The sequence below is a fragment of the Arvicola amphibius genome, chromosome 2 (assembly GCF_903992535.2).
Source record: "Arvicola amphibius chromosome 2, mArvAmp1.2, whole genome shotgun sequence".
NCBI lineage: Eukaryota > Metazoa > Chordata > Mammalia > Rodentia > Cricetidae > Arvicola > Arvicola amphibius.
This window is the reverse complement of record NC_052048.2, coordinates 183,555,523-183,627,611: the sequence shown is the minus strand read 5'-3', so window position 1 is coordinate 183,627,611 and position 72,089 is coordinate 183,555,523.

Below are 72,089 nucleotides of genomic sequence, written 5' to 3'. Positions count from 1 at the left end.
CATAAGGAGGTACTAAAAAGTATATCTACACAGGTGCAGAGAACTGATTAGGCATATTTGGTCACTAGATGATATGAAGAAAGGGTTAGAAAGAGGGAAGGCCATGATAGCGATAATGAGACAGAAATTCTCTGTTCATAAGATGTAACCACTTGTCTGAGGTTTAAGCTCCCAAGGACAGGATTTCTTTTTCCAAGGATGCTTTATGTCTAACACCTGTCCCTGATAATGTGACTAAGAGAAGCCTTCATACTGTGCCAACTGATGATGCATGACTTTCTGGATTGTTCTTTGTTTGAATGCTATATAGTGAAAGCATGAATTTAGTAAAATTGCAGCAGCATATTCAACCTTATTGAGTGTGTCTGTCTGTCATTTCCTCGCCAATTCCTGATTTCTCCTAGCCTTCACCCTTGTTCTCCCGCGGTCGGTGGTCTCCACGAGAGGCGGTCCGTGGCAATATATTATATATATTTTATATATATATATTATATATATATTATATATAATTTTTATATATATAAATATATAAATATAAATATATATATAATATATTATATATATTATATATAATTTATAATATATATATTATAAATTATAATATATATATATATATAATATATATTAGAGTAAATAGAGAAGAAGACAGACTCACTAGTCAAGGGAACAGCCTAGAGAGGTGACCAAATCTCATCATGACCTTGAGACAGAGTTGAGCAAAGACAAAGGGCAGTCAGCAGAAAAGTTCTTAGATGGGGGTTTCCAGAAAATTTCAGGAGAAGTGAGGAATCAGTAGATGAAGCCATGTAAGCAAAAGGAGAAGGTCCAAGAGGTTAGAAAACAAGAATAAGGAGCTGTGTACCAATGACATCCAAGACTGAAAGAGTCATTTGGTTCTCTTGTGAGGGACCCCATTTCCCCAAGCAAAGGAAACAGAAGATGACTTCGAAGTTGGAATTTGCTTGAGGGTTTCAAATGCTTAATTATAAACCTGGTAAGTATCTCATGCCCAATAGTTTCCTCAAAATTCATATAAGATAGGTGGAGAATACCCTCAGTTGACCTAGTCTAATTTAATAAGCTGCATGATACATTTCTCAATTTGATTCATTAATCAATGTTGCTGGCAACTAGTCAAAAGAGATTCTATGTATGGTCACAGGAAGGCTCTGAAGGTAAAAACATTAGCATTAAATGTATAATTCTTTCATATTCTTTTTTTGGGAAAAATGTATTTTATTTGTAGAGATCAAATTAAAAACCACAATCCATTATTCACAAAGTATGAGGTTGTTCAAGTTGATACATCTCTAAGCCTTCTGTCCATGGCCTACAATATTAAAAATAAACATTGTTCTAAGTATTTTGTAGGATTATTTTAAAATATGAATATAAAAATAAATTTAAAATATAAAATATGTAAGAAGATGGTATTATTTAATCAATTAATTACTGGGGCCCTAATTCTTTTATGATAATAGAATGGTTATTTATTTAAAGGGGAAAAACTTACAGATCACCGTCCCAGACAACAGCCCTCTGCGCAATCAGGAAGGGAGCCTAGTTGCCAGAAGCAGATCGGAAGCCAGAGAGAGAGCAGAGGAAGTGGCCGCATTTTTATTTTAAAAGAGAGACCATGCCCCAATGGGCTGGTATCTCAGCTGCTATTGGCTGAAGGAGCAGAAGGAGCTCCCACAACACCTCCCCCTTTTGTTTAAGTTAAGAGAGTTCTAAACCTACTAGAAATTATATACAATAAGCACAAATATCCTATTCCAACTAGCTTAAGTCTTGTGTAATAATAACTTGGCCAAGTCATGAGAGGAAATTAACTACATTTATAGTCTTCAACCCCATGAAGATCTGAGAAGGAAAATAATGTTACCTGAGTAATTAGGAAGTACATTCAAACAACTTCTAAAACATGCAACAAATCACAGATACAACTAGCTACCTGGACAATCACCCAAAGTCTCAGTAACCCAGGCATCCCAGAATTCTCCAGTATATATTACTAGTCTAAGAGTAATGTTGATCTCATTTTTTATGATCTTAGCACAATAATAAATTCTCCATACTCCAGTGGTCCCTGGAGGTCTGTAAGCATCAGATTCTGCAAAAGTCAGTATTCATTAGTCACAGATAATAAAAACTTCTATTTTAAAGCTGTGTGTGTGTGTGTGTGAGAGAGAGAAAATTTTTCTTATAACTTTATTCAGCAGCTCAGGGAGCTGAGTTATAGAAGGCTAGAGGAATGAGAATGCTGAAAGATGCAGGACCAAATATATTAATAACTCTTCATTAGTTCTAATCAATTTAACTCTTAGTGTGGAATGCTCTTTAGTAAGGGTCAAATGGTTCCTTTATTGTCAAAGCTTGTGGTCTTCTTATTGACAGCCTAACAGAATCATACGGAAATGAAGGGAAAGGATTCTCCAAAGAGGAATTCACTTCTCAGAAACACAAAGGGAATGTCAGAATGCATTAAAATGATATGCAATTTAATTGATTGAAATATTAAGATTTTAAAAAGAAATTCTAGAAGTTATGCATTTGCAGGGGTTCCAACTATATACAAGTTGAATGCAAAGAAAGGAGGTTGTTGGGCAATGAAGAGTCATCTCTAGTTTCAGGAGAATCCCAAGTAAATGACAGCATTTACACAGACTGAATTTTAGTTTGCCACCTGGAAGTGGCTTATACCGTCAGCTTGATCAATGAAATAGTTAAAGTGGCAATTAATTTAGCAAATCATGGAAATTTTCCAGCTGAGAAATAATGAAGGTCATCTGCATCTGCCTCCTATTTGCTTCTGGCTGCCCAATTATTTTCTCTCTTGATTTTTCCCTCTTCTATTATTGCTGCCATACTGCTTTCTTCTCATCCCACGAGATCCGACTTCACAATAACCTGGTACCTCATGCATCAGAGACCTGGTGTCATAGAGAGTGACGACTTCCCGAATAGGGGAATGGATGCTTTCACCTAACCAGGGAGGTTCCCTGCCCACGTCCCCCTCAACAGATCAAGTCCCATTGTAGACTCACTAGTCAATCTCCACTCCGTTATTTAGTACCATCTGATAAAATAAACATTTGGATCACATTTATTTTGTTTCACTCATATACACATCAAACCCAGGACCAGGAACAAGACCTGGGCTTTGATACCATAGATAAAGTCTTGAGTTTACTTCAAGATTTCACCTGTCCTCACCTAATTAGTTTGTAGTCATCCCGGAAGTGCAGACTAGGATCTGGTTTCCTCTCCCTGACCATCTTCATCAGCACCCGGGCACACCATCACCACCCTACATCCAGCCTTGCTTGAATACCTTGCCAGAGGGGCAGAGTGACGTGGTGCAATCCCATTCTCCAGGCCAGGAGGCCACATTCTGCTTGACTTTACAACTGTGGTTTTCTTGTTCGCTTGTTCAATACGCGTTTTCATTTCTTGCAGGTTCTCCCAAGGTCAGGCCGTCTGAGCTCCATTCAAGTGTTCTCCATGCTGTTATCGGTTCTTCCTTCTGTGCTGGTCTTATCCTCTGCAGCTGTTTTGTCTTCAAACATCTTCTTCCTTTCTTTAGAATCTCTCGTGCACACATAACCTTTGTTTCTAGATGCAACCTTCTAAAGCCAGCCCCCTCTATTTTCAAGTGGGCACTGAGGAAGGGGAGTTCATTTTCATAGAATCAAAATGGATGAAAGAGAGTGAAGAAACAGAGGGAAAAGGACCCGAAGTGTAAAATCTTATTCACTCCTACAGTGTTAGCAATTGCCTTTGGCACCAAGTTCTTGAACCTCCTGGAGAAAATTAATAGATGGGCCAATTTAGAGGCTGTAGAGGCATACAAAAGCATGAAGAAGACTAAAGACAAAAATCTAATGCAAAAAAATATTCCTAATTTTTTTTGTTTGTTTTTTAAATCTTTTTGACTATCTGGAGTAACTTGTGTTCTTAACAGAATACTGCCTATTAAATTCAAAATAGATTTGATTATAAACGACTCCAATTATATTAAAGTACTACTATCATTATACCGAGAAAACAAAATTTTTGTTTAGAAAATCTCTGTCTCATTATTAATAACTCAAGTAAGACGAGTTACCGAGAATGGCACTGTGTCGTAATAGCACTTGTCTACGGTGGGAGGAAACTGTCACTTCAATCAATGACAAGTCCACAAGTACTGTGCATGCTACTGTGGTTTATCAGTCTTCCTTACAAGGGAGAAAACCGGTGATTTTAGTCCCATGAGTACTGCACAAAAATAAATATGCTTTCTTCTAGCTGAGTCATAGATTCCTGTATCAATGATGAAACAGCCTTGGAACTTTTATTACATTAAATAGCAATTATTAGTTTCATTAGGTTAATGCAATAATTGTAGCCTAGGAGAACAAAATAGACTATATCAAGAGCTACGGACATGAATTAGAGTTACAGTGAAGTGTCTCTTTTCATTTCTTTTATATGAATTTAATAATATAAAATCATGTAAAGAAATATTTAATAACTCAGGAAAAGTTTCTTGAGGTAATTCATAGTACATTTTTATACTTTCTTCCATGTATTCTTCTTCATGAATACAGATAGAGCAATGCTGAAATATATAGTCTGATTGAACCTGAATAAAAATATCCTAGAGAATATTGCCAAGCTATTCTATGTAAAAGGTTTCACACTTTATTTTTTTTTTTTGCCATTTTTTTTTCTCATGGTTTATTTTTTTTTATATTTAAAAATTTCCATCTCCTTCCCTCCTCCTCCTCCCTCCCTTCTCCTTCTCTCCCCTCCTTCTCCCCCTTCCCTCCCCTCCCCTCCACCCATACCTCCCCTCCCTCCCTCTCAAGGCCAAGGAGCCATCAGGGTTCCCCACTCTATGCTAAGACCAAGGTCCTCCCAACTCCCCCCAGGTCCAGGAAGGTGATCGACCAAGCTGAGAAGGCTCCCACAGAGCCCGTCCATGAAGAACAATCAGAGCCCAGAGCCATTGTCCTTTGCTTCTCAGTCAGCCCCCGCTGTTGGCCACCCTCAGAGAGACGGGTTTGGTCGCATGATCCATCAGTCCCATTCCAACTGGAGTTGGTGATCTCCCATTAGTTCTGTCCCACCGTCTCCATGAGTGAACGCACCCCTCTCGTTCCTGACTTTCTCCCTCATGTTCTCGCTCCTTCTGCTCCTCATCGGGACCTTGGGAGCTCAGTCCAGTGCTCCAATGTGGGGCTCAGTCCCCTTCCCCCTCTGTCGCCAGCTGGAGGTCCCCTCACGGTCCTGACTTTCTTTCTCATGTTCTCTCTCCTTCTGCTCCTCATCAGGACCTTGGGAGCTCAGTCCGGTGCTCCAAGGTGGGGCTCTGTCATTTTCTTCATCTATCGTCAGGTGGAGGTTCTTCTTATTATCTTCTCAAGGATCCCAAACTTATAGGCTCGATGTCCTTTAATCATGGCTAGAAACCGAATATGAGTGAGTACATCCCATGTTCATCTTTATGGGTCTGGGTTACCTCACTCAGAATAGTGTTTCTATTTCCATCCATTTGCCTGCAAAATTCAAGATGTCATTGTTTTTTACCGCTGAGTAGTATTCTAGCATGTATATATTCCACAGTTTCTTCATCCATTCTTCCACTGAAGGGCATCTAGGCTGTCTCCAGGATCTGGCTATTACAAATAATGCTGCTATGAACATAGATGAGCATATGCTTTGTTGTATGATTGGGCATCTCTTGGGTAGATTCCCAATAGTGGAATTGCTGGGTCCTGGGGTAGGTTGATCCCGAATTTCCTGAGAAACCGCCACACTGCTTTCCAAAGTGGTTGCACAAGTTTGCATTCCCACCACCAATGGATGAGTGTGCCCCTTACCCCACAACCTCTCCAGCAAAGGTTATTATTGGTGTTTTGGATTTTAGCCAATCTGACAGGTGTAAGATGATATCTCAAAGTTGTTTGATTTGCATTTCCCTGATAGCTAGGGAGGTTGAGCATGACCTTAAGTGTCTTTTGGCCATTCGAACTTCTTCTGTTGAGAATTCTCTGTTCAGTTCATCGCCCCATTTTTTAATTGGGTTAATTGGCATTTTACCGTCTAGTCTCTTGAGTTCCTTATATATTTTAGAGATCAGACCTTTGTCAGTTGCAGGGTTGGTGAAGATCTTTTCCCAGTCAGTAGGCTGCCTTTGTGTCTTAGTGACAATGTCCTTTGCTTTACAGAAGCTGCTCAACTTCAGGAGGTCCCATTTATTCAATGTTGCCCTTAAAGTCTGTGCAGCTGGGGTTATGCATAGGAAACGGTTCCCTGTGCCCATTTGTTGTAGAGTACTTCCCACTTTCTCCTCTATCAATCTCAATGTGTTCAAATTAAATTGAGGTCTTTAATCCATTTGGACTTGAGTTTTGTGCATGGTGATAGATATGGATCTACTTTCATTCTTCTACAGGTTGACATCCAGTTATGCCAGCACCATTTGTTGAAGATGCCCTCTTTTTTCCATTGTGTACTTTTGGCTCCTTTATCAAAAATCAGGTGTTCATAGGTTTGTGGTTTAAGATCCGGGTCTTCTATACGATTCCATTGGTCAACTTCTCTGTTCTTATGCCAATACCAAGCCGTTTTCAATACTGTAGCTCTGTAATAGAGTTTGAAGTCAGGGATGGTAATGCCTCCAGAAGTACCTTTATTGTATAAGATTTTTTGGCTATCCTGGGTTTCTTGTTTTTCCATATAAAGTTGATTATTGTCCTCTCAATCTCTGTGAAGAATTTTAATGGGACCTTGATTGGGATTGCATTGAATCTATAGATTGCTTTTGGTAGAATTGCCATTTTTACTATGTTGATCCTCCCAATCCACGAGCAGGGGAGATCCTTCCATTTTCTGGTATCCTCTTCAATTTCTTTCTTCAAAGACTTAAAGTTCTTGTCAAATAAATCCTTCACTTCCTTGGTTAGCGATACTCCCAGATATCTTATGCTATTTGTGGCTATTGTGAAAGGTGATACTTCTCTGATTTCCCTCTCTGCTTCCTTATCCTTTGTGTATAGGAGGGCGACTGATTTTTTGGAGTTGATCTTGTATCCTGCCACGTTACTGAAGGAGTTTATCAGCTGTAGGAGTTCTTTGGTGGAGTTTTTGGGGTCGCTTATGTATACTATCATATCATCTGCAAATAATGAAAGTTTAACTTCTTCCTTTCCAATTGAATCCCCTTGATTCCCTTATGTTGTCTTATTGCTATTGCTAGAACTTCAAGCACTATGTTGAAGAGATAAGGAGAGAGTGGACAGCCTTGTCGTGTTCCTGAATTTAGTGGGATAGCCTTGAGTTTCTCTCCGTTTAATTTGATGTTAGCTGTCGGCTTGCTGTAAATAGCTTTATTATATTTAGGAATGACCCTTGTATCCCTAATCTCTCCAAGACCTTTATCATAAAAGGGTGCTGAATTTTGTCAAATGCTTTTTCAGCATCTAATGAGATGACCATATGGTTTTTTCCTTCAGTTTGTTTATATGATGGATTACATTAATAGATTTTCGTATGTTGAACCAGCCCTGCATCTCTGGGATGAAGCCTACTTGATCGTAATGGATAATTTTTCTAATGTGTTCTTGGATTCGGTTTGCCAGTATTTTATTGAGAATTTTTGCGTCAATGTTCATGAGTGAGATTGGCCTGTAATTCTCTTTCTTGGTTGAGTCTTTGTGTGGTTTAGGTATCAGGGTAACTGTAGCTTCATAGAAGGAATTTGGCAGTGACTCTTGTGTTTCTATATTATGAAATACCTTAAGGAGTATAGGTATTAGGTCTTCTTGGAAGTTCTGGTAGAATTCCGCATTGAAACCATCTGGTCCTGGGCTCTTTTTGGTAGGGAGGTTTCTGATAACAGTTTCTAATTCTTCGCGACTAACAGGACGATTTAGAGCATTTACCTGGTCCTGGTTTAACTTTGGTATATGGTATTTATCTAAAAAACTGTCCATTTCTTTTACATTTTCCAATTTTGTGGCATACAGGCTTTTGTAGTAAGATCTAATGATTTTCTGAATTTCCTCTGTGTCTGTGGTTATGTCCCCCTTTTCATTTCTGATCTTGTTAATTTGCGTGTTCTCCCTCTGCCGTTTGATTAGTTTGGCTAAGGGTTTGTCAATCTTGTTGATTTTCTCCAAGAACCAGCTTCTTGTTTCATTGATTCTTTGGATTGTTTTCTGTGTTTCTATTTTGTTGATTTCTGCCCTCAGTTTGATTATTTCCAGTCTTCTACTTCTCCTAGGTGAGTCTGCTTCTTTTTTTTCCAGGGCTTTCAGGTGTGCTGTTAAGTCACCAATGAGTGCTTTCTCCGTTTTCTTTAAGTGGGCACTTAGTGCTATGAACTTTCCTCTTAGCACTGCTTTCATTGTGTCCCATAGGTTTGAGTATGTTGTGTCTTTGTTTTCATTAAATTCAAGAAAGACTTTAATTTCTTTCTTTATTTCTTCCTTGACCCAGGTGTGGGTCAGTAGTTGACTGTTCAGTTTCCATGAGTTTGTGGGCCTTCTGGGGGTAGCATTGTTGTTGAATTCTAATTTTAATCCATGGTGATCCGATAAGACACAGGTGGTTACTAATATTTTTTGTAACTGTGGAAGTTTGCTTTGTTACCAAGTATATGGTCAATTTTCGAAAAGGTTCCATGAGCCGCAGAGAAGAAGGTATATTCTTTCCTATTTGGGTGGAATGTTCTATAGATGTCTGTTAAGTCCATTTGGTTCATTACCTCCATTAAGTCTTTCAATTCTCTGTTAGGTTTCTGTCTGATTGACCTGTCCATTGGTGAGAGAGGAGTGTTGAAGTCTCCAACTATTAGTGTGTGTGGTTTGATGGCTGCCTTGAGTTCTAGAAGTGTTTCTTTTACATAAGTGGGAGCTTTAATATTAGGGGCATAGATATTCAGGATTGAGACTTCATTCTGAAGGATTTTTCCTGTTATGAGTATAAAGTGTCCCTTTCCATCTCTTCTGATTGATTTTAGTTTGAAGTCAACTTTGTTGGAAATTAGTATGGCCACACCCGCTTGTTTCTTAGGGCCATTTGCTTGATAAACCTTTTCCCAACCCTTTACTCTGAGTAGGTGCCTGTCTTTGTGGTTGAGGTGTGTTTCTTGTAAACAGCAAAATGTTGGATTCTGTTTTCGTATCCAGTCTCTTAGCCTGTGCCTTTTTATAGGTGAATTGAGTCCATTGATATTAAGTGATATTAATGACCAGTGGTTGTTAACTTCAGTCATTTTTAGTAGTAGAGTTGTGTGTTTCCCTTCTTCTAGTTGTGCTGGTGAAGGGTCGCTAGATGCCTGAGTTATTGTGGGCGTTGTTGGACTCCTTGGTTTGTGATTTTCCTTCTATTACTTTCTGCAAGGCTGGATTTGTGGCTGCGTATTGTTTAAATCTGTTTTTGTCCTGGAATATCTTGTTTTCTCCATCAATGGTGAATGCAAGCTTTGCTGGGTATAATAGTCTAGGCTTGCATCCATGTTCCCTAAGTGTCTGTAGCACATCTATCCAAGCTCTTCTGGCTTTCATGGTTTCCATTGAGAAATCAGGTGTAATTCTGATAGGTTTCCCTTTATATGTTACTTGACCTTTTTCCTTTGCAGCTCTTAATATCTGTTCTTTATTCTGTATGTTTTGTGTTTTGATTATTATATGGCGTGGGGATGCTTTCTTTTGATCCAGTCTATTTGGTGTTCTGTTGGCTTCTTGTACCTTCATAGGAACATCCTTCTTTAGGTTGGGGAAGTTTTCTTCTATAATTTTGTTGAATATGTTTTCTGGGCCTTTGAGTTGTAATTCTTCTCCTTCTTCTACCCCAATTATTCTTAGGTTTGGTCTTTTCATGGTGTCCCAGATTTCCTGAATGTTTTGTGTTAAGAATTTGTTAGATTTGTTTAGTTCTTTAATCTGTGAGTTTATTTCCTCTATAGTATCTTCAGAGTCCGAGATTCTTTCTTCCATCTCTTGTATTCGGTTGGAAATACTTGTCTCTGAAGTTTCTGTTCGTTTACTCAGAGTTTCCATTTCCAGTCGTCCCTCAGATTGTGTTTTCTTCAATACCTCCATTTCATTTATCAGGTCTTGTACTGTTTCCCTTACCTGTTTGATTGCTTTTTCTTGTTTTTCTTGTTTTTCTTGGGTATCTTTGAGAGATTTATTTATTTCGTCTACCTTTTGTTTGTCATCTCCATTTCTTTATGGCAGTTTTTTACCTCCTGTTTAAGGTCCTCTATTATTTTTATAAAGTACTGTTTAATGTCGGTTTCTTCTATATCTTCTGGGGTAGGGTGTTCAATTCTTGTTGTTTCGGGATGTCTGGCTTGTGGTGATGTCATGTTGCCTTTCATGTGTTGGAGGAGCTCCTGCATTGGCGCCTGCCCATCTCTTCCTTCAAAAGGAGCACGGAGGTGTTTGGTGTCCCCAAAGAATGATGGATCCTCCTGCAGACTGTGAGGTCCCCTTGCAGGCCAAGCAGCTCTCAGACAAAGGCCTATCTTGCCCCAGGCAGTCAAATGAAGGAGGGGACCTCCCACCGGCCTGGGTGCACTCAATTCCGGGTCCCCAGAGCCCAAACAGGCTGAGCTGTGGGATTTTGTGGCCCCAAAGACGGGAGGATGAGGAAGGGGGAGGGGGGGAGGGTTCTGGGTGCAAGCTGGGAAGGGACAGGGAGAGAGAGGCAGTATCCGGGGAGAATAACCCCTGCAGGAAGAGCAGGAAGTGTGCTGGTGGCAGGGGGAGTTGTGGAGAGTCGGTGGTCCCTCTCCAGGCAGCTGCCGCGGTTCGGGCACTCACTCCTCACTCACCCCAAAGAATGATGGATCCTTCTGCAGACTGTGAGGTCCCCTTGCAGGCCAAGCAGCTCTCAGACAAAGGCCTACCTTGCCCCAGGCAGTCAAAAAAATCAAGGTTTCACACTTTAGATATGCATTTATCTCCTATGCTACCCTTTTAAGTATGGGCTCAGAGAGTGTTATATTTATTGCTGACCTAAGAACTAGTCTATTAAATTTAGGACACATCTCACAGCGAAAGAAACAAACCAATAAACAGCAGCAACAATGAAAACCCACTTAGTTTTAATAGATAACGACCACAGGATCCACTGGACTCAACATAGGAACACTTCCTGGAGGTGTTTAGGCCAACTTAAGATGGAAAACCTTTCTGAAGAGCAAAGCTAAACTATGAGAACTTGAAGAGTACATTTCTGTAGTGTCGGCATTGTATTCTCGAACAGGTAAGGAACTGGAGTAATAAAGAAAAATGCAAGATTCACAGGTAAATTTCAATTAATGAGTGAACATTTTAGTATAAGCATGTCACAAATGATGTGTGGAACATTCCTATACAAACAAATTATTTGTAGAGAGACGGGAATTTTAACTGTGTGTATCTTGCACTCTGTGTGTCAGTCTTAGGGCATATTGTACGGAGAGAAACAACAGTCTTTATATGGTGCTGTGCTCCAGCGGTGGATGAAAGAATTCACTAGTAAGATTTTTCAGCTGGAAAGAATATAAATTTAACACCTAATAAAGAAGAATATGTTTTGTCTTTTTAGAAGACCATAGAAAACAAGGATTTTTAGAGCTTTGTAAAAAGTCTGGAGAGTTCCAATCAGAGGTTAAGGGAAAACAACATCAATCATAGGGGAGTAGTCAATCTGAAGACCCAAAACTCCTGAGGTGATCTTGCTGTCCTGTGAGTCCAGGGACACACTATTGCCAAAGGCCACCGGGTCACCAGGAACCCACTGCTTGAAGGGTAAGGATAAGCCTCAATAAGGAATTCAATGAGCGCTGATCTTTAAAAGTCAACTCCCAGGAACTTCAATTACCTTAGCAATCATGAGAGCTGAGGGATGGCCCAATAGACTGACTGGACTGTCAGAGAATTTAGAAATAGTTCATAGAACCCTTAGATGAGTTATCCCTAGTTAGATACAAAATAGAACAGTGGACAAAGCAACTGGTAACTGTGACCCTGGATATTTACATCTAGGAAAAAGTGGAGATGGAAGGAGAGCCTGGTGTTTGTCCCCTAAAAGAGCTACAATTTGCTGCTCAGGTTTTAATTCCAAGCTATATATATTTACAATCAAATTACTGGAAAAATGTTGAATTCAATAAAGGGAAAGTCCTTGACACAGTATGGCAATGAAATATGACAGTGGTCCCTTTGGCCCTTCCTCAAGTGTGTCTCTGTACATTTGCTGGATACTGTGTACTGGAGAAAGGATACCTACTGTGTGGAGACAAAGCCAAATGCCATCAAGACTGTCTGCAGAAGTGGAGGTATGCAGGAGCAAGTAAGAAATGTGCCCTAGATAACATCCAGGTCACAGATGGTCAATCCCATCTGCAGACCCTGTCATCCCCAAATAGTCTAAGTTCCAGAATGTTTAATTGGAATGGGTATGGTTAGTAGTTTGAGTATCTGCCAGGCTGGGCCATTGGTTGAAAGAAAAAGCTATCAGAAGAACCCTTGAAGTTACCATCCCAGGGAGATCAATATGTTTAATTAAAAAAGTGAAGGACCCCCTTGGAGTTGAGTTGGTGATGGAGACCACCAACGCAAACCCAATGCACACTGCAAAAGTCTCCATATCAAGAAGCTGTGCCAGTCCTGGCATCGTTGGCAGGGCAGGTTAATGATGCCTCTGCTATTGATTTGGCAAGTATATTTTTTATTAATTAGACAAAGAATTACAGTATATATTTTTGTTTTTTGTGCTTTGCCTTGTTATACACATTATGCATATATATATTATATATACACATATGTACAAATATACACACATATACAAATCATATGTACATCACATACTATATACTTACATATCATATACTACATATTGCATATAGCACACATTACATATATAATACAGATCCAAGTATAGCACATATTATATATAAAATGTTTATTTTGATATACCATTAATACATTCATATTAAAATATAAAAATGCACTTAGAGCTTGGATACATTAACAAATATGTTTTAAGAAGAGATTGCTTTCTAAAAGTGATCATAAAATCAGTGTCCCAGAGGATACATGTAAAGTCCATTTAAAAAAAAACAGTGGCTCTTAGATTAAAAGGAATAAGAGTCCTTTTCGCAAAGCTTTCAAACCCAGATGAAACTTAGATACTAGGAGTTGGGAGAGAAAAAGAGGCAGTGTGATGGAGAGTCTTGGTTGTCATCTTCCTAGAACTAAAAACACCTGCAACAAGGTGTATCTCTTCTGACTTTCTAAAATGTTCAGCTGAAGAGGCAAGTCCCCACCCTGAAAATGATCAATACCACACGATGGACTGAGGTACCAGACTAGAAAAGTCAAAGCACTGAGAACCAAGAACCCACATCCATCCCCATCTGCTCCCCAATCACAGACTTAGAGTAACTAGCTGCTTTAGCCTCCTGCTGCAGTGAGACTCCGCCTCTTGTTAAATTGTAAACTAAAGTAACCCCTTCCTTCCTACAGTTGCATTCATCAGGAATTTGATCACAGCAACAAGAAAGGTAACTAACCCAAATGACTAACATCAGAGCTGGGAGCTAAGAATGAGAAAGGATGGTTGACACAGGGGAAGAGGGACATCAGCTACCCACAGGGCAATCTAAGTGTGAGCATGTTTAGAGAGGGGTATTTGTATTTCTATTGTCTGGCTCGACATTACCAACCTCAAGGCTACTCTTGTCATGTTTAGGTCTCCAGATAGGAAGAAAAAACAATGCCATGTTACTGTCAGCAGCAAATGTTGTAGAATATATTTTAAAATGTGCTAATAGTTGATTATGTTGTGGAATATTTGTTTAATGATGCAATGATGTGTTGCATTCTTTATGTTTTATTTGTTTAACCCTGTGAAGCTGTGTTACTTTGCCTGCCTAAAGCACCTGATTGGTCTAATAAAGAACAGAATGGCCAATAGCTAGGCAGGAGAAAGAATAGGTGGGGTTAGCAGAGAGAATAAATAGGAGGAGAAATCTGAGAAGAGAAGATCAAGAGTGAGAAAAGAAGGGGCCAGCCATGAAAGCACACAACTAGACACAGAATAAGAAGGAAAGAAAAAGATATACAAAAATAGAGAAAGGTAAAAGCCCAGAGGCAAAAGGTAGAAAAGCTGGCAAGAAAAAAGTCAAGCTAAGGCTGGGCATTCATAAGAAAGAATAAGCCTCTGTGTAATTTATTTGGGAGCTGGGTGGCAGGCTCCCTAAGAGAAAAAGTGAAAAGAGCCAAAAAGGTTTGAAAACAAAACAACAATCAACTGAGCCCAAAATCAAGTTACTTTCATCTCTACGAATTAATTCACAGAGACTACGACTTTAAATTTCAGCTCTACAGCATGCTTAATGTGAGCCCACTCTGTCATGGTTGGCTAAAATTATTATGCTAATTCATTCTTTGTGCCAACTGGGGATCTGTGAGCCAAAAAACACTAGCCGGTGTCATGTTGCCCAGTGAGACAATTTCTAGTGTACAGCCTGACCTTCCCAAGTGATACTTCTGTAGTTTGTATCTGTTTCCAAAATTCCTCCAGTTGATATCAGGTCATTAAAACTCACAGAGTAGAGAGTGTTCTGAATTGAATTAGTTAAAGCTCATCTGCTTTACAGTCACACGGCTCATTTTCACAGTAATATGCGGTTCTTTACTTTGATACCCATTGCGATGGATAGAACTAAACCCAAGGGAGGAGGAGGCACAGCAAATTAAACCACCAGGAAACCTCATTCCCATCCGGGGGACAGTGAAAGAAACTCTAACAACCTCTTGAAAGAATCCTCTCTTCACATTGTATGAGATTTGTGGGAAGAGAATGCTGTTAAGGTGGTAACGGGAAGGGAGAGTTTCTATTCATCAAGGCAAAGCTCCAAAACTGGACACGAACAGCAGGCCTTCCGGTATTGTGGAGCCCACAGAAACCAGGTGCACGAAGCAAGAGTCATCTTGAAATACCTGACTATGCTTTTGCTGACTACAGGACACGCTTGAGAAGATAGATTTTAGAGGCCAGAGATGGAAAGCCTGTAGAAAAAAAAAAGATCTTTTCTTTCACCTTGTTGTATAGCAGAAACATCTTAGATGACTCTCTGATACACATTAGCTTCAGTTAGTATTACTAAGAAATAAAATGGGCAATGTATACACAAGAGACTTGGTGCTTCTATCAGTATTTTGATTAGTTGGATAGAATTCGCATAAAGTGAATTTATCCTCTGGATTTTCTAGACAAACTCTTGACATTTTTCCTATGCAAGAAATAAAATTGAGTTGTATTCCTTACGATGTATTTTCTTTCTCCTTGAATAGCATTCTGACATATTGTCAAATGATTAGGCCACCCGCCCCTCTACTTTGGACTGTCTCAAAGAACAAAGGGTGACCTCTGTTGCCGGCTTTGCTCAGGCTGCAGCAATAAATTATCATAGGTCTTGGTGCCCTACACAATACATGTCCATTTCTGACAGTCAAACAGCCTAAAATCAAGGTTCCAGGGAGGTCTGCTACGCTGTTAATCTTCTCCTGCAACTGCCTTTTAATTTCCATTGCTGGCTGGTTTCAATTCCATGGCCCTGTCATTAGGACATGTACCCTCTTACCTGACACAGCTGGGCCTTGTGCCACTGCATTCCTAGTTCAGTTAACTGATTACTCTGCTTGGTAATTCAATCATTTTAGTTGTTCCTGTGTTCAGCAAACCCAGATCTTTCTACCTATGCAGACTAAGCGGGGCCTTCATTAGGCTATCCCCTCGTTAGCACCTTGGAAAGCAAGTGTTCGATACTCCAAGCCTCTGCCGGTGAGACTGTTCCTGCCACACCACTGATTGTGCTGTGCCTCTCACTGAGGTGCTCAGGCTTTTCTTGTCTTGGGTAATTTCATGCTACTGTGTCACCCTCAGCACCATTATTCTCACAGAAAGTAGGCAATCCACTTTGCTGGGAACAATTCCAGACAGCCAACCTTTCTATAGAGAAAATGGATTTCGGGCCTCGGCCTTCCTCTTGACTATGTTTCAGAAATCCTGAAAGGACTATGCATTGGCCTAGTCTAAATCCGTGCAGTAGCTGTGAAGTTCAATTCTTAAGAGTTCAGGCTTAAAGATCAATTTAATCTAATATTACCATTCATTCATTCGTATATTTATTCATGTATTTTTTGTTTACATACTGTATGCCAGGCACTCTTCTCAATCTTGGGTAGAGCATTAAACAAAGTAGATAAAATGTTTTTGAAGAACTTACATATCAAGGGACACATAAAATTCCTAGTGTCAGCTAAGCCACATGCAGTTTCTAAACCGGTGGTGAGAATTTACAATCATTCAGAAATTCAATCATTTTCGTAGGCTTTAATGGTAAATAATCTTTGGGAAGCTTCCCAAATTGATCACATATGTATCTAGTCACAGTGGTGGTAGCTTGACAAAATAGAGCAGGGACCCTGAGCACCAAGCCAGGTGAAGGGAAGTTTTACAGGATGGGCAGGAGAAATAACTTAGCAGTTAAGAGAGATCTCAGCGCTCACATGGGCAGCTCACAATCTCATGGATCTCCAGTCCAGGGGACCCAAAGCCATCTTCTGGTCCCTACAAGCACGCACGTGTACAATGCCTTCACACATAAATCTGTTTTTGAAAGTAAAACATGAAACCAATAAATGGCCTTTTATATGGAAATTAATTTCTTATTAGCAATAGGCAAGTGGAAACCTTTGAATAAAGACCATTTTGCAGTGAAAGAGTCTGTGACTCTCTTTTCTCCATTGCTTTATTTCTAACATACAACATAGGTTGAGCACACATGAAGGGGAAAGAGCAGCTGTATGTGAATATTTAAGTGAAGTGGTAACTTAATTAACTCTCTTAAATTTTAATTCTTTCATGAAATGCAGCACCAATCTTCTCTAGGGACTCACCATTCACCAGCCCACCAAAGTTTTCTGGTTACGAATGCATTCTAATGTCCTGTTTTCACCCTAGAACAGCATGTTTACTTCAAACAATGCGTTATCACTACAAAAATAAAAGCGGTGCATTTAAGTAGCGGTGGGAAGAACCTCTTGGGGCTCCAGTAGAGAGTGCACCTAATATGTATTGATTTTGTAACTGCTTACACAGCAAATGCCGCCAGAAGAGTCAGATCATGCTTCGAATTTTACATCATTTAGATAAATGGCTATCTGTGCCCTAGACCTCACATTCCATTGACTGCCATTTGTGCACTGATTATCACATTGAGCATGCTGCCCTCTGGTCCATCAATACAGTTCTAGACTATGACAGGGTGTGGTGCTCCTCCGACTACTCTTGTTGAGCCCTCATCTCTCTCACATAATAGGACTGGATAGGAAAAGAGAAAGAAAGGAAAAATAAGTATAAAATTACAATTTATAGTATTTTTTTTTAAAAAAATCAGCACATCTATGGGAAGGGAGTATGCATCATTTAGCGGCCTGTTATTCTGATGGTCAAGTGCAATTACTCAGTTCTTCTCTAGGACCCTGTAAGATCCACCCAAGCCATAGTCACATCAAAGTCTCACCTGCTTCCCTAGGATCCAGATTTTAAGGAAGGCTTGACAACTAGCCTGCTAAGTTATCAAGGAATGAGGAACTGCCATGTTGAAATACTAGAACTCTCTCTCAGTGATTAATAAGCACCATCTAGTTTTCTTCAACAAAAACTCAGTGTGACAGCACTCTTTTGTGAACTGGAAAAAAATTACATGCAATTTGAAAATTTCCAGTAAATATTATTAAGAAATAACAAACGAAATCAGATGTAATAAAATATTTCAACTTAATATACTAAAAGCATTTTTGTGTCAATCAGAGCATAGAACACTTTTTGCATTATCCCCTTGGTATTGGATATTTGAAATCTCACATGTGTTTTCACTTGACATAGATATCAATTTGGAATTGGCCTTAGGTACTCAGAATCCACAAGTTGGCTTCTATGTTGGAAAACAACGCCCTTAAGGGGGCAAATGATTAATAATAGAGGACAATGAACAGAATAGAACATTATTTCTTACTTAAGTCCTCACTGTGAAATTTTATCTACCATCCTCAAAATTTCAATTGGGCTAAAATAAATCAATTGAAAAGTAAAACTTAGAAATAAAACACACTAGTATACAGAAGAAGAAGAAGAAGAAGAAGAAGAAGAAGAAGAAGAAGAAGAAGAAGAAGAAGAAGAAGAAGAAGAAGAAGAAGAAGCAGAAGAAGCAGCAGCAGAAGAAGATCAGAAAGAAAATCTTTGGATATTCTGCTGCTCCCTGCAAGCACCCGGCAACTCACAATGCCTGCATCACAGCCACAAGTGGTGGAGGGAGCCCAAGCCCAGAAGCTCCCATTTCAAGGAACTTCGACAAGTTGACAGCTTCTTTGAGAGTCAAACTTAAAACTGAGTCCAATAAAGTCCTAAAACAGGACTTGAAATCTGGTTTGTGGAGACAAGGCCACCATCCTGTGGACTCTGAAGGAACTGCAGTGAAAGCAAGCCCCTTGTGTGGCGAAGCTACAGAGGACAGAGCCATCAGTGTGTCCTTGCTGTAAGAAGGCTTTCTGTATACCTCGTGGTCAACCTACCTGAGCCTTGGGCAGCAAACCTGAGGAAGATCCAGGGAAGGGTGAGAGAAGGTTAATTCCTAGTCAAAGGCAGGCTTAAATCGCTAAAATAAGTGTGATTAAAATCAATGAAATCATAAAATATAAAATGAGGATTTGATCAAACCTAGGTTTGCTGAAACTAAAGTTAAAGCTTCAAGAACACTATTCAAACCCATGATTTCTAGCAGGAAACATTTTTAAACCTTTTTATGTAAGAGGAAACACAGAGTTTTAAACAAGCTAAATGGTGCAAGATGCTGAGTTAATGTTTTCGAATAGTCAAGCCAGTAAGGCCAGCTAGCAGAAACGTTGGGAAGGACAAACTGTCTTCTAACTACCAATCTGTCTTGGCAGTATTAAGAAACTCAACCCATTTCTATGCAAAGTTCACACTTAGTTTTCCTTTCGGTTCCCAAACACTGCTATGTTGTTTGCAACATAATGTTATGTTTGCAACATAATGACAGAGTTCCAAAATAACAGACATACACAATGTAGGTAGCTGGAATTATGAAACCTATGAAATGGCCAGGGTATATCTTGAGAAAAATGGACAATACTAAAAAAAAAAAAAAGAAAGAAAGAAACAGCACCCTGGGGAACAACTTATGGCTTTTCATTATAGAAAATGGTGAAAATGCCCCAAGTACACTGACATGGATTCCCTGGAATAAATAGCCAAGGACACCTTAGTAACTATTTTTTGAGCCTGTAGAAAAGCTTATGTGGCTACGGGGTGTGTGTGTTGGGCTTAATGATTAATAATACATTAAAATATACTGACTTTTAAAGATAGGGATGACGTGTTGGGTGTAATGGCTTCTACCTATAATCCACAGTCAACGATACACTGAAAAACAATCTGTGTGGTTCAGCAGATTATCAAACAGCCACTCCAGAGATGTTTACCATTTCTAACACAATGTTGTTGACTTCTATATTTTTTTCTTTTTTTATATTTTATCAATGGCATGACTAAATGCTTAGAAAACATGGTAATCAAACTGGCATATGACATAGAATTTGGAGAGTAGCTTAAATAACAAATTTCAGAATGAAGTTTTAAAATGATTGTGACAAACCACATCAAAATAATGATGTTTGACTGCATCTCCTGGCATCTCCAACTGCCTTCTTCCCAGAGTCCTCTTTGTCCCTAGAAGTCCCATGTAACTTCTTCTTATCTAGCTATTGACCATTCAACTCTTTATTAAACCAATCAGAAGGCATCTAGGCAAAGATATATCTTTACAGTGTAAACAAATATTCTGAAACATTTAAAAAGACTAAATTATCTTGCAATTTGGCTAAAATTTATGACAGGACTGGGAAGACCTTTCTTTGAACAATTTCATAAAAGTACTCTGGTACTTTTGTTTACTATGAAACAAATGCTTGCATATAGGCAAGCATTTATTTAACTTTATTTAAACCCGGGGTTTTGGGCCTCCAGTGAATTTGCTTGCATATTATCTCTAAGGGAAAGACAAGAGTACACAAAATAGAGCAGAAGAAAAGGCCCTCAGAGAGCCACGGTTTGCCAACCTGATGAGATTTCTTCAATTTATCATTCATTTTCCTGCTTGTTTTGAAATGACGCTCTGTAGAAATTAAAGCAACAGAACAACAAAGATAGTTATCAACCTTCAGTAATTCCCATCTTTCACATTTTATTCTGGCTTTCTATCCATTTTTCTCTTCCACCAACACATCCTGAACTTCTCTCCCACTCTCCCAGTTCATATTTCTGGGGAAGAGCAGTGAAGCCCCAGCTTGTTGCCTTTTCATGACTTATCTATCTTTCCTATAGCCATTGTTCTTAGTGGATCAAGGCTGACTTTGAGAGGGTGGATGGCCCTACAAACCTACGCTGGGGTGGCAAATCATTTTGGAAAACAACAGTTTCTTCTTGTTCTGTGATAATAAAGTAATCTGTTCCACGATGAGTTCTAAGTGTCTGTGCTGACTGGACCTGAGTGACCTAAATGTTCCTCCCCGCTCCAGAACTGCAATGTTCCAAGACACAGAAAAAAAATATGTATATGTTAATTAAACCATTCATTTTTTCAAGGGCATTTTCATTTCACTGTGAAAGAATACACACACACACACACACACACACACACACACACACACACACACACACAGACAGCCAAATGGGATTATCATAGAATTTAGCATGTTGATTGTCAGAGACCAGTTTTGACAAAAATACCACTTACCAGAGTAGGGTCATGGGGATTAGAAGAATTAGTAAAGAATATGAAGATGCCAGTGAAAATAATAAAAGAAAAAACATAGGATAGTACTGAGAGGGAGTTTCAGTGAATACTGAAATTGCCGCACTTAATTTCATACACTTTTATCTCCCAATACAACAGAGGAATAAGGCAAAAGCCCTCTTTAACAAGATACGAAGGACAACTAAAACAGTTACTTGCTTCAATACTTTGAGACATCAAGTCATTAACATTCAGTTGTTTAGGCAGTGAACCCACCCTCGACCAAGTATCCTAAAGGCTTCCACTTCCAAGGTCAAACCTTCTATTTCAAAAAGAAAGAGCAGAATTACACTTGAATATTCTGACCATTGATCAGGGTGGAGTGGATTCAACTGTATGGGCCATCTTAATGTCCAAAGAAACAAGCAACTACACTCTAGGTCAGGATGTGTAGCGTTGTGTGGAGCGGGGGCCCCTTGTTACATCCTGCTCAGCTAGCTTACACACAAAATAGCCACGCAGAAATTGTATTAATTAAATTATTGCCTGGCCCATTAGCTCTAACCTCTTATTGGCTAACTATCACATCTTGATTAACCCATTTCTAATAAATCTGTGTTCACTATGAGGTTGTGGCTTACTGGCATGAGTCTAACCAGTGTCTGTCTTGGGCAGGAGAAGCATGGTGTCTGCCTGACTCTGCTCTTCTTCCCAGCATCCAGTTCTATCTTTCCCGCCTACCTAAGTTTCTGCCCTATCAAAAGGCCAAGGCAGTCTTTTTATTCAACAAATGAAAGCAACATATCCTACACCAGTGTAGCCCTGGTGGTTGTCAACAATTGTGAGTAACCTCAAACTCTCTGACCTTCAGACAAGGTGGAAGTAGGCTCACATTTTTGGACCCCCCACAGTTGCTGTTTAAACACAGCTCCTACCTAAATCCCACCATGTCCCAAATCACAATTTTGTTTTCCCACTTCCTTCTTTGGCTGCTGAGTCTATTCCACATTCTGTGAATGAATTGTCTAGATAATGAAGATGTATAATCAATCACTGACCCAGGAGGTGATGTGGACACATTGCAGGAAGAACTGGTTAATTCCCAAGGCAAGGCTGCAAAGAGCCTGGGAGGTAGTAAGAAAGGTATTCCCTTCTGGGCATAATACAGGAAGACACAGTTTTTTCTCTCCTTATCCAGGCATACCATCACTTATAATTTGCATTCTGATGGTATTATTATAAGAGTTAGGTGCCTAAGAACCTGAAACTAGATTGCCCAGGGACCAAGTGTAAAACAAAATACTATTGTTCTACTAGAAAAATGTAGCAATAAAATGACTCCTAATGACATATTGCTATACTCAGAGCTCAGTGATTTGCTTAGCCATTATCAGAGAAACCTGTTCCTATAGGGGAAGGGAGCTAACTCATACCCACACCAGAAAGTCAGACATTGTACAGAGGGTGAGAGACCTTGGAACACTCAGCTCTAGATGGGACATCTCCATCAAATCTCTCCACTCAGGTTAAGGGAATCCTGTGGAAGAGGAAGCAGAAAGAGTGTAAGAGCCAGAGGGGATGGAGGACACAAAGAAAACAAGGCCTTCTACACAGAACAGTCTGAGGCACATATAAACTCACAGAGATCGAGGCAGCATGAACAAGTTTGTACTAGATGAGGTCTTAGAGATGAAAGCAGAACTGGATATATAGCCCTATTCCTAACCCAGAAGTTATTTCCAACTGATAACTACTTACAGGTGAAAATTTAAGTTTCCTCCTAGGGAGTCTCACTGGGGAAACAAACTAATCTTAAGAGTAGGCTGTATGTATTTCCTGCAACAGAAAATGAACCCAGCATCTTTGGTGGGTCCTCGTCTCATAACGACATGCCAGAGTTTTTCTTATTTTTAAATTTTGTATCATTTTTTAATTTTAATTTTCTTTTATTTATATATTTTTCTCTTTTTACTCTGCAAGTTCTTCATATATAAAGTCTTCTGGTTTAGTGTTTTAATGGAATTTCTGAGTGTGTGAATGAGTGGATCTCTGTTTATACCTGTTTCTTGTACTTTTGGGGGGGGTACTTTTCTTTCTTGTTTTTTTCCTATTCCAAGGTGTTAGTTTTTGTTTTGTCTTACTTTATTATTATTCTTTAGGAGTCTGTTTTCTAATGAGAAAGGGTAGATCCAGATGGGAGGGGAAGTGGAGAGGATCTGAGAACAGAGGGTGGGGAAACCATAATCAAGGTATAATGTAATGGATTAGTAAAAGTGCTGCAGGATCCCCTGCAGCTGAAGCTGCAGAAACACTGCAGGTCTCTGAGCAGTGGCAACAGATCATGTGGTGGCAGGCAGAAGGCCCCTAAAGCAGCCAGTCCCAGGCAGGGACGCTGCAGTAGGCCATGAAGATAGACAGACAGATGGGCATGCCACAGATCATGCTGCAGGTTTCTGAAGGCAGCAGGTCACAGGCAGGGAACCACACAGTGGGCAAGAGACAGAGACATGGATAGGCATGCCATGCATAATGAGGTTGGATGTTTATTTAGTGGGTTATTGAGGGGAAGGGAAAAAGAGAAAAGAGCAGAGAGGCAGAGAGATACAGAGAGAGGGGGAAAGAGAGACAGAAGGGGAGAAGGGGAGAAGTGAGGAGAGGCAGAAGCTGCCTCTTCGAGAGGGAGACAGAAAAGAAAGAGACTTGGGCTGGAAGCTGAAGATCAGCTTGCCTCAGCAGACAGAGAAGGAGTGGGCATGGCTTGTCTCTTAAAGAGACAGGACAGACCATTATAATAATATGTAAAAAAATCTATTTTCAATAAAAGGGAAAATGACAAAAGTTATTTAGGAGTTATTATTCTAGAATATTTTGATTAGTTTTTAAGACTTGATGTAATTGTTTGTTTGAAAGCATCACCCCAGCTCCCTAACACCTTTTATACAAAATGTCTAGAATATTATATTTGGGAGTATCCTCCCAGCCCCTGGCATCTATCTTTGGAGTATTGGGCAGGAAGCTCCATTTCAAGCCCTCTCCCCTGGGAGTTGCTTTGGTCCGGATTCCACCTCTGGGAAAGCCTGCCAAGTGGTGACCCCTCCCCAGGGAGGGTCAGGACAAAGCCTACAGACTACTTAGGCTCAGAAAATGAACATGTGGTCTCTTCTCTCTCTTTTCCCCTCACCATGCTTTCCCAGTGCCACCTGAGAGTATCACTTTAAACATGGGCATCTTTTATTTGATCTGATTGGAATTATTTGCATCAATGGAGAGGCTCCTCTAAGAAATATTCCTAACAGCAATATAGAATTATCTTCCAAGTTATTAACTATTACTCATGATAATCTTTACTTTGTTTACCACTACTTTTGTCTATAAGGAAATATTTACAATATCTATTATATATATATTCATATATATAATACATTCATCTATCCATACACGCACATGCGCATGTGCACACACACACACACACACACACACACACCCCTATATCCATATATACTCTACTCAGTATCTGCAGTGTTGATTGTATGTATGCTTTCAAGGCTGACCATTTGTTTTGGGGTAACCCATTGGCTTGTTCTTCCCCAAGGAAGACCATTTCTTCTGCTCTCAGAATTTCTTAGTTGCCTAACATGAAGCTTTATCTATGTAAAGCAGAGTTGATAGAAAGAAGAGGTAAGGTCATGGCCAAATCAAAAGCCAGGACCAATTATCTTGGGTTATATAATGTATCTATTAGTCTGCATACTGGTGTGGTTAAAATAGCATTATCTTGGTACTGTGATTTTTCTCTTTTGAAACTCAGGTTGAAATTTGACTGTCATTTTGTTGGCATTGGAAGACAAACTGCCAATCATCAAATGGGCTAATGAACTGGACAGTTGTCGAAAGAAGAAACACAAGTGGCCAGTAAATATTTTTTAAAAGTTCTCAGCATCCTTATAAGCTATGAAATGCATATTGAAACCACTTTACACTCCCAACTCCTTCTTGTCAGAGTGACCATTATCAGGAATACCAATGACAGCACATGCTGAAGAGGATATGGGGAAGGGAACTTTCCACACTGCTGGTGGGAGTGTAAAGTAGTACAGTCACTTTGAAAAACAGTCTGGAACTTTCTCAAAAACCCAGAAATAGAACTACCGATGATCCAGCTATACCACTCCTGGGCACATACCCAAAGAATTCTGTATCCTACTACAGAGACACTTGCACATCCGTGTACATTGCTGATCTATCCACAGTAACTAGGAAATTGAATCACTATAAATGTCCATCAACAGATGAATGAGAAAACAAATATACTATTCATAGTGGAATTTAATTCAACTGAAAATAAAATAAAATTATGGATTATTGATGGAGGCAGAAAAATTATATTGAGCAAGGTAGCCCAGGCCTAGTAAATCAAATACCACATGTTCTGGCTTATGTGTGGCTTCCAAGATGTAATACACACATACATACATGGATGTAAATGTGAGTAAAGCCCAAAACTAAAAAGGAGACCAATAAAAAGTGAAAATAGGTATTGAGGAAGGGCAGGGAGAGAGCCAAAGGACTCAAGGAACATGAACATGGGATTTGGGGAAGAGGTTACAAGGGGATCTAGGAGAATGAAGATAGAAGAGGTCTCTGGGGGGAATCTACTAAAACATGCCTTGTTAAAACATTGCACAATAGCATCTAATACCTTGTGCACTAATTCTTAAACCAACTTTAAATTTGCATAGAGGTGATTTGGCCAGTAAACAGGATTAATGTCTTTCTTCAGCAAAATGGGTTTATTCTAAGGAAACCGCTTTTTTTTTTTTTTTTTTTTTTTTTTTTTTTTTTTTTTTTTTTTTTTTTTGAGAAGGCAATTTCTGCTGCCTCATTCCATTTTGGTCTTCTAGATGCACTAAAAGGCACCAGGAAGCCCGGGGTATCATGTTGACCAAATAGCCCCCCGACCTTAGGATTTTCAGCCTTTACAGCTGTAGGCCAAGAATAAACTTCTCTCCCTTGTAAATGACTGAGTCTTGAGTAGTTTTGATATATAAACAGACACGAAAGTAGATTGAGCAGCCATACAGCAGTGCTCATCTCCTTGCTGAATATTTAATATTCCTTTAATTATTTCCATGTTTAGTTGCATCTTTCTGCCCACGGAACTTTCTTTCTTTTCTCACATTTTTGCTTCAGGAGGCTAGAGTGAGTACAGTCAGATTTTCTATTTTTACCTTTTTCTTTTTTGGTAAGTTAGTTATATATAAGTATTTCCTTTTGGTTTTGAGTATATATAAGTATACCTTATACATAAATATAAGGATTTTGAGTATATGTTTTTCTCATAACTGTAAGACAAGTCTTATGGATCTGAGTGTTGGTTTATTTTCATAAAACTAACATCAGCCTGTGTTAGTACAGCTTCATTTTCATGCAAATTTTCCTACTTGACTCTTGCTAATAAATACCATTTACTAGTTCAGTGTTACTTGTGAATTATATTATCCCTTGCTTAATTAGGTCTGACTGATGCTTTTATGCTGCATCCTGCTTACTTGGTCTCATTTCCTGTTACAGTCCTATGCTCTTTTTGTCTTTGTCTTGCTCTGGTTTATCTGGAATGTTGTGGATTCTATTTTTCCTTATTGCAGCAAAGGAGCATTTTTATTTTCCCCTCCAGTTGTTTTGACAGTACCTCTGAGAAGGTTCCTTTTCTTCATCCTTCATCCCTTGCATCTTGTCGTATTGCTAAGCTAGTCTGTGCTTTCTGTGGGCTTTCCTTGCTGATCCAACAGCAGAAGTTTTCTTTTGAATTTCAGATAATTAAAACCAGCTCGATCTCTTTTTTTTCCTTGATTGCACAAATTGCTGGAGGCTGTTCTACATTTCTTGGTTGAAATGCACTTTTAAAAAAATCATTGTTTTTATAGAATGTAGTAGTAGCTGCTTTGTAAATCTGCCATTCTTTTATATAGAGATTAAATTATTTTCTAAAAACAAATTGTTTTGCCTCATTTCTATCACATCTGAAAGAGAAAATGAAATCCCCATATCTGGTCATGGCCGGGGGCAAAGGACGAGTGACTCCCTTCTGAGCACCTTGCCTAACTCACAGAAATGCTATCCTCCTCTCAAGCAGCATTTACTAAATTCCAGGTGTTTTTCCAAGTGCTTCCTGTATTTTTATTTAGTTAGTCTGCAAATCCCTTTGAACTGTATGCTCTCATTATCTCTCTTATCAGAAAGTCTAAAAGGAAAGATGTTGAAAAGTCTTCTGAGACCAACAGTGGAAGAGCCAGAAATCACTGGGTGCTTAAGCTTTGGAGTCTGCCTCCTCCTTTTAGTCTCTTATTGCTTTTCTTTCTAGGATCCCAATTATCTCAAGAAAATAAAGAAATAAAAATAAAATAAAATAAAACACAGAAAGGACAGTGTTTCTCAGTAAATAATTTGCACAGAGCCTCACATACTCATTTCTGATGGGTCATCTCTGAACACACTAGGTCCCAATTCATTGCTGCTATCGACCTTCCCCCGTTTCTCAGGAACTGAATTTCAGAGCTGATGAAGATTTTGTGGGATTAGGTAGGGAAGCGCATTCAAATACCTGAAGCAAGGAGCCCTCCTGAGATCTGGGCCTATATGGCTTGATGGAGGAGAGTTATCTGTCTTTGTTACTTTCATTGGTTAATTAATAAAGAAAACTGCCTTGGCCCTTTATTTTTTTTTTCTCTCATGGTTTATTTTTTTATATTTAAAAGTTTCCATCTCCTTCCCTCCTTCTCCCCCCTTCCTCCCCTCCTCCTCCCCCTTCCCTCCCCTCCTTCTCCCTCCCCCTTCCCTCCCCTCCCCTCCACCCATACCTCCCCTCCCTCCCTCTCAAGGCCAAGGAGCCATCAGGGTTCCCTACTCTATGCTAAGACCAAGGTCCTCCCAACTCCCCCCAGGTCCAGGAAGGTGACAGAAAATTAGGTAGGTGGAGTAGACAGAACAGAATTCTGGGAAAGAGAGGGGAGATGCTTCAGGCATTCACCATAGTGAGTCTCCATGCTTCTCCTCTCCGAGATGGACGCAGGTTAAGATCTCTCCTGGTAAGCCACACCTCGTGGTGCTACACAGATTATTAAATATGGGTTAAAGGAAGATGTGAGAATTAACCAATAAGAGGCTGAAACTATGGGCCAGGCAGTGTTTTAAAAGAATACAGTTTCCGTGTAATTATTTCAGGTGTAAAGCTAGCCGGTGGCCGGGTGGCGGGACGCAGCCCCGCTGCTCCTTCAACAATGGCTGCCTTCCTGGGGATTACTGGTTCAGGAATAAATACAATGACAGCGTGCTAAGGAGTCTGCAGAGGTACTCAAAGAATCCTTGTTTCTTCTCAGCAGTTTAGTGACTGTAGCCACAGATTATAGTTTTCACTGTATATCGGAATTATGGGTGCCATCTGTGCTCTTGGGTTCTCTGTGATGTGCACTTCTATGCTGCTCCTTGTGATTTCCTGTGCATAGTAGAGAGAGAAGCAATCTATGTTTTCAGGGAAGGGTCAAGTCTATGGATTCTGAGTGCTGCAGTCAAAGGATCATTTTAAGACGTTTGTTTATTGTCTCAAGCACTAAATTCTGAGCATCAGTTTAATACAAATGTGAGTATTTAGTTAGAAAATAAAGCACCACAGATGGAATGTTTAAAAGCTGACAGATATTTTCTGTAGTGATGAGCTGCGGGCAGGCCTGCTTTTCGTCCCACCCGGCTCCAGGCCGCCTGGCTAGCTTATGCCCCGAAATAACAACACACAAATTGTATTCTTTTAAACACTGCTTAGCCCATTAGTTTCAGACTCTTATTGGCTAATTCTCACATATCTTGCTTTAACCCATATCTAATAATCTATGTAGCACCACAAGGACGTAGCTTACCGGGAAGATTCTAGTGTACGTCCATCTTGGGCTGGAGCTTCATCGCATCTGACCCAGAAAGGAGAGGCATGGCGATTGTCTGAGTCATCTGCCTCACTTCCTTCTTCCTGTTCTGTCTACTCCACCCACCTATGTTCTAAACTATCAGGCCAAGCAGTTTCTTTATTAATTAACCAATGAAATCATCAGATAGATAGAAGACACACCTAAACTGCTCTTGTCTGGACTGTTGCATAAACTGGACACAGAGAACCCTCAGAGAGAGGACTGCTGAACTTGCCTAAAGGTGAGATGATCTTTCGGGGTTCCTGATTCATGAAAGAGCCTGCGAGACATTCTGCAGGACACAGCAGATACTGACTGAACTGCCTTTGAAATTTCCTCCTTCATGGAAATGTCTGCTGGAAACTATGGGCCTGTAAGCCGAAGATGGATGCCCCAACAGTACAGAGGAACTTTAGGTGACTGTCCAGACAGCAAGTTGTCTCTGTCATTTCTAGAGTTTGGAAGTTGCTTATTTCTTGTTTACTTAGGTAATATTATATCCTTCTGGAGTCTTTGATGGAGTTGAAGAATAGATAGATAGTTATAGTTTTCCTTAGTTATGATAAAAGATAAAGTAGATATAAAAACTGTAACTATAATTCTTACTTGATAACTGTTTTGTTATATGTAATTTTGCCATGTTAAAGTTAAAGCCTTCTTTTTTTATTTAAACAGAAAAAGGAGAAATGATGTGGGAGACTCTTCTGTTTGTGTTGATTTCATTTGTTAATAAAGAAACTGCCTTGGCCCATTTAATAGGCCAGCCCTTAGGTGGGTGGAGTTGACAGAACAGGAAGAAGGAAGTGAGGTAGATGGCTCAGACAGTCACCATGCCTCTCCTCTCTGGGGCAGTCGCCATGAAGCCAGCCACCAGGTCAGACATGCTGAATCTTTCCTGGTAAGACACCACTTCATGGAGCTACACAGATTATTAGAAATGGGTTAATCAAGATGTGAGAATTAGACAATAAGAGGCTGGAACTAATGGGCCAGGCAGTGTTTAAATGAATACAGTTTGTCTGTTGTTATTTTGGGTGTAAAGCTAGCCGGTGGCCGGGAGCCAGGCGGGATGAAAAGCAGGCCTGCCCGCAGCTCATCACTACAGATTTTGATTAATTGATCATGATCTTTTATTATAGAGGCTGGCGTTATTTTTCTACTGTTCAGTTTGGATGCCTCTAGTTAAGAAAGTCATGTTTTCTCTCCATTTATCCTGGAAGCAGAAACACAGGCACATCCACTATACATCAGCCAGGTGTTCAAGAGGGTTAAATTATGATGAAAGAGGCTGGAGACATAGCTCAGAGGTAAGAACACTGTTCCTGCAAAAGATTCAGGTCTGGTTCCCAACACAGGAGTGGTTCACAACCATTCAATATGGTGTCTCAGGCTCACGACCATTCAAACCTCCAGTTCCAGGAAATCTGATGTTCTGTTCTGACCTCTGTGGACACCAGGCATACACATGAGGCACACACGTAAAGCAAAAAAAAAAAAAAAAAAAAAAAAAAAAAAAAAAAAAAAAAAAAAATCAAACAAAATAAAATGAAAATCTAAAAAAATTATGATGCATATTTGTTTTCTTTTGCACCAAGTAATAACTATGTGCAGATATAAAACTACTTTGACACAGAGCCATAAAATCAGAACATTTTAGGGCAAGAATGGATACAACAGAGCAAATAGGATTGGCTCACTAATGCTCCTTCTTTCATTAAAGCATGAGAAAAACAGAACAGCAAAAACTGGCTTTGCAAAAGTATTATTTAGTATCCCAACTGTGCTAAGTTAGAAAAGAAAAAATCTATTTCTTTGTTGATATTAATATATAATTTTAATATACATCTTAAATTAACAGGATAATTTTAAATTTTCTTAAACTATCACCTTCCTGATTTAAATTTTAAAATAGACTAATGACCATCAAGTTACTTGAAGATGTCATTGCTTCATACTGTAATTAATACAATTGAATATCAAGTTTGCAGGAAGAAACTTGTAAATAGCATAAAGCTGTTTAGTAAGGCACCCAAATCTTCCTGATTCTGCAGACCATCCTGTGGCTTTGCAGCTGTCCTTGAGCACCAACGCCTCTTCCAAATAAAGCTTGATAGCAGCAAATAAAATTTTTAAAAATTATAGTCAAAGACAAACTAAGCCAGGGCTCTGGCTTTGGCTTTGTTTCTGCATCTATTTTCCTCTTTTAACATTTGCTTTCTATAAAGTAAAGTTTAAAATCTAGTAGACAGAGCCAGAGAAAATTAGAGAAAGGAGAAGCTATACATGATATAAAGCCAGTTAAAGGAATTCCTTCTTGTTGACAGTTTAAAAATGCTGACAGCGCAAAGCAGAGAAGCAGGCAATTTAGACACAGCTGAGATGTTGCTTAGCTCACTCTCATCCCATCACGGTTACTGACATTTTCTACTATCCTGTGGCTAAACTGTAGAAGCTTAAATGCAGTTTAATCTAATGCCAAGCAAGTAGCACTTGTTATTTAGTATTGGCCTAATACTGAGCTATGAAATAATACAATAAAAACTCTAAGAATGTGGTCACATTGTTCTTTGATGAAATGATTGATTCACTTTCATTCCTGTACATTTCCATCTCTACATATGTTTGTCCATCCATCCATCCATCCATCCATCCATCCATCCATCCATCCATCCATCCAACCATCATCTGCCATGAATCTACTAACTCGATATTAGTAATAAAGTTAAATTTTATTGTATTCTATAAGCCTTAGAATCTTTTCATAAATATGATCTTTAGATCTTTAGCATTGAAACCAAATGTTTTACCATCTAATGGACATAGGGCTGTGTCAGTCTTTTAAAATATAGTATCTAATTTTCTTAAAACATTCATGCTCATGACTTGATTTTCTTTCCAAATGAAAACAACTTCATTATTTTCATAATACATGCTAATGGTAAAAGTTTAAGTTGTAGAAATATAAAAAAGGAACCAATTTTTCCTGACTTCTATGAGGAAAAGTTGTTAAATTATTATTATATCAGTAAATATAGGTATAGATCTAAGTACACATTTGTATGTATATTTTAATAAATATAGTAGTTGCATATTATAGTCAACTTTACACTTGGATGTCATATATAACATCTAATGTCAGGTAAGGCAGGCTTCTGTCATTATACAACAAATACAAAAACATATTGGCTAAAATATATTGCTTAGGCTGATCCTACGATTCAATTTTCAAGAAAATATAATTCAATAGTAAAAGACTGGGGCGATGGACTACCTGTAATTATGATAAGACAAAACCATGAACTATAATTGTTTAGGAAAACCATAGTGAATGCCTGCACTATATTGAGTATGTCTTGTAGTGATGAATTTTCAAATTGTTTCTAGTCTCCATAATATTATAAGTAACACTAAAATGATTTATCTGTGAGTTATTCATATCTTAGCATGCATATCTGCTCACTTACTTTGGACATATTCCCAGATATAACAGTTAAGTCAAAGAAGATAAGAGTTGGCATTTTCATAAATGTTTCTAATATCTCTTTAAGTTTGAGTGCATTTGCACATTAATTGGAAGTTTATGCAATGTTCTTCTCTCATATTGTTTCCAAAATAGTTTTGATCAAGCACTGAAACCTTTGTCAACATGATAAATGGAAAATAAGGTTTGTGTTCTAGTGTATGTATATATATATATACTGAATATATATTAAATAAATATTTAATATAAAATATATTTGAGGAGCAGCTCATATATAGCAGTTCTGTTGAACTTGTTCATATTAGGTTTCATGGTCTAAGTTGATGAGGATGACTGACCAGGTCTCCTCCTCAAGAGGGCACCAGGTCTCATTACAGATGGTTGTGAGCCACCATGTGGTAGCTGGGACTTGAACTCAGAACCTTTGGAAGAGCAGGCAGTGCTCTTAACCACCGAGCCATCTCTCCAGCCCCAGTATAAATATATGTTAATATATAAACAAATGTATATTAATAAATACATAAATATTAATATATATTTAATTTTGCACCTGGTTAGGGAAAGTTTATTCATTGATTTATTCATTCTTTTTAGTGTATGCTTATGATAGCATGCTTGTGTTATGCAGCATTTATACATATAGCTGAAGTCTATTTTTAACCTTAGATTACTAGTCTTAATCCACTAGAGAAACAGAAGTAGCTTTTCTCATTCTGAATTATCCCACCTTTGCCACCTGGGCCTATTTTTAAACTCTGTTGCTATCTGGCTATTTATTATTGCTTGTCTACCCCTCCTGTCCCATTTAGCCTCTTTCCATGCTTGCTTTCTAGATGTATCGAACTTGATTTTCCATACTATCTTCCTGTATTTTAGTTTCATGTTTGAGGCTCTCACCTAACTTGCCTTATTTCTTGACCATGTTGAGCACACACATCCCAGCAAATCTCCAGGTTGAGCTTAGTTTTCAGTAATCTTTCAAGAGTCAACCAATACCTTTTGCGATCCTTTCTTCACACTCTTAGAAATGCTTCTCTGTTCCCACTTGTAGTTTCTTCTGCAACATCTGTATTCACGCCTCGGCAAAGTGTCCAGGCACCATGTCTTACACAGATTAGATGCCCAGTCCCTGGGGGTAGTTGTCCAATAAATAGCTTTAAGAGAACAAGTATGCTTCTTTTATTAAATGTGGTAAAGTTTCCAGGGGAAGGAAAACACAGTGTTCACTTTAATAATTCAGAGCAGTTTCAGCCAAAGCTTGAGCCAAATGGTAAATTAAAGGAACCAGAGCAGTGAGAAAAACTCCCATTTTGGTTAATGTCTGCTACAGTTGGAAGATCAAAGTGAATTATTCCATGGTCCTAATATATATTCAGAAATTTCTTTCTCTGAGGGCTGATGGAGGAGGGGGCGTGAGTGATGAGGAGGGCGGAGCGATAAAGATGGAGGGAGAAAGGGGAAGTAAGGAGAGGAAAGACCCTAAAGCCCTACTCCCTCACCGCCCTCCATCACGTCCACCCCTCCCCCCCTCTTTCTTTCTTTCTTTCTTTCTTTCTTTCTTTCTTTCTTTCTTTCTTTCTGTTTTTATAAAATGATTTACCAAAGGGAAAGAAATGAGAACAAGTTTGTTTTTCCATTTTACTTTTATCCCTCTTCATTTTATTACTGACTCTTATAAACAAAATTCAGGTTTTGGAGTAGAAAATTATTAATTTGGGAAACTCTTCCCTCACTAAAGAACACAGAGGCTAAGTGGACTTTAGAAACAATGAAATGGGCTTTGTGCAGTAGAGATAACTCCCATGAGGCCTTTGTAACAGGGATTGAATCAGGAAGCCTAAAAGGCATTGTGTTGCAGTCATTAACTAGAATAGTGAAGCCTTCAGAGGAAAAATCTTGCACTATATAAAGACCCCAAAGGATTATGTAAAAGTCAGAGAGGTTACAGATTATAAGTTTCCCATGTAACAAATACTGAGTCTCATACCCAGTGCCTTAGATGGTCACGGGCTAAAAGGACATTGAAGGACCTCAGCAGTGTCTGCCCTCACTGCCTAGGCTGGGAGGAGGGATACATGGTAAGCTAACTGCCCTGTGTTTCAGTAGACAGTAATGTAGGACTTAGTTGCGTAGCCTTTCCCTAGTCTTTCTTTATGATAACGAGGAGGTGTCATTAAGTTTTTCTTATATTTATTATTGCTGATTCCTTGCCTATTTCACAGACTCATTCCTGGGTGTACACGCCTATTGCCTTCGGAAGTCTGATCATATAGGTTTGACAGCCGATGGGATGGATGCATCTTCCCTATAGTGGTGAAGGTTTGAAAATCAGCTATTGACCTACACAAACCAAACCAAGCAAACAACAAAAACAACAACCAACCAAACAAACAAAAACCCCCAACTGCCTTCTTTGGTTGTTCTAACATAGTAGTGGAATTATGTCACCCAAGGACAGTTTGTATTATGATAGTCCAGGAAGCCGAAGATACATTTGAGAGCTTGCACATGGCACAGTTCTTTGCAGAGTAGGGTTGGGGCAGACACACCTTTTCTGCCTAAATAATTTAAGCCTTCATGGACCCAACTTAACTCCTGTTAAGTAGCTCCTTGAAGGATTAAATGAGGACAGAGTTGTTGTGCTCCTGTTCATGAGAACTCTATTATACACTTGATGGGGCTCTCCAAGAGAGTTATTGGAAGTGAGATCCATAGCTTTTCTCTCTTTCGAATTTATACACACTATTTATACTTTTCTTCTTCTTCTTCTTCTTCTTCTTCTTCTTCTTCTTCTTCTTCTTCTTCTTCTTCTTCTTCTTCTTCTTCTTCTTCTCCTTCTTTTTCTTCTTCCAAATTTTCACCTCCTCCCCTCCTCCCATTTCCCCCCCATTCCCCCTCCCCCTCCCTCTCCAGTCCAAAGAGCAGTCAGGGTTCCCTGCCCTATGGGAAGTCCAAGGTCCTCCCCCCTCCATCCAGGTCTTGGAAGGTGAGCATCCAAACAGACTAGGTTTCCACAAAACCAGTACATGGAGTAGAATCAAAACCCAGTGCCATTGTCCTTGGCTTCTCAGTCAGCCCTCCTTGTCAGCCACATTCAGAGAGTCCGGTTTGATCACATGCTCCATCAGTCCCAGTCCAGCTGACCTTGGTGAGTTCCCATTAGATTGGCCCCATGGTCACAGTGGATGGGCCCACCCCTCGCAGCCCTGACTTCCTTGCTCATGTTCTCTCTCCTTCTGTTCCTCATTTGGACCTTGGGAGCTCAGTCCAGTGCTCCAATGTGAGTCTCTGTCTCTATCTCCATCAATCGCCAGATGAAGATTCTATGGTGATATGTAAGATATTCATCAAAGTGGCTATAGTATAGGGCCAGTTCAGGTGCCCTCTCCTCAGCTGCTCAAGGAACAAGCTGGGGACATCTCCTTGGACTCCTGGGAACCCCCCCCCCAGAGTCCAGCCTCTTGCCAACCCTCAAATGGCTCCCTTAAGGGGAGATGGGGAGAGAGAAGTGAGAAGTGGAGGATAGAGAGAGCTTGGGGGGATGGGACAGTTGGGATGGAGAAGGAGTGGATATGGGAGCAGGGAACTATTTATACTTTTTTCATGACCAGGTAGTGATCAATATCAACCACAAATATACATACAGAGAACAGGCATCTAGTTCAATAGCCATGCTTTAAAGTCTGTTCCGTCAGGGCATAAGTGCTGTACTGAGTTTTATGTGTTCCCTTCTCTGCCCTGTTCAGGGAGCCATTAATTTATCAACAGGCACATGAATCATGTCAATGATGTCATGCTTCTTCCCGCATGTGTATACTTTTACCCTTGCTTGACTGGTAAATCTCACCCACACCCACTCCCCAATCTACCCTCCTTTCTCTCTCTCTCTCTCTCTCTCTCTCTCTCTCTCTCTCTCTCTCTCTCTCTCTCTCTCTCTCACACACACACACACACACACACACACAAATATCATAAATTTATATTTTTGTTGGGCTCTTTTCTCTCTTTGTAGGGCAACCAACAGGACAACAGAAAAGGAAATTTATGGGAAATATTTTTCTCCCTTTTCTCTTCGCTGGCTGCCTCCCAGTGAATTCAGCTACACAGCTCTGGATTCTGTCTGACACATCGTAACGACTGACATTTAGCAGATGCTTCTGTAAGAAATTGGGGAGGGCGAAGGTGAAGCAGGGGTGTAATGTAAGTAATTAGACTAACGATGTCTCAATTATCAAGATGTTTCCACAGTGTCCCCTTCTGTTAGCAAATCTGTATTAGGCAGTCTGTCTTTGCCTAAGGAAAGGTTGTGTTACAAGATTCAGTGATTTGGGCCAGGATATACTAAAGTCAAGTTAAACTGGACTAACAGTTAGAATAATGTCCACTTGAGAAGCAGGCAGACAGTTTCAATGTATTGCACATAAAACCACTAACCTAGCAAAAATAGACCTATCTTTATACTCCCAGTCTATGGCTGTGACTAATTCCATCATGTGATAGTCTGCATTGGTGCTAAGGGATTCATCTCACTAATTAGTAACACTTTTATTTGTGGAGCACAGAGAAGTTCAGTTTCACCATTTAGCTCAAAACAGAATTCATTCCATCATTTTTCAAAGTTACTGTACTCTAGGAAGTGGATTGCACTGTTCTGACTTGAAACTGAGACATCTCTTATCGAGCTGGCCTTTTGAAATATAGGATTTAGATTTAAAAGTAGTCAGTGGCTGACCATTAATGCCTCCTGTTTAGACCTGAGATGATGTCAGCCTCCGTTTGGCTCTTTCTCAGCAAGCATGCCAAACAGCATGCAGACAAAAGCTCTCCTGAGTTTAATACTGCATGCTATTCCAGGCTGTGGAGATAGGCAGTCTTTCAGCACTCCTTTCTCAGCGTTAGGAGGGCTTTCTGAATACTCAAGCAGGAGTATTAAGTGTGCCACAGAGATTGGTAGAGATTACACCAATAAAATGATAATGTCCCCAAGGATTGCTTGCTCCTGGAAGGACTTTGTTTTATATCTTGTTTTAAACTTGACTCACAATTCTGCATGAGTGAATTCATAGGAAATTAATCATGATACCAGTCATTCTTGCCCATGGTGGGAATGGGATATGGCTCAGTGGTAGAGTGTGTGTTTGACATTCCATCCCCAACACAAGGACAACAGCAATGTCAACAGTGAAATTCAAACGGTGTCTGATGTTTGTAACTGAGTCAATCTGTGAATACCAGTTTTTAAAAACCATTTGATTGGTTTTATACTCATGTACAAGTGCATCTCAGAATTCTCCACAGGACTATAGTGATGCATTGAATCCTCTTTGAGGCTGTTCTAACCTTCACTATTTGTCTCATTTATTAACAAAATGAACACGTTACTGATACATTTTAATCAATGTTAATGGGGTCATCTGTCTATGTGTTACTTTCATTGGTTAGTAAAGAAACTGCCTTGGCCCTTTGATAGGACAGAAAATTAGGTAGGTGGAGTAGACAGAACAGAATGCTGGGAAGAAGGGAAGTGAGGCAATCGCCATGACTCTCCTCTCCGAGACAGACTCAGGTTAGGATCTTTCCAGGTAAGCTACCACCTCATGGTGCTACACACATTAATAGAAATGGGTTAATCAAGATGTGAGAGTTAGCCAGTAAGAGGCTAGAGCTTATGGGCCAAGCAGTGTTCAAAAGAATACAATTGGTATGTTGTTATTTCGGGGCATAAGCTAACCAGGTGGGCAGGAGTCGGGTGGGACGAAAAGCAGGCCTGCCCACAGCTCCTTCTACAGAGCCTGTTTGTCCTGACTTTTCCCTGAGTCCCTGTGTTTCAGTCACAATCCACACTCAGAACCCCTGTCTGTAACGTGTACAATTCCAGCAATGGTCAAGAGCCACATCAGGCTACATCCGGGCCTCTGCGTTTGCTATAGAAAGGCTTTAGAGATGTCTGGATGCTTCTGAAGACAGATGTTACTTCCTTCTGTGCAACTGAGAACAGAGTGCCAAAGAGCCAGTACTGTTCCTCATAAAGAGCACTTTATAGATTTAATTAATAATATTCTAGAGTAATAGTTAAAGACAGAGCCATGGATGAATGCATTTTTTTCTCTGTCTTCTTGGGTCATGTGTTGATCACAATGCTACTCAGAATTCTAAAACATGGCCTAAATTCTGACCCCAGTATAATAGTTGGAAGTGATGGAAATTCTCAGAAATCAACGCTATGAACAAAGCTATGAATCAGTCAACTTTAAGTCCATCTCCAAGAAGAGTATCAGTACCCTCTGGAGGAACGACCTAATTAGACTATTCTTTTCAAGGAAGATGAAATTGTAGAGTTATTTCTCTCTTATTGGTTTTGAAGGAAGCAAGCTATGCAGCAAACCGCACTGGGTGGTGACTTCTTGGCTCCCGCCTGAGGGCAGCCTTTAGAAACTAGGTGCATCCACTACAAGACAGAAGCTGAATTCTGCCAATAACCACAAAGAACATGGGCGGGCACCTCAAACAGAGTTTTAGCTTTGAAGACGGTAAACATGGAAGTGAATGACAGACTGCCCGCCTCTGTGCCATGAAAATCCTGGAGATGGGGCCGGGATGGGGGGAGAAAAAGAGGGAAAAACAGTGCCTCTCTTCTGTGAGTATGTAGCATTGGAAACCTTGCTTTAGAAGCTGGCATTTTAGACTCCAAAGGGCTTGTTAATCCAAACCAGGTTTCCTTCAGAAAATAATGCAAAGGAAGTCATTAGAGATAGTCCATGCTAAATCAAACATGGGGGTAAGGGGAAGTTCTGGAGAAGCTGCTGAGAATGTCCTGCAGAACAGGGCAGAGAAAGCCTCTTACGGAGGGAGTATGCTTCCCATGCAAACCAAGAATGGGGTCATCTCCTGCCCTGATCTGTTGCAGTGCATTTCATTATACATTCAATAGACTCAAAAAAGTACACAATTAACTAAAGTTCCCATTAAAACAAATATTCCACAGAAACTAAGTCACTCTGCCCAATGTTCATTCCCCATTTGGCCTCTTGTCTTACGGGAGACTGGTCACACACAAGACATAATGGCTGCAGGTGAATGATTTAAGAAACACCATTCATGGCTTGCAGGCCTGCTAAAGGATATATGGCACTCAACAAAGGTAGACTACGGTGTCCTGAGAGGGCTGTGCTTAATTATAGATTGGTATTTTTCTATTTTGGAACTTGCGGGCTGTGATTTAGTTTGCTGTAGACCATCCCTCAAACAATCGAAAATGCCATGTGTATTCCCAGCTCCACTGTTTAATAAGCATGAAGCCTTGGCAAGTTGCTTGAGTTTGCTAGGTTTCTTTCCTCATGTTTGCAAAGTGGCAATAATATTAGTAATATGTCTCATATGGCTGCGAAGATTAATGAGGCAGCGGGTGCATGTGTTTTGCAAGCTGTTAGGCACTCCACCCAACTGCACAAACCAGTAATACCCCTGTTCTTAAACTCCCCTTCAGCAAGGCCTTCCAGGATGCTCTGCGCTGAAGATGGGAAATGAGAAAGATCTGACCGTGTGCACTCAACAATTGGATTTTGCTAAGAGTTTCCGGGAATGACTGGGAACCAGTGTGTGTGAAGATGGCAGACACTGAAAAGCTGTCTTTGTTATGTTAATCACAGGCTCCTCTGCACATCTTGTTTGTGTGTAAAGTGCTCCTAATTAATAACATAAGCTGGAAGAATGGTTGGTGAACTCTATCCTCTAATCACAGGCTCCATTTTGCAGCGATCCTCTGGGAGGGAGGGCGGGGTAGGCAGGCAAGACTTAGACTTAAATATCTTCCACAACACTCCATCTGGGACCATCTGGGAGGGCTGTGACATAGGAACACCATAGCTTCTTGGAAAAAAGAGCAGGGGAAGGAAGATGGCAGCTGGGAACTTTGCAGCCAGAGCCTCCGTTCTGTTTGTCTGTCCACACCTGACTGCAGATGTTTATTCTAGATACAAATGGGAAAACCATTTTAGGTTTGACAGTGGTTTCTTTGCCTTTTTGAGGATAAAACACCTCTCTCTGCATGAGTCTTCCCTATTCTCTTCCTTTTAAACAGAGTTGCTCCAAGATGGCCTCATTCCACATGGAGGATTAAGAGGTAGGGACAATATTATGGCTTCTTGGGTGTATTTTCTTTTTGTTTCTTTTTTTAAATTTTCCCATCTGAAATATAGAAAAACTTATTCTTTCAAGTACACTTTCTAGTTCACTATATAACTGCATATACTCATTATTTTAAGAATAAACCAAGGACTGTTAAGAGAGCATAGTCCTCTCCATACAAGGCTGACCTCCTGAGTTCAATTCTCCAGAACCCAGGTAAGAGAGGAAGAGAACCAACTTTACAAAGTTGTCCTCTGACCTCCACACCAACAGTGGCACAAGTGCCCCACACCTATCATGCACACACATACCCTCAATTAAAACAAATCTATATAACGAAATAAAACTATATACAAATCCATCATAATGGAAGTAGGACCTCTTGTGACTAACACTCCATGAATCACACTGGGTATCGACCATGACCTCCATGTCCTGATACATCTGTGCTTTCTATGATACCAAATCTTGTCCTCCAGTCTTTAGGATCACTGGGCATGCTTAAGAAGAAGAAATACTGCGCTGGATCATTTTAGGTCACCTTGATGCAGGACAGTGTCATTTGAGAGGAGGGATTGTCAACTAAGAAAATACTTCCATAAGCTCTGACTGTAGGGTATTTTCTTAACTACTTATTGATGGGGGAGGGCCCGGATCATTGTGAGTGGTGCCATCCCTGGGCTGGTGGTCCTGGGTTCTATAAGCAAGCAGGTTGAGCAAGTCATGGGGAGCAAGCTAGTAAGCGGCATTCCTCCATGGCTGCTAAATCAGCTTCTGCCTCCAGGTTCCTGCCCTGCTTGAGTTTCTGTCCTGACTTCCTTTCATCATGAATTGTAATATGAAGCATGAACTAAATAAAACGCTTTCTTTCCAAACTGCTTTGGCCGTGGTGTTTCAGTAACAGCAGCAGTATTCACTAATGCAAGCATCTCTCCTTCAACGATGGAGAGCGCACAATTCTCGGACGTAGTGACTGCAGTTTCTGAGGGAGCTGAAATCAAGGAAGCAGGTCAAGCGTGACCTGTTTCTGCACAAAGACCAAGGGCATGTTCACAATCAGCCAGGACAGCTGAAGCTCAGTTAGGAATGGCGGCATCAATGAAGAATTCACCCACAAAGCAGTGCCCTTCTAAGGAAGAACCTAATAGCTGGTGGATTCTATAATAGGTTGAAATCTAAACAGCTCATAGGGTGACAAAACTCACAAATCTTGGAATGCTATTGGAAAGGTAGACAATGGGATTTTAAGGTGTTTTTCAGTTCTATTGTGGAGTGTGCTTGGGGTTTATGCAATGAACTCAGAAAAATATGTCTCCCCAGCTTTTGTAGATTCCATACAGTTCCCACAAAGCAGAGTTTCTCTCCCTGTCCTAATTGAGACTATCCTGCTGTGGTCACGGTTTCATTTTATTCAAGTGATAAATCTGTTCAAAGCGAGAGAAGTGTTCATGAGTAGCTCTTGATTTTGAGACTGTCTAAGCTAGGTTCAATAAGGTCCCTTAATCTTGTTGCCTAAAATGTATGTGTGTGGATCCAGGAAAGGATGCAGACATCACTGCTTCATGCATAATAACATCAGCAACCAAGACAACCTCTACCAAACCCTCTCTCAAAGTCTTCCAAATAACACCTCTCACTGGCATGTGATTAGCGGTGCTGGTGTAACATAGGATCTTGGTAGAGCATGAGGCCAGAGGCAGACAGCGTTGCAAGTACCTTCTTAAATGTACACAGAACTGAATCAGAAAAAAAAAAACCAGACACATAAGAACAAAGAGTGGGGCTTACAGAGAGCTACCAAGAATAATTCAAGGACATGATAAAACTACAGTGTAGGGTGAAAACCAAGATTCGAATGAAAAAAAGATCTGGCTTGAACATTGATGGTTGGCTAGTCCAGATATTCAAACTCTTATTTCAACTATCCTGACACTCTCCCTTCATTTCAGCTCTCTGTTCACAGAAGGACTTCCAGGTTTAGAATATCAGTACTTGTGTGAATTCAGGCCAGCAAGAACGAGTATTCCCTCAAGCAGGCATCGTACATTGGGGGCAATTATCTATAAACAGCATTATAATATAGGCTACCTTGTCAAAACTCAGCCCTGAAAATGGATCTTCTCCATTCCTATGAACGATTATGAAGGTTTCAGTAATTGATTTATCAATCCCAAAACCTTAATCTTGTTGATCATGTTCTCAACCCCTGGTTCCTGGTTTGTGTCCTTAATCCTCCTCAACTGTCACTTTACTGTTCTTCTGGCTTTTGTACCACATTCTATAATCTTGTTTACATATTTTGTGATGATATTCTTGGCTCCTTTAGTTTGTGTTGCATTAAAAGACACAGCTAATCTACTCTCCATACTAATATCTCTCCATTGTGTCACCCAGGATCAGATGAAAATAACAGTAAGACTTTTAGTTTACCTGGCAATAAAATCACGTAACAGTGACAAACACTCTTTCTGGTGAATGTGCCAAGGCAGAGTAAAACAGAGCATGTGAAACTATCCAGGATATTATCAGTATAAGTAACCAGGGATATTTATTAAGTGGAAGAAATGAAATCATTAGGAAGAAAGATGTGGATTAAGTGTATAAATATGTTGTCATGATACTTTTGATGTATGAAAATTTATAAAATTGACAAAGGTCTGATATAATCAAATATGGTGAATTTTGTCTAGAAATCTCACTGAGGACAATAGAATAAAAGTCTTTGGGTTTTAGTTGGATACCTGTATTCTGTATGGAAGGAATTATTTGTTATAATCTCTGTTATTTAAAAATGAAATTGTTTGTGTATGTGTGTTTGTGTTTTAATTTCATTGATTAGGATAATTTCATTAGTTTTTCATGTATGTGTGAACTCTGTCAGCGAAATATACTAACTGTTGGCCATATGATGCAATTTAATGTAAGATAGCATTCCACATAGGAGATTTGTCACTAGTTTTCTATGTGTTCATTGAGGTATAACTCAGATAAAGTGAAATATTAAAGGTACATTTATATAAATTTTAACAACATAAGGTAGTTCTGTAATAATTTGTAAGTTATAATTTAAAATATGACCATAAAATAGTTGTAAGCTCTTAAGATTAAAGTTTTTAAAGTATTATTTTATGTTTTGAAAATGCCATACATTTATATAATGTGGATTATATCCATCCACTAATACCTCCCTCCAACTCTCCCTAATGCTCCCACTTTTTACACTCTCAACTTTATCTCTCTCTATCTATCTATCTATCTATCTATCTATCTATCTATCTATCTATCTATCTATCTATCTATCTATCATCTATCTATCTATCTATCTATCTATCTATCTATCTATCTATCTATCTATCTATCAATCATCTATCTATCTATCTATCTATCTATCTATCTATCTATCTATCATCTATCTACCATCCATCCATCTATCCATCATCTATCTATCTATCTATCTATCTATCTATCTATCTATCTATCTATCTATCTATCTATCTATCCATTTATCCATCTATCTATCTATCTATCTATCTATCTATCTATCTATCTATCTATCTATCTATCTATCTATCTATCTATCTATCCATCCTCTCTCTCTCTCTCTCTCTCTCTCTCTCTCTCTCTCTCTCTCTCTCTCTCTCTCTCTCTCTCTCTCTCTCTTCAGGAGCATAGCCAAGTCAGACTATGAGCATGGGTTCATTCTAGTTTGATTTCCCGAAATGTTTGGACAGCCTGGGTGCTATGTCTTCCAAAGTGTTGGTTGGCTTCTCAATAAAAACTTTCTAGATCTGAGTTGAAAGAAGGGTTTTGTTATTTTGTTTCGTTAGCACAAACTCAATTTCTACAGTACTCAATAAAAACTTTCTAGATCTGAGTTGAAAGAAGGGTTTTGTTATTTTGTTTCGTTAGCACAAACTCAATTTCTACAGTAGAGTTTGAGATATTATTTCTTTGCACTTTAGCATCTAAAATTTGCCTTTCAAGGATTTTATCTTCTTAAACAAAATGCCATGTTTTGCTGATAAAATTGTAAGAAGTATTATCACCCATACAATATTCACAGACTCTTCAGGGATGTCACTTCTTTCATTTGTGATGTTTCTGTTCCCCCATATTTAAAAAACTATTTTTATTAATTATTTGTGAATCTCACACCTGCATTTTTTGTATTCTGATCACACCTATTGCCCACTTGTAGTGATATTTTGTTTGTTTCTGACAAATAAAGTTTGCCTGGAGGTCAGAGGGTGGAGCTAGCAACTAGTTAACCATAGAGGAGAGACAGTGGTAGCACACACCTTTATTACCAGTACTCGGAAGGGAGAAGAAGATAGATCAGAAGTTCAAGGCCAACCTGGACAACGAGAGATTGAATCAATCTAATAAAGAAACAGAGCCGAGCAGTATAGGCTCAGTCCTTTAAAGCCAGCACTAGGGAGGTGAGGAGAAAAATATAGGGCAGGTCAAGACAGGGTCTAGGAGCATTCAGTCTGAGGACTTGAGAGACAGGATACCCCATTCGGGTCTGAGTATTTCATAGAGGTAAGAACTAATGGCTGGCTGCTCTGCTTCTCTGATCTTTCAGCTTTCACCCCCTAATATCTGACTGTGTTTTTTTTAATTATTACGATCAATTGGAAATTGTACTGCACCCTCTTTCCCCAACTCATTCCAAATATATATTTTTCCTGAAAAGCATGAGTAGTGGTTTATTGAATTTATTACTCTGAAAACTAGGCTTGGATTTATTGATTTTTTTCTTACTTATGTGCTTTCTGTTTTATTGATTGCTACTTGTTTTTATTTCCTGTCTGCCTCTTATGTGCCTTAAGTTTACTCTCTTTTAAGAGTTTTAACATCCAACTGAGAACACTTATTCAATATTTTCTTAAAATATTGTCCAGATGGGCAGCCACATACTCTTCACTTTGCCAGTAGGTTCTGTTTAAGTGGTATCTCACAAATGTTGGTGTATATTTTTAAAATACATTTTAATATCATTCATAATGTTTTCTAATTTCTCATTTGATTTCTTTCTTTAACAAGGAATTATGCAACTTCCAAAACTTTAGGATTTCTCCAGATATCTTTCTGATATTCGTTTTTCATTTCCTTGTTATCAGAGAACATGTATGGCATAAATCAATTCTATGAGACTGTCCACCATTGTAAACCTTCTGTGTGCTTTTGTGATGAAGTGTATACTCTGATGCTGTAGGCAATGTGTTTGCTGTAATTTAATTTAATTAATTTAATTTGTGTTTGTTTGATTTTGGTCTCTCAAGGGTTCACCTACTGAATGATCCTCAATACAATGATATTAAATGTGGGATCCCTAAGAGTTGTGGTCTAGTGGGAAATCACTGAAGGTGTCACTCTCAGTGCTGACACGCTCCTCTTTGGACTTAGGAGAGTTCTATTGAGGAGGTTGCTAAAAAAAGAATGAACCAGACTTGTAATTTTTTTTCTGGATTCCCATCTCTCTTTGTGATCTCTCTTTCTTACACATGTTCTTACCAGAATGCCATCTGCCATGAGAACCTCATCAGGGTTGAGACAATGCTCATGTCATACACCTGACAATCTAAACTCTGAAAGTCCTTACCTTGTAAATTACTCAGCCAGTGTCTTGTTAATTTAAGATTAACAGAAAACTGACATGGCAGAACATGTAACTTATGGTGATTATAAAATCAGACTTCAACATTATTACTATTTGTTTTACTTCCATCTAATTTTCATTTTCTTCTATATTTCTGACTTTGGTTTAATTATTCTAATATTTTTATTATTGCATTTTCTTTCTTGAATTGGCTTCTTAGCTATAATTCTTTTGTTATTAAAGTGTTCATTTTTTATATTTGTTATTTCCCCAAATATGCCTTCCAATCATATTGATGTTGTGTTAGGATTTTGCCATAATACTCCTCGTTCCACCTACTATTTCTTGTTCTCTTACAGGCATATATTCTATTTTGATATATAGTTTCAATCCTTCTCTGACCTGTCATCATTTCTCTTTAAAGACTGCTATCTCTTAAAGATAACATTTTAAAATGATTTTAAGCTTATCTTATATTTCAACAAGGTAACTGTCTTTTCTAAAATCTTCATTTCTTAGTGCAAGTTTATATGGACTTCTGCTATTGTGTTTATAATTTTGCCTGAGGGAAAAAAATCCTTTGAAACTCTTATCAAAGTTTGGATTTTTCCCTTAGTTGATTGATTGATTGAATTTTTTTTCAGGGCTTTCTGTGTAGCTTTGGAGCCTGTCCTGGAACTAGCTTTGTAGACCAGGCTGGTTTCAAACGCACAGAGATCTGCTTGACTCTACCTCCTGAGTGCTGGAGTGAAAGGCTTGCTCCACCACTGCCCGGCAAAAGTATGAATTTTTAAGTGTTATGTTATTTTGGATATTTTAGGTATAAAAATGTCTTTATCTAATGTAAACAGAGGTTGCACTTTAGTTTCCCAGCTGCTCAGACCCAAATAATCACCCAGAAACTACATTAATTACAACACTGTTAGGCTGATGGCTCAGGCATATTTTTAGCCAACTCTTGCATCTTAAATTAACCCATTTCTATTATTTTATATTTTACTGCGAGGCTCATTTTTTGTTACCTCTTGCTTCTTGGGTGGCTATATGGTGTCTCCTGATTTGCTTTCCTTCTTCCTGCATATAGTTTAGCCTTCCTGCCTACCTATATTCTACCTTGCCATAAACCAAAGCAGATTCCTTATTGGTAATAAGACATGTTCACAGCATATAGAGGGGAATTTCATATCATCTCCCCTTTTCCATCTAAATGAAAAGGAAGATATTAACTTTAACATAGTAAAATTACATATAACAAAACAAGTATCAGGCAAGAATCATAGTTACAATTTTTTGTGAGTCTAAAGTTTCATATCTAATTTATCTTTTATCATAAAGAAAACTATCAGTATCTGTCTTCAACTTCATCAAAGATCCCAAAAGTATATAAAATTACCTAAGTAAACAGGAAGTACATTGTAAGCAATGTCCAAAACTCTAGAATTGACAGAGACATCTTGCTGTCTAGACAGTCACCCAAAGTTTTTCTATAATGTTGGGGCATCCATCTTCAGCCTATAGGTCTATAATATCTGGCAGACTTTTCAGTGAAGCAGGAAATTTGAAGATCTGTTCTGCCTTGTACCGGCAAAGTTTGTTAGTTGTTTTCTTCTGTGTCCTGCAGAATGTCTGGCAGTTTTTTCTGTGATGCAGTAACCCTAAAAAACCATCCTGTTTTTTGGAAATTTCAGCAGTCATTTTTCTGTGGGTCCTGCATGTCCAGTTTATATAGCATAGCATCAAGCAGTCCAAGCAAGAGAGTTTCTTGCCTAAATGGTTAGACTTGTCACATTGAAGGTAAATTCCATAACGAGTTTCTTTGATGCCCATCAACCTCTCTGAAGTAACTGGTACTGCCAGAAGCAGACACGTCTCTCTGTTGAGAAAAGTCTAAGCTCTTAAAGCATTTTAAATGCCATATTCTGTAGTTTTTGAAAGGCTTGAGAATACCTATCCATCTGAAATATATCTCTGTACATCAAGAAAATCTAACTAATATGATTACAAATTTGACTGTTTTATATATATATGACTATTAATTCACAATTTTAAATTATACATTATATTTTAAATAAGTGGTATAAACATAGTACCTTAAACAAGAGTAGAAATTTCTTATAGTAGTGGCATTTCAAGTGTATTTTAATAAATAAAAATTGGCTGAAGATATGAGAATAAAACAGTCTCACTGGTCAGCCCTACAGACCAGATTATGGTAACACACACCTTTAATCCTAGTAGCCACCCTAATTGCCATAAAACTCAGGTGGTACATTCCTTTAATCAAAGTGGTGAATGCCTTTGATCCCAGCCCTAGAGAGGAATATAAGACGTGGTAAGGCTGCTCTCAGATGTAGTCTTCTTCAGAGTTTCCAGGAGGTAGGATTGCCACTTCAGACTGAGGTCTAGGTAAGAGCCAATGGCTGGCTGTTTTGCTTTTCCGATCTTCAGGTTGAACCTCAGTTTCTGATTCTGAGTTTTTATTTATTGTGCATCATATACATATAACAAAATTAACCTTAAATTTTTATCAATAAACCAAAGTTTATATCAATGTAAAGTATTTATTTCTATATCATATCTCCACCCTTTGTTAAGAAAGATATTGACTGTGACAATTATAACCACTTATAATCAATCCCCTTTAAATGAAAGCAAACATGTATAAACAAGTATTTTGAGAATTTGGGCATTGTTTCCTCCAAACTGCTTCCTGACATTTTTGGGTGAAGTATATTTAGGGTTCATTGAAACCTTATGGGGAGTCTTGTTCCATCAAACCACATTAGCCTGGAAAGAATCCACAGGTTCTCATCTTCTGTGGAAACAAAAGCAGAACTTCTTTTCCAAAGTAACATATCCTTAGACTCAAATTTTGAAGTCAACATACCTTTAAAATATGTATGTTGGTTTAGCTTAGCAGTTCCCAGAAGCAAATGTCTGTCTGTAATCAAAAAAATCAAAGAAAACACAATAATATACATAATCCAGACTCTTTGTGTATAGTCCATCTTTACTCTTTACATAGCTTTTTTTACTGTCTTTAATACTTTAATCTATGACTATCTGTACTCTTTTATATTACTTTCCTTTCTTTTTAAAGAGTTTGCTTTATTTTTTAAAACTATTTCTTTCTATAACTGTTTATACCACTTTTCTTTTTTTTTTCTTAAGACAATGTACATTTTTAAAACACATTATGCCTTATTTGGAGGTCTTTTATTTCTTAAACTGTCCTATTGAATACCTGAAATCCTTTTCTGACAAGGAGTGTTTTTTAAAACAGTAAGTGGTGGGGTTGCTGTGGCCCTAAATGCTGGCTCCACCTCTCTCATTTTTCAATATGGCGGAGGTATATTTACCACCAGCTCTGCAAGCCATGTTCACAGCTCCAGGGTTGCAGCTGGTCTATGTTGCTGCCATTAAGCATCTTGTAACACTTTGCTCACAAGCCCCTTTTAAGTACTCTGTAGTATGACCTCCTGAAAGAGCCAGAGCTATTCATGCTGCCAGTATGAACCAGAAAGTTGGCTTTTAAAGAAGGTGTGCCTCTGCTTGCAGCCAGCAAACAGAGCTTATCTGAAAAATGCAGCTCCCATGAAGCTCCAATTGACTCCTGTTTTTGTGGGTCTAGAAGCCCTCCTTTTATTAAAGCTTTTCTAGGCTTTATGTAAATGTACATTGCCAACCATTGGGCACCATTTTGTGAATGGTTTTAGTTTCCCAGGCACCCAGACCAAAATAATGACTTAAAAACTATACTAGTATAATACTGTTTGGTTGATGGTTCAGGCATGTTTATAGCTAGCTCTTGCATCTTAAATTAACCAATTTCTATTGGTTTATATCTTACCATGAGGCTTGTGGTTAATTACTTCTTGCTTCTTGGGCAGCTACATGGCATCTGCCTGCTTCCATTTTATTTCTTTCTGCCTTCAGTTTAGTTTTTCTGCCTACCTATATTCTGTCCTGCCATAGGCCAAAGCAGTTTCTTTATTAACCAAAGGTAATAAAACATATTCACAGCATACAGAGGGGAAAGCCTACACCAATTTAATCTCAAATTTGGGGGAGATAGTTTAGCTGGGTACATAATTTCAATTGATTTCCACACTCATGTATTAGCTTTTTTTTCCTTGTTTGTTTCTATGATACAACACTTTGTTTCTGTGACACAATTACAATTATAATAGTTTTTTGAGAATTTTCAGGTGAAATCAGCACGATGTTCAATTTATTGTTTTCCTTATGATTTAGCAAAAACTTACTGTATTCTATATGATAGCTCTTGAGTCAAGAGAATTTACAGTCTGGATGATGGGGCAGGCATTGCTCTGTGTATTGTGTGAGCACTGCACATCTCACCTCTTAGCCTCCTCAGTGTTTTATTGATTGATACTTGGTAGAAGGGCAGAGGGTTCTCTCTAGTGTTCTCTCTTTGTAGCTTTTCTTCTTTATTCTTTCTGTTGAAATCACCAAGCCAGCTATGATTTTTTTTTATTTTGTCTATGCCAAAGCCTGGGAATTCTGAAGACAGTAGCATGTGACTGACTCTGTTGCTAGATTTCTCCTGTCTCACAAAAAAAAGTTCCATGTCTTTTGCTAGTTTTTTGTTTAGTTCCTATGAGCAATGGAAACCAAACATTTTACAAAACAAATATGCTGAATGTTGTGGACTCTTCTTACTGAATAGTCATTCTGGTTCAAATTAGTAAGAACTTCTGCAATAACTAGGATGCATATTTAGGTTGTGAAAAGGAACAGAAGGGAAAAGAAACTGCATGTATTAGAAGTGGTTTAATGGTGTCACAACCCAAACTCAAGAGGTGATTTTTATAATGTGTTCCTATTTTTAACTTAGCATTTTGTGACATAATTTTCTACCAAAGGAAATAACAAAAATGATGTAATTTGTATGTGGAAAGTAATTTTGGCTTATCTTATGAAAAAAGTTATTGAGATGTTTCTGGAGTGAAAATAGCTTAAAACTGGCAATCTATGTACTTGTGTCCTGATATGGTATCTTTGGATATCACGTCCTTGAGGAGGGAAGTTGATTTCTTCAGTTCTAAATAAAAGCTACAGTAAGTAAAAACGGATAATCCTGATACTTGTCCAAATTGTGGTTTTTCAGTTTTCTATAGTGCTAAGATGATATCCTTCTAATAGTACTGTGGTTGGTAACCATGATTTCCACTAATAATGCCATTACACAAATGCAGGAAAACTTGTCATGAGCTAATGGAGCTGCACTGGTTGGTTGTGCGTGGCAATAGCTAAAACAGTTTAATTTGAATCTCAGTGGTCTAATCAGCTGAGTTGAAATGGAACCATCGTGTGGTCAGGATAAAAGACTTCTCTTTACATGTTGGTTTTAACTGAATATAAATTTGTAGAAAAGGAGCTGAACATGGAGAATTCTTATTGTAATATTCTGGTGGTAAGAACTTTATCTCCAATGCACTACCCAGGGTTCTAATTAATCATACCCATTATATCCCTGTTCTATCCCGACACAAAAGCTACTCTGGAATCACCTCTAAAGAACATGGATAACATATATCAGGGAGGATAATGTATCTAACTCCAATTTTTGTAGAACAAAATTCATGTTTAAAAATACAATTAAAATTGTGTTTTGGTGACATGTGCCTTTAATCTAAGCACTTGGGGGGCAGAAGCAGGTGGATCTGATTTCAAGGCTGGCCTGATCTAGTCAAAGAAACCCTGTACCAAAAAACTAATAGATAGATAGATAGATAGATAGATAGATAGATGATAGAAAGATAGAAAGATAGAATCCAGTGAAGTCACGATGTATTTCCAATAATATTTGTACTTAAAATTTTAACTTAGGCCATTCTGTTCATCATAGAATAACAGATTATTTTAATTGTATTTCTCTATATAATTATATTATCACATAACATAAACAGGAAAAGGAGCCAATTATCTTTGATCTTTTCAACACCTGATTCATTATGTATGTTTCAAGCAGTTTTGTATATCTTCATAATGTTCACATTCTTGAAAAACTAGTCTTTTTAGGCTCATTTTTCAATAATGACTGTGTTCTATGACTATGTAACCAATCCATTGATGCAGGTCTTTCTAACATAATTTCTGATGGATAACCAATGGTTGATGTACTATCACTTGCCTGATCATCAGTCAATATTTAACATTAGCTTAATCTTACAAATCTTCCCCGCTGTGTGTAAAGGAGAGGGAGCATTTCTATGGCCTTGAATAATTTCCCTAGGATCAGTTTTCAATGCTCCACATTCTTTCATCTCCTACAACACTCAGAAGCACACCAAGCACAGAGATATTGTGCCATCTTATATAGGTGGCCCTTACAATACGTACCTTGTTGACCTCACTGCGTCATGTCAGGGATTTTTCTGACCCTTTCCTGAGCTCCCTTGCTCCCTGACTATGACTCCATACCTGGTGAGAACATCTGGTGGAATAATGCATCACAACATCGTGAGTTCTAGCTATATATCTGTTTAATTTCCTAATGCAGAAAAACACAATGTGGAATGAGAGTAAATGGATTCAGTGATTCATATTTTACTACCACTTATGTAAATTAAATACTATTTAGAGATTACTTTTACGACAAAGACCACAAGCTTTTAAAAAAAATTACCATAAACTTAGAAATAAGTTAAAGGGAAGACAGTATGACCGACTGTCAGATTAATTACGAGCCCACTCACACTAGGGATGTGAGCTTTTGCTCGATTTGCCTCCGATCTACAGCGGTCATCTCACAGTTCTTTAAAATTAAATGTTACTTTTCAGGAAACTGATTCAATGAAAATCACTTTTTTTCCACAAAGAAGAAAATCAGAAAGATAAAGATAGTTCTATTATAAATAAGTTAATTTAGAACTTAGCTTAAAAATCTCATCCCCAAAGCATAAAATGTTTTCTTTTGCTAAGTATATAGATTAAAAATGTATGTATGCACCTACCTGTGTTATGTATGTAGATATATGCATATATATTTCCTATTTACTATTGTCCTTTGAGCCAGCCTTTTCACCCTAATAGTTGCTTATCTAAAGATGAATAATATGAATAAGTTCTTAATGCTCATTCCAATATACATAAAATTACACCAAATATAGATAAAATTCTACCAATAATTATTTTATCATACATATTTAGAATATGCACAATTCGGAGATATATATTTATTATATCATCCAAAAGCACTGGTAAGATGCCTGGGTTCCTGTAAACAAACCCCCACTCCTTCTCCTGTGAATACCCCGATGAAAATCATTGAGAGATATGTCCCCAGACACCATGAAACTGGAATGGAGTAGTTAGGCGAGAAAAAGGACTCACACAGAAGGACACAAAAGAGCCTAATGGGGTAAATGTGATGGAAATACATTATATACATGTACGAATATGTTGTAGTGTGAGCCATTATTACGTACAATTAATGAATGCTACTAAAACATTCAAATACAATCCAGACAGAGGTAGAATATCATTTACCAAGATCAAAGATGGCAAGCCACTTTGGAGTACTCTTCTGTAGTTCCCAGGGCAGTTTTATTGTTGAAGGAAGCGCTGTGCTGGAAACAATTGGATTGAGAGCATTAAGATATTTGAGAAGCAATTTAGTTCAGGTCTTTCTGTTTGATTTAACATCCATTTAGGCCACATGTTTTATGGATTGTGTCAGAGGAAAAAAGGTGGTGATGAATCATGCAGTCATTTTGCATGATAGTAATATGGTGTACTTTTAAAATTGTGTATTTAGATATTGTTTCCAGTTATGGTAAAGTAGCCTGAATCGTCTTAATACTCCCTCAGAAGATGAGTACATATTTCGGACAAAATATTCTGTCCAACTCTTAAAAGGCAAACATAGTAACCAGAATTGAGCTAGACATGAAAAGATGCCCGGCATTAGCACTTTTTTCACAGGCGTGGGGTGCCCAGTTGCACAGGGTAACTAGAACTCAAGTTGAAAACCACACCCTTCACTGGCTTGACTGACAGGAATCATAGTATGTGGCTTCAACAGCATTGGAAAATGAGGAAAAACTTTAGCAAATGAAGGAACCACCCTAAAATATGTGTGACTAGCTCACCAAAGTTTACCCGAGGATGGGGATTACAAAACAACTAGCCAAGGAAAAACAACAGCTAGAAGATTAGACAGTCAAGATTCGATTTCAGCCACTGTTCACTGCAGCAAGGAGATTGAGTTTAGTCAACTCATTGCCAGCAAGAACCAAAGCCAATGGGCTCCAACAACAAACAAACAAAACAAAATATAGTAACAAAAGTAGCAATCGTCAATAACATTACCAAATGAAGAAACAGAAGAAAAGAAGCCTTTATCACAAAGAAACACTATTGGTAACAGGCAAAAGTGAAAACACACACATAAGATGAGAAAACAAAGATCCTAGTGCAATATAAACATATGAAGACTTAAAACTGAAAATGTTATTTGTGCACAAAACTGCAATTATCAACAATAAAATTAATGCCTCATAAAAAGAAAAAGAAAAACTCCAAATCTTAAAATTGACGTATCACTATCTGAAGTGAAAATTTTGTGATATAAGGTTTAAGAGCAGGTTAGAAATTACTGGTTTGGTCTTAGATTTGGTAAAAGACAATGTGCAACATGTTAATATTAAGGGGAAATAGAGAAAGAGAGAATAGGGTTGAGTGCACATATCAAAAATTAGCTTCTGGATATCCAAGAGAAACATCAAATCATGGACCGAGGGCTTGGGAAGGCCCTCACATTTGAAATACAGGAAGCAGGACAGACCTTTTACTGTCTGTCAGGGGCCTGAATTCATAACACCCTGTACAGTCACCTGGAGAATATCTATCACCATAAACAAAAGAAATAGAATATGGAAAGATGAAGTACAGCAAAAGTACATACAATGAACTTTTAACAATATTTCAGCTATACTTTTGAAAATGATTGTATTCCGTAGCTGTCTATATTGCCACGGGGATCCACAACTCTGCCTTTGGATTGGCTGTAGTTTTCTGCAATGGTCTTTGTGGCAAAGAGAAGTTTTCTTGATCAGGGCTGAGCACTATATTTATGTGTGGGTATAAGGACCAATGTTTACGTTTTTGTTAGGGATTACACTGGTTTAGTAAAGTGGTTATAGGTTCTCCTCTAAGATGGCTTCATTAGCACTGGGTGGTACTAAGCTAAGGCTCAGGCATCATTGAGGGAGAGGGTTTAATAAGGTTGTGAGGACCAGAAGACCAGGGACTTTGCTGGAGATTGTGTCTCCTAGTAATGTCAAAAGCTACACCCATAAAATACCCGCAACATGACAGCCTAAACAAAAACTAAGCACGGAAGGTCCCAAAGTGGATGGGAAAATCCTGAGACTTCAAGTTACACAAAGAGCTACAGGCAACTGAGGGTTGCTGGAAGTGAGAGAATAGTGTTTCCTTGGGAAGAGCACTTCAATTGATTACTCAACACCAAATAGTCAGTTCTAAAAATAGCCTTATGAGTGACATCACAGACTAAGCCACATGTACTTAAGGATATATATTAGATGTATACAAATATATTATGCATGTATGTAACAGCCAAAAAGAGGCCATGAATTCAAGTGAGAAAAGAGGGATATATGGAAGAGGTTGAAGGGTTTATGAAAAGAGAAGGGAGAAAAAAAATGAGGTAATTATATTATAATCTCAAAATGAAAAAAGTATTTAAAAAGTTAATTATAAATCTAACAGCTCCAAATAATGCTAACGAGAATCTTCTTTTCATTTTTTTTTATATATTTTGTTCCTGTAACAAATGTCCCTATAGTTTCATAATTGGTTTTATGTTTAAATATGCTCAGTATTCATCACTGATATCCTCCAATTTAATAATTTACCTTGTAGTAACCGGGATTTTAATTTTAAATATTTTCCACCAGTTTTTAACTATTTATGGATGTTGCATTATCTGAGTACATGAATTTGCAAAAATGTCTCTCTACTGCTTACCTACTGTCTTGATTGCTTGTCCAGGGACGGAACACTTGTACTGTCTGTGTGAGCCCCCAGAGGGCGCTGCTCCAACCCTCTCCCTTCTTCACACCGAGTTATCAGTTTCCCAAGAAACCTGCTAGTCTCTCCCTTTTAGGAACCCAGTATTGTTTTAGAGGGCTTTACAAGGGTTTCTGTTGTAAAGTGCGTCGAGGGTCCTTTCATCTGTAGGGTGAGTAGGGCTTCCTATATTTTAAGGGCCTCTTCTTTAATACGTTTTTTTCCCCTTTTAAGTAGTTCTGTGCCTACAGCCCCCCCCCCACAAGTTCTGTTGTCCCTGTTTTCTGTAGGCTCTCTTCCTTCTTTATAATGGTTTTCTCTTTCCCATTTCATTTTCCTAATGCTGCTTTTTATTTTATCAGTTATGATTTCCATTGACACCTCTTTCCATTTTCCAGATGGAACCAAGCCGGCCCTTTATGGTACACTGGAGATCTAAACTACAGCATCTTCACCTTCATCCCACTGAGCTTCAGAAGTGAACTGGTTAATGTGTGAACAACATTGCTCAGATTCTTCTTATATGAGCTGGTTGTTTCTTTTGTTTATTACATTTCAGTTCTTTTCTCTAATTTCACTGGATCATATTCCCGTTCATTTGTAAAGACTGCTAATTTGTACCATTAAGATGCCTAGAAACATATTTCATTTATAATGCACATTTCTTTTTATTGCCTTTTAAGGTGAGTCTGATATACCCAAAATTAATCTTCTTCTCCTTCCTCTTCCTATTCATCCGTTTGAGTACATCTTAAGTGTGGACACATCTTTAGGAGAGATAGCTATAAAAAGTCAGAAACAGCAGAGTGGTGGCGGTGTACACCTTTAATCCCAGCACTCAGGAGGTAGAGGCAGGAGGATCTCTGTGAGTTCGAGGTCAACCTGGTTTGCAGAGTGAGTTCCAGGACAGGCTCCAAAGCTACAGAGAGAAGCCCTGTCTCGAAGAAAAAAAAGTCAGAAGTGGTGGACAGGGAAACCTGAAGTTTTTGATCCTCCTGCTGTCTCTAAACAGAGTTTCTTTCTTTCTTTCTTTCTTTCTTTCTTTCTTTCTTTCTTTCTTTCTTTCTTTCTTTCTTTCTTCCTTCTTTCCTTTCTTTCTTTCTTTCTTTCTTTCTTTCTTTCTTTCTATTTATTTATTAAAAATTTCCACCTCCTCCCCTCCTCTCATTTCCCTCCCTTGGTAAAAAACAATGACATCTTGAATTTTGCATGCAAATGGATGGAAATAGAAAACACTATCCTGAGTGAGGCAACCCAGACCCAAAAAGGTGAATATGTACAGAGTTTCTTTCGTAGTGTCCCAGATCCCAATCCTGCTCTAGAGGAAAGACCCTGCCTAGAAAGAATGATAGCTAGTGTGATGCAGGAAATCTAGCCAATCTCAGGCATGAAATGCTTGGGATGCAGGAAATCTAGCCAATCACAGACATCTCATCTGAAGGGTTAGCACTGACTTAGCATAGCTTGACCCAGATCAGCAAATTCAGACATCCTGCCTCTTGGATAGTTTTATATTTTATATTGTATCAGTCTCTCTCTTTTTCTTTCTTCCCTCTTTTTCTCTTTTCTTCCCGGCCTCTCTCTTTCTTTCCAAATATATTTTCAGCCGGTCTCTGTGTTGTCCCTCTGCTTCTTGGTGTAGGAGGGTCTTCTTTCTATGCGTTGCTTTCATTGGTCAAATAAAGAAACTGCCTTGACTTTTTGATAGGGCAGAATTTAGATAGGTAGAGTAGACCGAACAGAATGCTGGGAGAAAGAAAGCAGAGTCAGGCAGACGCCATGGCCCTCCTTTTTGAGACGGACGCTGGTTAGACTCATGCCAGTAAGCCACAGTCAAGTGGCAATACACATTAATGGAGACGGGTTAAACTAATATGTGAGAGTTAACCAATAAGAGGTTAGAACTAATGGGCCACGTAGTGTTTAAATGAATACAATTTCTGTGTAATTATTTCAGGTAAAGCTAGCCGGGCTGCTGGGAGCCTGGCGGGATGAAAAGCAGCCCGCTCTCCTTTTACTACAGCTTCTCTACCAATGTGTTGTGCCTTGAAGAGCTCAACAACTGGCTTGCTCTTTGAGCCAAGGTGGGAATAGTGCCGTCATCCACAGTTATAACATCCACAATCTATTTTAGTACACCACTGCTACCTTCGGGGTCCAAAACTCCCTGGCGACTTAGCACAGTGGAACTGAACTTCATGTCTCCTCCTCATTTCTCATCCCATGGTCAAATTTATACTTCAATTTAAGAGTTGGTGAGAATGTGTTTTTGTGGAGGTCACAGTTAATTAAAAAACTACTTGGCTGAGAAAGCCCTTGTGTAGGGGGGACTGACACATGAGGGTGGCAAGGGGAACAATGGAATGTCCTCTACTAGCTGCCATCCGCTGTAGCCACCTCCTGTGCTCCTGTTCTTACGGGACTCTTTCATCATAGGTTCTGATTTTCACTTGTATTCAGGTCTCGGAGTCTTGCTTTGGTCAATGTCTAATCTATATTCAATCTCTCTTCTCTTCTCTCTCTCTCTCTCTATCTCTCTGCCACCAGTCTACCGTCCCGTCCCTACCTCTCTCTCTCTCTCTCCTCTGCTCTCTCGCTCTTCTCTATCTCTCTCTCCTCTCATCTTCTTCCTTCCCTACCCTCTCCCCCCCCTCTCTGTTTTTCAAGACATTTTCTCTGAGTAGCCCCCGGCTTTCCTGGAACTTGTTCTGCAGACTAGGTTGGTATTGAACTCAGAGATCTGTCTGCCTCTGCCTCCTGAATGCTGGGATTAAAGGCATGTGCTCCCACCTCCTGACTTTATTTTCAGACTCTTAGTGACCCCTGGAAAATGTACCTGGCCCTGATCGCATCATGAATCAGTAGTAGAGAATAGGGAAATACTGTTTTTGATCTTATAGTCCTTTCCTGGTCTCCTATTATCACAAATATGCTCTTTTATACATCTTTTGAAGAAAACCAAGACACATGCAGTTTCACACTGTTGTTTTTGTAGCATAGGGAAATAGTCACAGGTGGTCAACACATAAAAAGGAAAGGTATTGAGCTGGGTCTTATCATACATGTTTGGAATCCCAGAACTTGAAAGACAGAGGGAGAATTTCTAGTTGAAGGGTAGCCCCACATGGCAGTGAATTCCAGAATAACCTGTAGGCTGTATAATGAGGCTTCGTATCAGAAAAATGTAATGTAAAATAAAATAAATAAGTAAAAACAATAGCAAGAAGTGAGCCACACTGAAGCTCTTGTCTCTGCATTTTCTACCAGACATTTACTATAGGGTTTTTGTTTTATGGTCATATCTGTGTAGTAGACTTGATCTGATTTGGTGACATCTCAAAGGGATGAATCTTACACAGTATATGAAATCTGGATACTCAGTAAATTTCACTAGGAATTATGATCATAATGGGAAAATGTGGATAGTTCTCTATTTACTGCAAATTTTGTTTTGTGAATAGGCTGCACAGAAGAATGATTTATTAGAAGATAAATGAGATGATCATGAATCGGAATCAAATGAGTTACTGTGATGTGGAGAATGTTTTCTGATTCAGACCATAAACATCAATGCCCCCAACTGTGCAGTGGGCCCATCTATCCCTATCTGTGCAGTGGGCCCATCTATCCCCATCTGTGAGTGAGCCCATCTATCCCCGCTATCTCCATCTGTGCAGTGAGCCCATCTATCCCCTCTATCTCCATCTGTGTAGTGAGCCCATATATTCCATCTATCTCCATGTGTGCAATGGGCCCATTTATCCCATCTGTTCTCATCTGTGCAGTGGGCCCATCTATGCCATCTATCCCTATCTGTGCAGTGGGCCCATCTATCCCATCTGTCCCCATCTGTGCAGTGGGCCCATCTATCTCCATCTGTGCAGCGGGCCCATCTATCCCTATCTGTGCAGTGTGCCCATCTATCCCATCTGTCCCCATCTGTGCAGTGGGCCCATCTATCCCTATCTGTGCAGTGGGCCCATCTATCCCATCTGTCCCCATCTGTGCAGTGGGCCCATCTATCCTATCTATCCCCATCTGTGCAGTGGGCCCATCTATCTCATCTATCCCCATCTGTGCAGTGGGCCTATCTATCCCTATCTGTGCAGTGGGCTCATCTATCCCCATCTGTGCAGTGGGCCCATCTTTCCCCATCTGTGCATCGGCTCCATTTATCACCATAGTTTAGCACTATTAGAGTGACAGCAGATCAGTGAGCACTGGGTCTAATTCTTCTTCATATCTCTGCATCAGAAAAACCCACCAAAATCTGATACCCCACATTTGAGGTATATGCAGCCAGTTGGAATCATGGTAACTTCTCATGTGTTTTCCCTGTCCTCCAGGCATGCAGTAAGATTCTTTAGACTGTATTGCAGTTAGTTATATTTATGATTTACTTTGGCTGCTTACTTGAAAATGGAAGATATTAGGAGCCAGGACATGAAATACAGTTGTTCCCTCCATGTTTCCTAATGACTGAATGAACCCAGACTCTATAAGCCCATATTTCTGAAATAATTACATGGAGAAGAGGAAATATGAACCTCAAATCCTAAGAAAGACAAAAGTCTGCTGTTACAAACTACTAACACTTGGGGATTATTGACTACATGGTAAAATCTAGCCCACTCTTCTGCTTCAGGTACTAGGAACTTTACATGGGAAACTACTTAAAAACACCTCAAAAGTGTATATTATTTGCTTAATGGGTTATATGGCAAAGAGAAAGGACAGGCTGGGAAAGAATAGGTTCTTGTTATATAATGGCTAAATTCACAAAGGTTCCAGGTTTTTATAGAGGTGCCCATTGGAGAAAGCAAGAATGAGAATGAGAATGAGAATGAGAAGGGAGAGAAAGCAAAGAGATATAAGGACTCAAATGAAAAAAGACTTGGGTCAGAAATCATTGCTCACAGGGTTGACAGCAAATAAAAACCAGAAATATGTACGAGAGAATTGTGACATTGTGCTGTCAAAAGCAAAGCAAAACAAAACAAACAAAAAACAAACAACACTAGCTGGAATTTTCATTGGAGCACCAGCTCCCAAATAAAGGCATGGAAAGTTATTAATTATGAATGTTTGGCCTTAGTGTAGGCTTATTTCACCAGCTCTTTTTAACTTAATTTGGCCTGTTTCTATTCATCCACATTTTGCCTTAGGTCTTTTTTACCTTTCTTTCATTCTATATGTCCAACTTTTCTGCTTCCTCTCTATCTGGTTGGCTGGTCCCAGGTGTCTGAGTCTCTCTCTTTTTTCTTTCCTTAGCCTAAATTCCTCCTCCTCCTTACTCTCCATGCCCAGAAGTCCCATCTATACTCCTCCCCCATTATTGGCTGTTCAGCTTTCTTTTTTGTAAGATTTTTAAACTTATTTTTTGTACATAGAGTGCTCTATCTGCATGTGTGACTTTATGCCAGAGGAGGGTATCAGATCCCACTATAGACAGTTGTAAACCAGTAGGTGGTTGGTGGGAATTGAACTTAAGGCCTCTGGAAGAACAGCCAGTACTCTTAATTACTGAGCCATCTCTCCAGTTAGTCAACTGTTTATTATACCAACCAATCAGGTGCCTTAGGCAGGCAAGGTAAAATAGCAACATGTCTTTAGATAATTAAACAAATGGAATGCACCTTAATAGCTAAACAATATTCTGCAACACACCACAGACTAAAGTACATTGTAACTGTGTGAGTCTTGAACGGAATCTGGAGCCGGCAAGTATCTCCAATCAAGAACTGAGTTGAGGGAGATGCTCAGGTTCCAAGAACATCTTGCTGATTTCCAATTAGATACAGTTGTAGAGACTCCTTTCCGAAAGGAAGAGTCGTACCAAGTGTGGATCCAGAGAGTGAACAAGGTAGTTATTTCTAGTCAGAGTCTATTAAAAAATAATTCTTAACCATCAGAAAGTGGATAGGCCTTAGAATGTATTTCCAAAACTTCTAAAAATTATGGTAGAAATGTCTTTGTTTAGTGAGCAGCATATCCAGTTTGTCTTCTAGATATTCACTGCATTGTCTGGTTCCACTGCTGGGCTTTGGAACAGTTTATAGATCTTCAAGTCAGGGTCCACAAATATATGAATAGTGCACAAATCTACCTCCATTCCTTAGATGTCTAACCCTAAGCCTAACTCTATGAAACTGAGTTCATTACTGGGATGAACTTTTGAATTACACTCTTTAGTAGGGAGGGAAGCCATATTTCTTCTGTAAGGAGGACAAATAACTGTTTTCTTATCAGAAATTTGTACTGTGGTGTCCATTGAAGCTGCATATAATCCATTAGTTCCTCTTCTTCTACAAACTGAGATGATTGACATTCTTCTGATCTTTAAAAATACCCTGGGCATCTGGCTTGATTTGATTAATGAATAAGGTGGATGTGACTTTTGTGAGTTCTAGGAAAAAACCTTTACTAGCTAATGAATGCATGCTTATTCCTTTCTCATTATAGCAATGGCACTGGTGGTGGAAGTTCAGCTATTTTGAATCTTTGTGATAAATATGAGAAAAGGAATTCAGGATGAGCAATTATGAAAATGATGGAATTTCAGCCACAAAATATTAGAAGTGCTTGTGCTGAGACACCATGTAATAATCTCTGAAAGAAATAATCCTAAACTCACCAAAATAAATTTTATAGCTTATTTGTCTAAAATTGCTAAAGTCTTAAATAAATAGTAGCCACAGAATCCCAATGACTCCCAAAATGCACAACTACGTCTGACAATACTAGCAAGAATATATACAAATGCAATTCCTTGAGTTATAGATAATAGAAAACTGTGGGCTCATCTTAAGAGACATAGAAAAATATGACAAAGCAGATGTTACCAATGTTACAATTTTTGATTGTGTAAATATGTTAAGGAAAAATTTATGACAGATATTCCATATATAATAGCAATGGAAAGAATAAAGGATAAGCTGGGTGGAAGTTAAGAGCACTGGCTGTTCTTGGAGAGGACATGAGTTCAGTTCCCAGTACCCACAGGGTAGCTAGCAACTGGCTATCACTCCAGTTCCGGGGGATCCGATGTCCCCTTCTAGCATCCTTGGGTATCCCACACAAAGGTTGACCTTACTCGCATACAAGTAAAACACCCCATATACATAAAAGGAAAATAAATAAATCTCTTAAAATGTTAGGTTCAATAAAGTCTCTCAAGAAGTAGCGTATCTTAGCAAAGAACTCATTATATTCTACATAGAGTCTATTTATTAAGACCTCAATTGATGCTTCGCAGTACTTCTTTTAGTTCCTACAATGTCCCTCCACCTTTTCTCATTGTAATTCTTGGAAGTTGTCTTTTTCACATTTATGAGAAGCTTTCAGTTATCTTCCCCCACCCTGACACACACACAACCTGGACTGCTCACACTTTTACTTCCTAAATACATACCAACTATGTCATCAGGTATTTACTGATTGTCCAGTACCAGCAATAGTCAGGTGACCCACTTTGAGATAAGAATATGAGATGCAGATACAATATAGAAATCGATCTTTAAACAGGCCCAAATAAATTCAGACATATTTGGCCATGTGATCTCAAAACAGACCCATGAGAAGCACAAGCTAACAACCAAATATTATATATAAAAAGTGCTTTTGAATTTTATGTGCAAACATACATTATCTGTGTGGGTGTACAGAGAATATAAATTGAAATGTGAAAAACCATAGAGAACCTATATCTATGTGTAATACCTGAGTATATATATACATGCACTTACATGAAGAGAAAGGAAGCCATTCCTTTTCACAAACATCAATATTACTATACATATATATGTGCTCATATGGGGAAAAGGCTTCACATGCATGCATTTTTTTCTAATTTGATTTTTATTGATTATTTGTCTATTTCACATCATACATCTCAAACCCATTCATCTTTCTGTCCCTTTGTATCCACCACCCTCTGTCCTTGCAACCCCTCAAGATAAAATTAAATTAAAAGATAAAAATGACAAAAAGAAAAGAAAAAAATATCATCATGGAAGCTGTAGTGTGATGGTACATGCATCTTTATTGGCAAGTTTTCATTGCAATGAGTCATTGGTCTGGTTTGAGGCCTCTGGTAAAAATGACCTAAAATATGCCTGATGTACTCAGCAGTCGAACTTCACAAGGTGTTGGTGTCCTGCTGTGTTCTTTCTGAATCTACCCTAGGGAGTGGAGATGGGACCCCAGCTCCATGCTAACAGCCACCATGATGGTCAGGAGTCATACTGAAAAGCCACCACAAGATATTTAAATGAAACTAATGTGTACGTTTCAGAAAATGAACAGTTTCGAATAAAAAAGGTGCAGTTTTGGAGTGTATTTTCGATGGTAATTTTGGTCATGATAAAATTTTCTGTGCTATTTGCATTTAAAGGTGGTTAAGAGTATTGGACTTAATATCTCTAAATGCTGATACCCAGAAGAAGAAAAAGAGTCTACTGTTAAAAACTATGAATAGAGTAACTATAACAAAAAATGATTTATTGTTTAAAAAGAATCCTATGTCATTAGATAGTTTTAGAAATTTGGTGCAGATACTCCACATGTAATTAGAAAAATCATGTAATTTATTTTGTCCTTAGTGTAGTTAGGCCTGACTTTGCATCATGAAATACAAATTATTTTATTATAATTTAATTTCCTTTGGGTAGGTTCCCACTAGCCAGAGATAATAGTAGCTTCTCAAAAGGAATTATACCAATTTATCCTCATGTTTAAATACATGAGTTCACAATACAATTAAAATTTTGATTGATAGCCTTTGGTGCCTACAGAAAAATGACTCATTACCTTGGAAACTGTAAATAAAGCAAACATTAACATAGTTATCTTTCCTTTCCCTCAAGCAAACTTTATACTATGCAGTCAGATTAGGATAAACATCTCTTTATAAAACTGTTTTAATTAATAGATAAAAACTAATTATAAAAGTATAGTATCAACTGATTTCAACCCTAGAGGGTTATTGAATGTAAGCATTGACCAGAAGCAGTTGTTAATGTCATGAATACAGAACACTCAGACTTAAAAGCTTCCTAATATGAATCACAAGGAACAGACATATAGAACTTGGGCTCTGAATCTAACCACCAATTTGTCAGAAATTCAAAGAACAAAAAAATATATGGAAGTATCCATTATTTATTTTTAAATCTACAAACATGCCAACTGAATTTTAATTTTTTTATTTTTTCTTCATTTTTAGAGGGATTTACTGTCTTAAAAATTTATTTATTTTTATTTCGTGTGTCTGAACGCGTTGCCTGCATGTATGTATGTGCACCTTGTGCATGCCTGGTGATCACCGAGGTCAGAAGAAGGAATCCCAGCCCCTGGAACTGGGGTGACACAAAGTTGTCAGCTGCCATGTGACACATTTGGTTTCCAGCATAAAACCCAGGTCCTCTGCAAGAACAACAAGTGTTCTAAACTGCCGAGCCATCTTTTCAGTTCTCAAAAATTTACTTTTCCTTGCCTCTTTTGTTTATTAAATTTGTTCTTTGACAATTTCATTAACATGTTTAGTGGATTCTGTTTACCACAACCATACCTCTCTTTTCTCCTTCCCACCCCTGCCATCCCTACAACTGAAGACAATGATTTGCCCCATTTCATCAGACCATTCGGTCAACAGGGAGGGTGAGCATACCTTGAGTTTACCCTAGTCTGTTTGACTGTTGAAAGACTCAGTCTTATGGAGGCCTAGTACAGGTAAACTTATTTGCTGTCTGATTTGTAATGCTGTATCATTCCCCAAAGACAGAATTTCAGGGTCTTTCTGTCTATCTTCTGGCTCTTACAATTCTTTCTGTTCCCTCTCCACAGTGTTTCCCCAGCCTTGTGTACCACCAATTATGTACTATCAGATTCCAATGGATGGTGTCAAACCTGTGGCCACACAGAAGGTACAGGTTAAAAATCAGAGGACCATTTGTTCTTTCAAATACCAATTTCTTGAGTTCTTTATATATTTTGGAGATCAGTTCTCTGACTAATGTGGGGTTGGTGAAGATCTTTTCCTATTCTGTAAGCTTCCATTTTGTCTTCTTGACCATGTCCTTTTCTTCACAGAAACTTATCAGTTTCAGGAGGTCCCATTTATTAATCAATTCGCTCAGTGTCTGTGCTACTGGGGTTATATTTAGGGAGTGGTCTCCTGTGCCAATGTGTTCAAGTGTACTTCCCACTTTCTCTTCTATGAGGTTCAGTGTGTTTGGCTTTATGTCTAGGTCTTTGATCCATTTGGACTTGAGTTTTGTGCATGGAGATAGATCTGGATCTATTTTCATTCATCTACATGTTGATATCTAAAATAATCTAACAAAATGGGGTACAGACCTAAACAGAGTACTCTCAGGAATCTAAAATGGCTGAAAGACACTTAAGGAAATGCTCAGCATCCTTAGGCATCAGAGAAATGCAAATCAAAACAACTCTGAGATTCCATCTTACACCTGTAAGAATGGCCAAAATAAAAAACACTGATGACAACTTATGCTAGAGAGGTTGTGGGGAAAAGGGAAGACTCCTACATTGCTGGTGGGAATGCAAGGTGGTACAGTCCCCTTGGATGTCAGTGTGGTGATTTCTCAGAAAATTAGGAAACAACCTTCCTTAAGACCCAGTAATACCACTTTTGGGTATATACCCAAAGGATGCTCAATCATACCACAAGGACATGAGCTCATTTATGTTCATAGCAGCATTGTTTGTCACAGCCACAACCTAGAAACAACCTAAATGCCCCTTGACCAAAGAATGGATAAGGAAAATGTGGTACATTTACACAATGGAGTACTACACAGCAGAAAAAAATAATGACATCTTGAAATTTGTAGGCAAATGGATGGGGCTAGAAAAATCATATTGAGTGAGGCAACCCGGACCCAGAAAGTCAAATATGATATGTACTCACTTATAAGTGGTTTTTAGACATAAAGCAAAGAAAACCAGTCTACAAATCACAATCTCAAAGAACCTAGACAACAATGAGGACCCTAAAAGAGACATACATAGATCTAATCTACATGGGATGTAGAAAAAGACAAGATCTCCTGAGTAAATTGAGAACATCGGGAACATGGGAGAGGGTTGAAGGGGAGGGGAGTGGAATGGAGGGGAGCAGAGAAAAATGTATAGCTCAATAAAATCAATAATAAAAAAGACACACACACAAAAACCAGTGGATCATGAAACAAAGCAAAAAGGCTTGACTGTGGAAAAGGTGCCTTTAGGGAGAAGGTGGGTGTGATGGGGTAGGAAGGGGAAAAGAGAGGGAAGGGGATGGTGATAACCAGAATTTACTTTGTCAGGAATAGAAAAGGGTGGTATTCTAAGCCCCTTGAACATCCACTAATCAGCATTTGACGCTATTCACTGTAGAGATAAACTTTTCTGATTAAGGTTGAGAGTAGCATTTACCTATGGCTGTAAGCACAAATATTTAGACTACAGTTTGATACCACTTTGATTTAACAAGACAGCAGCGGTGAGGTTCCCACTTCCCGCAGTGCCTATGACCTCCCCAGCTATGAATTTCTGACTTGGCTATAGTGCCGTGCATATGTTCTCTCCTGTGAAGCAGGTCTCAAATCCAATACAGCCTCAGATCCAAACAGTTGAAGAATTATTTCCTTGTTATTACCTGGAAGAATTTAAGGAGCATTAGTTTTAAAATCTCATAAAAATTGTGTAATGGGTGTAATGAGAGCTGCGGGCTACATTCCTGTCCCCCAGATCCCGGCTGCCTGACTAGCTTATGCCCCAAAATAATTACACACAAACTGTATTCTGTTAAACACTGCTTGGCCCATTAGCTCTAGCCTCTTACTGGCTAATTCTCACATCTTGCTTTAACCCATATTTAGTAATGTGTGTAGCACTACAAGGTGGTGGCTTACAGGGAAAGATTCAGCATGTATGACCTGGTGGCTGGCTTCATGGCGACTGTCTCAGAGAGGAGAGGCATGGCGACTGACTAACTTCCCTTCTTCCCAGCATTCTGTTCTGTCTACTCCTGCCCTATCAAAAAGCCAAGGCAGTTTCTTTATTAACCAATGAGAGTCCTCCATCAAATGGGTTTTGAACTTAAGGCTTTCTTGAACAGGAATTTTTGTTTGTTTGTTGTTTGATGGTTGGTTTGTTTATTTCTACTTCAATCTTGTTGCTTATATATCTGCTTAATATTTTTATTTTTTATTTTTGGCTTAACTTTGGAATCTTATATGCATTTAGGGATTCAACCCCTACCCTTTAAAAAATTCTGATTTAGTGGGATGCAGGTTTTTAAAGTATGTACTTATGATTCTCCATGTATCCTTTAGCGTCTCTAATCAGATTGATTTGAGCATTTCCCATCTTTTTTGTTGTTGCTAATTTGGCTAAGAGGTTTTGTTTAATCTCCTTTTTTTTTCAAAAAAACAAATCTTCATTTCATTGATTTAAAATTTTCTATTTCATTGATTTCTACCCTGTTCTTAAATATTTCTATCTACTAGTGTGACATTTGTTTTGTTTTATTTCTCCAACTCCTTGAGAAATAACATAGTATTTATTTACTATCTCCCTGACTTTATAAGACTAGGGATATAAATTTCCCTGTTAGGACTTCAGTGTATCCCACAGGTTTTGATATGCTGTTTTCATTTTCATTTGATTCTAGGAAGTTCTTTTTTTTTGATTTCTTCGATGACTCAGTCATTGTCTCACAGTTTGATATTTAATCTTTAAAAGTGTTATATTTTTTGTTTTTTTCACTTTATATTCTTGTATATGCTATGTAATTTTAATTTTCCTGTACTTATTGAGACTACCTTTATATGTTAATGTCCAATCAGTTTTTTTGATACACCGCATGAGCTTCTGTGAAGAATGTGTATTATGTCAATCCATGTGGTATCCAATCTCGGGATTTCATTTCAATGGATGAATATTATGCTCTTCTGTTTATGCACCACGTAGTCTGTTCAGAAGCTGATGGACACACAGGTTGTTGGCATCTCTCAACAACTGTGAAGAGTGCTACAGCAGACAGTGAGTGAGATACATTTGACTTTTAGATAATTTAAATTTGATCTTCTTAAGACACGTAGTTCCAGTTTCTATGTTTTACACCTGTGGCCCTGGATCTAATACTTCAAAAAACTATTATTGATTAATTTTTAGTCACTGCTGAGGTAAATAACTAAACAAACTAACTGCAAGAAGTTAGCTTATTCTCATCAAAACCTTCTAAGTTTTGTATTATTGTCTTCACTTTACATTTAAGAAAGTTTTGCTTCATTAATATTAAATAGGTTGGTAAAGATTCCTTATTTAGTAAGCATAGGCATCAGTAGTCAGTTACACATGTCTGTAATATAACACATTCAGAGATATAGATCCTGACGATGGCCCCTTTGGTCTTTTGGTGATGGACACCAGGCTGGTGTATGCTGCTTCTTCCTCAGTCCTAAAAGACAAGCATAGTTTCAGATTATCTTATTGGTTTCCTACACATCCATTTTCTCCAACAACAGGCAGTGTGAAGCTCTTAAAAATAATGAAAAGGAAAGGAAAATATGCAAAAAATCCCATGAATTGCATAAAGTATTGGAATGTTTAACCTTCTTTCTTATATTTCTCTATTTTATACGTCTGTAGCGAGATGACTCCTGCAAGGAAGTCTGGTCTTCTAAAGCCACAGAATGCTCAGCGCTGATTATCCCTCTACATCATCGTTCCTGCATCCAGTACCCCCACCACTTTGCTCAGCACTGATTTTTCTCTTTATCATCGTTCTTGCATCCAGTACCTCCACCTCTTACTGACACATTGGTATCAGGGACTGGAAGGCACTGATTGGAGAATACATCCCATGGAGGCAGCAAGCTACCTGCTGTGATGAACGCTTGGACTACATCTCTGCAGGGGGAATGTGACCCCAGCCTTGCTGCGCTGCTTCCCTTCAGCTGTGCTATCTTCTTTCAGAGTCTGTTCAAAGCTTAAGAATCACGTTTGCCTGAACTCAGTATTTACACACATTGACGTGGCCTCTGTCTTCATGTAACAACCCCAGGCCAATCACATCTGTGACACATGACTCCATTCAACTCCCTTCAAAAGAGTTCTCAAGTTATTCAGAATCTTTTACTCAGCACAGTACGGGAATTGCGGCCGCTGAAAGCACTAAGATCTGTGTGTAGGTGTATGCCTGTGTTTGGATGTGCTTTTTCGTACACATGTGTGTGCACGTGTTGGGAGGTCAAAGGGCAAAACTGGAGCTTTTCTTTACCACTCTTGACCTTCGTTTGTGAGACAGGATCTCTCGTTGGACCCGGAGTTTGCTGATTTTGCTAAGCTGACTGGCTTGGAAATACCAAGGCCCCTCCTGTCCCTGTCTCTCTAGTACTAGATATACACCGTTATGCCCAGTTTTTACATAGATTCCAGAGTCAAACTCAGGTCCTCATGCCTGATGGTAGGCAGCTGAAGAACTGAGTCATCTCCCTAGTCTTGTGTATTGAACTTTCTTTGGAAGTAGCTGCTGCCTGTTAACACTATTATCTCCTCTACCAAGATTCAACAAACAGCACAGTCATCTCAGAGATAATTCTTTGAATATGAGTTATCAAAATGTTACATTAAAAGTTGAATATCAACATGTATATAGCAGTGTATGCCTAGAAGATAACACTATATGTATATATGTTTTCCTAACTTAGGCTATAGTCCTATTATCATGTTCTTTATGTTACCTTGTCTATTTTTATTTCTCTGTCACCTCTTTGATCTGGGATAGATGGCTGGATTTTGTGCCTTAAGTCCCAAATCACAGCAGAAAGCCTTGCTTCATGAAACAGCTGCACATTTGACCTCTTATGCCATTTTAAATATTTCATAACTCCTTATGTGCACATACCTTTGTACTCCAGTCCTTATTTTAGTAACCTTTAAATAATCTGCATGGTTGCCTTTGGGCCATATTTTTTTCCATTTTCAATTTGTCTCCTAATGTCTGCCTATGTATTATGAGACTCACCCTGCCAGAAAATGGTTGCTGTGTTGAAGGTCTTGCTACCTTGAGTTAAATGGTCAGCAAGTACAAACTGCAATCTGGGCCTTTCTGGAGGGAGGTCTAATTATTCAGCCGTCACAAGAAAATATAAGCATTTTGCTCTGGGCAGTGCCAGTCTTTCTTCTTCTTTTCTTTATTTCTTTTTGCAAGTACATCACTTTAGAAAGCTATTTGCTCAGCTAATCTGTAACTGTCATGAAAATGTAATTTTCTGTCCACCAAACCAATAAGGGACACCTGGTAAGAAGGCCTTATGCACCCATGCATTCAAGTCTACTGTTTCCATGGAAACCCATAAAGCCCTGTATGGAAGGTTCCCAGCATCCTGACGCATCCCTTTTTCTCTCCTCTGCATGCTTTCACCATCTCTTTAGTGTGCTTGGATGTGATTACAGTGCTTTTGCAATGGCTCGGTCGGCATCCGTCTTCCATTTTGGCCCGTCAGTGGCTCATTGTAAGCCTCATTGAAGGGCAGGGACTGGTACTCACGTGTGTTGCTTCCCGGTACTTAGTCCAGTGCCTTAGCCTTAATGGGCTCTCAAAGCACGTTTATTGAATCACATTAGATTAAGGGCTTATGGTGTCAGTTAGATTTGCGTTTGTGAAAACTAAAACATGCTCATTAAGAATTTCCTCAGCAGAATAACTAGGAAGATGAAAAAAAGAGCCTATTGACTGAGCACTGTGTGGGAAATAATAATTCCTATCTTTCCACACTAAACTTGAATTTTCTACCTTGTCTGGTGTTTTGACATATTGAAGTCTAAATAATTCATAAGTGAGGATAAGTAATGTTCACTGAATAACTGCTCAACCTCAAATGTTTTAATTTCGGTTAATTTGTGAATTCAATATTATTCTCAACAGCTTACAGCTAATAAACAAAGATCAGAGCTGAATCCCTGTTCGGTATAATCACA